Source organism: Metopolophium dirhodum, chromosome 1 (genome assembly GCF_019925205.1).
Source record: "Metopolophium dirhodum isolate CAU chromosome 1, ASM1992520v1, whole genome shotgun sequence".
In the NCBI taxonomy this organism is placed as follows: domain Eukaryota; kingdom Metazoa; phylum Arthropoda; class Insecta; order Hemiptera; family Aphididae; genus Metopolophium; species Metopolophium dirhodum.
Window position 1 is genome coordinate 157,940,792 of NC_083560.1, and position 72,089 is coordinate 158,012,880.

Here is a 72,089-nt window from a genome sequence, read left to right on the forward strand (position 1 = left end):
TGTTGATGAATAAAACTTTAGTCAATTGTAAATACATTGGTCACCTATAAATAGATTAGTAGAAGGAATAACTAGAATTTAGAACACAATAATTACGTTTATATTAACATTGTTCATTGATAGGGTAAATCTTTTCAAATTAATAAAAAACATAATTTGTTGATGAATTAAATTTTAGTCGATTGCAAATACACTTATCCACTATAAATAAACTAGGTTTTCAGAAAACTAGAGTTTAAAACACAATAATTACGCTTATATGAACATTTTTTAGCGTTGGGGTACATCTTTTCAAATTAATAAAAAACATAATTTGTTGATGAATAAAACTTTAGTCAATTGTAAATACATTGGTCACCTATAAATAGATTAGTAGAAGGAATAACTAGAATTTAGAACACAATAATCACGTTTATATTAACATTGTTCATTGATAGGGTAAATCTTTTCAAATTAATAAAAAACATAATTTGTTGATGAATAAAACTTTAGTCAATTGTAAATACATTAGTCAGCTATAGGTAGATAAGTAGAAGGCAAAACTATAATTTAGAACTCAATTATTACGTTTATAATGACATTGTTCATTGATAGGGTAAATCTTTTCAAATTAATAAAAAACAAAATTTGTAGATGAATTAAATTTTAGTCAATTGCAAATACACTTATCCACTGTAAATAAACTAGGTTTTCAGAAAACTATAGTTTAAACCCAATAATTACCCTTATATGAAAATTTCTTAGCGTTGGGGTACATCTTTTCAAATTAATAAAAAACATAATTTGTTGATGAATAAGACTTTAGTCAATTGCTAATACATTAGTCACCTATAGATGGATTAGTAGAAGAAAAAACTAGAATTTAGAACTCAATTATTAACTTTATATTAACATTGTTCATTGGTAGGGTACATCTTTTCAAATTAATAGAAACATAATTTGTTGATGAATAAAATTTTAGTCAATTGCAAATACACTTATCCACTATAAATAAACTAGGTTTTCAGGAAACTAGAGTTTAAAACCCAATAATTACGCTTATATGAAAATTTCTTAGCGTTGGGGTACATCTTTTCAAATTAATAAAAAACATAATTTGTTGATGAATAAAATTTTAGTCAATTGAAAATACACTTATCAACTACAAAGAAACTAGGTTTTCAGAAATCTAGAGTTTCAAACCCAATAATTACGCTTATATGAAAATTTTTTTGCGTTAGGGTACATCTTTTCAAATTAATAAAAAACATAATTTGTTGATGAATAAAACTTTAGTCAATTGTAAATACATTGGTCACCTATAAATAGATTAGTAGAAGGAATAACTAGAATTTAGAACACAATAATTACGTTTATATTAACATTGTTCATTGATAGGGTAAATCTTTTCAAATTAATAAAAAACATAATTTGTTGATGAATTAAATTTTAGTCAATTGCAAATACACTTATCCACTATAAATAAACTAGGTTTTCAGAAAACTAGAGTTTAAAACACAATAATTACGCTTATATGAACATTTTTTAGCGTTGGGGTACATCTTTTCAAATTAATAAAAAACATAATTTGTTGATGAATAAAACTTTAGTCAATTGTAAATACATTAGTCAGCTATAGGTAGATGAGTAGAAGGCAAAACTATAATTTAGAACTCAATTTTTACGTTTATAATGACATTGTTCATTGATAGGGTAAATCTTTTCAAATTAATAAAAAACATAATTTGTTGATGAATTAAATTTTAGTCAATTGCAAATACACTTATCCACTATAAATAAACTATGTTTTCAGAAAACTAGAGTTTAAAACCCAATAATTACGTTTATATTAACATTGTTCATTGATAGGGTACATCTTTTCAAATTAATAAAAAACATAATTTGTTGATGAATACAATTTTAGTCAATTGCAAATACACTTATCAACTATAATGAATCTAGGTTTTCAGAAAACTAGAGTATAAAACCAAATAATTACGCTTATATGAACATTTTTTAGCGTTGGGGTAAAACTAGAATTTAGAACTCAATTATTACCTTTATATTAACATTGTTCATTGATAGGGTACATCTTTTCAAATTAATAAAAAACATAATTTGTTGATGAATTAAATTTTAGTCAATTGCAAATAAACTTATCCACTATAAATAAACTATGTTTTCAGAAAACTAGAGTTTAAAACCCAATAATTACGTTTATATGAACATTTTTTAGCGTTGGGGTACATCTTTTCAAATTAATAAAAAACATAATTTTTTGATGAATAAGACTTAAGTCAATAGCTAATACATTAGTCACCTATAGATAGATTAGTAGAAGAAATAACTAGAATTTAGAACTCAATAATTACGTTTATATTAACATTGTTCATTGATAGGGTACATCTTTTCAAATTAATAAATAACATAATTTGTTGCTGAATAAGACTTAAGTCAATTGCTAATACATTAGTCACCTATAGATGGATTAGTAGAAGAAAAAACTAGAATTTAGAACTCAATTATTACCTTTATATTAACATTGTTCATTGGTAGGGTACATCTTTTCAAATTAATAGAAACATAATTTGTTGATGAATAAAATTTTAGTCAATTGCAAATACACTTATCAACTATAATGAATCTAGGTTTTCAGAAAACTAGAGTATAAAACCAAATAATTACGCTTATATGAAAATTTTTTTGCGTTAGGGTACATCTTTTCAAATTAATAAAAAACATAATTTGTTGATGAATAAAACTTTAGTCAATTGTAAATACATTGGTCACCTATAAATAGATTAGTAGAAGGAATAACTAGAATTTAGAACACAATAATTACGTTTATATTAACATTGTTCATTGATAGGGTAAATCTTTTCAAATTAATAAAAAACATAATTTGTTGATGAATTAAATTTAAGTCAATTGCAAATACACTTATCCACTATAAATAAACTATGTTTTCAGAAAACTAGAGTTTAAAACCCAATAATTACGTTTATATGAACATTTTTTAGCGTTGGGGTACATCTTTTCAAATTAATAAAAAACATAATTTTTTGATGAATAAGACTTAAGTCAATAGCTAATACATTAGTCACCTATAGATAGATTAGTAGAAGAAATAACTAGAATTTAGAACTCAATAATTACGTTTATATTAACATTGTTCATTGATAGGGTACATCTTTTCAAATTAATAAATAACATAATTTGTTGCTGAATAAGACTTAAGTCAATTGCTAATACATTAGTCACCTATAGATGGATTAGTAGAAGAAAAAACTAGAATTTAGAACTCAATTATTACCTTTATATTAACATTGTTCATTGGTAGGGTACATCTTTTCAAATTAATAGAAACATAATTTGTTGATGAATAAAATTTTAGTCAATTGCAAATACACTTATCAACTACAAAGAAACTAGGTTCTCAGAAATCTAGAGTTTCAAACCCAATAATTACGCTTATATGAAAATTTTTTTGCGTTATGGTACATCTTTTCAAATTAATAAAAAACATAATTTGTTGATGAATAAGACTTTAGTCAATTGCTAATACATTAGTCACCTATAGATAGATTAGTAGAAGGAATAACTAGAATTTAGAACTCAATAATTACGTTTATATTAACATTGTTCATTGATAGGGTACACCTTTTCAAATTAATAAAAAACATAATTTGTTGATGAATAAAATTTTAGTCAATTGAAAATACACTTATCAACTACAAAGAAACTAGGTTTTCAGAAATCTAGAGTTTCAAACCCAATAATTACGCTTATATGAAAATTTTTTTGCGTTAGGGTACATCTTTTCAAATTAATAAAAAAACATAATTTGTTGATGAATAAAACTTTAGTCAATTGTAAATACATTAGTCAGCTATAGGTAGATGAGTAGAAGGCAAAACTATAATTTAGAACTCAATTATTTCGTTTATAATGACATTGTTCATTGGTAGGGTACATCTTTTCAAATTAATAGAAACATAATTTGTTGATGAATAAAATTTTAGTCAATTGCAAATACACTTATCCACTATAAATAAACTAGGTTTTCAGAAAACTAGGGTTTAAAACCCAATAATTACGCTTATATAAAAATTTCTTAGCGTTGGGGTACATCTTTTCAAATTAATAAAAAAAATAATTTGTTGATGAATAAAATTTTAGTCAATTGAAAATACACTTATCAACTACAAAGAAACTAGGTTTTCAGAAATCTAGAGTTTCAAACCCAATAATTACGCTTATATGAAAATTTTTTTGCGTTAGGGTACATCTTTTCAAATTAATAAAAAACATAATTTGTTGATGAATAAAACTTTAGTCAATTGTAAATACATTGGTCACCTATAAATAGATTAGTAGAAGGAATAACTAGAATTTAGAACACAATAATTACGTTTATATTAACATTGTTCATTGATAGGGTAAATCTTTTCAAATTAATAAAAAACATAATTTGTTGATGAATTAAATTTTAGTCGATTGCAAATACACTTATCCACTATAAATAAACTAGGTTTTCAGAAAACTAGAGTTTAAAACACAATAATTACGCTTATATGAACATTTTTTAGCGTTGGGGTACATCTTTTCAAATTAATAAAAAACATAATTTGTTGATGAATAAAACTTTAGTCAATTGTAAATACATTGGTCACCTATAAATAGATTAGTAGAAGGAATAACTAGAATTTAGAACACAATAATCACGTTTATATTAACATTGTTCATTGATAGGGTAAATCTTTTCAAATTAATAAAAAACATAATTTGTTGATGAATAAAACTTTAGTCAATTGTAAATACATTAGTCAGCTATAGGTAGATGAGTAGAAGGCAAAACTATAATTTAGAACTCAATTATTACGTTTATAATGACATTGTTCATTGATAGGGTAAATATTTTCAAATTAATAAAAAACAAAATTTGTAGATGAATTAAATTTTAGTCAATTGCAAATACACTTATCCACTGTAAATAAACTAGGTTTTCAGAAAACTATAGTTTAAACCCAATAATTACCCTAATATGAAAATTTCTTAGCGTTGGAGTACATCTTTTCAAATTAATAAAAAACATAATTTGTTGATGAATACAATTTTAGTCAATTGCAAATACACTTATCAACTATAATGAAACTAGGTTTTCAGAAAACTAGAGTATAAAACCAAATAATTACGCTTATATGAACATTTTTTAGCGTTGGGGTAAAACTAGAATTTAGAACTCAATTATTACCTTTATATTAACATTGTTCATTGATAGGGTACATCTTTTCAAATTAATAAAAAACATAATTTGTTGATGAATTAAATTTTAGTCAATTGCAAATACACTTATCCACTATAAATAAACTATGTTTTCAGAAAACTAGACTTTAAAACCAATAATAACGTTTATATGAACATTTTTTAGCGTTGGGGTACATCTTTTCAAATTAATAAAAAACATAATTTTTTGATGAATAAGACTTAAGTCAATAGCTAATACATTAGTCACCTATAGATAGATTAGTAGAAGAAATAACTAGAATTTAGAACTCAATTATTACGTTTATAATGACATTGTTCATTGATAGGGTAAATCTTTTCAAATTAATAAAAAACATAATTTGTTGATGAATTAAATTTAAGTCAGTTGCAAAGACACTTGTCCACTATAAATAAACTAGGTTTTCAGAAAACTAGAGTTTAAAACCCAATAATGACGCTTATATGAACATTTTTTAGCGTTGGGGTACATCATTTCAAATTAATAAAAAACATAATTTGTTGATGAATAAAACTTTAGTCAATTGTAAATACATTAGTCAGCTATAGGTAGATGAGTAGAAGGCAAAACTATAATTTAGAACTCAATTATTTCGTTTATAATGACATTGTTCATTGATAGGTTAAATCTTTTCAAATTAATAAAAAACAAAATTTGTAGATGAATTAAATTTAAGTCAATTGCAAATACACTTATCCACTATAAATAAACTATGTTTTCAGAAAACTAGAGTTTAAAACCCAATAATTACGTTTATATGAACATTTTTTAGCGTTGGGGTACATCTTTTCAAATTAATAAAAAACATAATTTTTTGATGAATAAGACTTAAGTCAATAGCTAATACATTAGTCACCTATAGATAGATTAGTAGAAGAAATAACTAGAATTTAGAACTCAATAATTACGTTTATATTAACATTGTTCATTGATAGGGTACATCTTTTCAAATTAATAAATAACATAATTTGTTGATGAATAAAATTTTAGTCAATTGCAAATACACTTATCAACTACAAAGAAACTAGGTTTTCAGAAATCTAGAGTTTCAAACCCAATAATTACGCTTATATGAAAATTTTTTTGCGTTAGGGTACATCTTTTCAAATTAATAAAAAACATAATTTGTTGATGAATAAGACTTTAGTCAATTGCTAATACATTAGTCACCTATTGATAGATTAGTAGAAGGAATAACTAGAATTTAGAACTCAATAATTACGTTTATATTAACATTGTTCATTGATAGGGTTCACCTTTTCAAATTAATAAAAAACATAATTTGTTGATGAATAACATTTTAGTCAATTGAAAATACACTTATCAACTACAAAGAAACTAGGTTTTCAGAAATCTAGAGTTTCAAACCCAATAATTACGCTTATATGAAAATTTTTTTGCGTTAGGGTACATCTTTTCAAATTAATAAAAAACATAATTTGTTGATGAATAAAACTTTAGTCAATTGTAAATACATTAGTCAGCTATAGGTAGATAAGTAGAAGGCAAAACTATAATTTAGAACTCAATTATTACGTTTATAATGACATTGTTCATTGATAGGGTAAATCTTTTCAAATTAATAAAAAACAAAATTTGTAGATGAATTAAATTTTAGTCAATTGCAAATACACTTATCCACTGTAAATAAACTAGGTTTTCAGAAAACTATAGTTTAAACCCAATAATTACCCTTATATGAAAATTTCTTAGCGTTGGGGTACATCTTTTCAAATTAATAAAAAACATAATTTGTTGATGAATAAGACTTTAGTCAATTGCTAATACATTAGTCACCTATAGATGGATTAGTAGAAGAAAAAACTAGAATTTAGAACTCAATTATTAACTTTATATTAACATTGTTCATTGGTAGGGTACATCTTTTCAAATTAATAGAAACATAATTTGTTGATGAATAAAATTTTAGTCAATTGCAAATACACTTATCCACTATAAATAAACTAGGTTTTCAGGAAACTAGAGTTTAAAACCCAATAATTACGCTTATATGAAAATTTCTTAGCGTTGGGGTACATCTTTTCAAATTAATAAAAAACATAATTTGTTGATGAATAAAATTTTAGTCAATTGAAAATACACTTATCAACTACAAAGAAACTAGGTTTTCAGAAATCTAGAGTTTCAAACCCAATAATTACGCTTATATGAAAATTTTTTTACGTTAGGGTACATCTTTTCAAATTAATAAAAAACATAATTTGTTGATGAATAAAACTTTAGTCAATTGTAAATACATTGGTCACCTATAAATAGATTAGTAGAAGGAATAACTAGAATTTAGAACACAATAATTACGTTTATATTAACATTGTTCATTGATAGGGTAAATCTTTTCAAATTAATAAAAAACATAATTTGTTGATGAATTAAATTTTAGTCAATTGCAAATACACTTATCCACTATAAATAAACTAGGTTTTCAGAAAACTAGAGTTTAAAACACAATAATTACGCTTATATGAACATTTTTTAGCGTTGGGGTACATCTTTTCAAATTAATAAAAAACATAATTTGTTGATGAATAAAACTTTAGTCAATTGTAAATACATTAGTCAGCTATAGGTAGATGAGTAGAAGGCAAAACTATAATTTAGAACTCAATTTTTACGTTTATAATGACATTGTTCATTGATAGGGTAAATCTTTTCAAATTAATAAAAAACATAATTTGTTGATGAATTAAATTTTAGTCAATTGCAAATACACTTATCCACTATAAATAAACTATGTTTTCAGAAAACTAGAGTTTAAAACCCAATAATTACGTTTATATTAACATTGTTCATTGATAGGGTACATCTTTTCAAATTAATAAAAAACATAATTTGTTGATGAATACAATTTTAGTCAATTGCAAATACACTTATCAACTATAATGAATCTAGGTTTTCAGAAAACTAGAGTATAAAACCAAATAATTACGCTTATATGAACATTTTTTAGCGTTGGGGTAAAACTAGAATTTAGAACTCAATTATTACCTTTATATTAACATTGTTCATTGATAGGGTACATCTTTTCAAATTAATAAAAAACATAATTTGTTGATGAATTAAATTTTAGTCAATTGCAAATAAACTTATCCACTATAAATAAACTATGTTTTCAGAAAACTAGAGTTTAAAACCCAATAATTACGTTTATATGAACATTTTTTAGCGTTGGGGTACATCTTTTCAAATTAATAAAAAACATAATTTTTTGATGAATAAGACTTAAGTCAATAGCTAATACATTAGTCACCTATAGATAGATTAGTAGAAGAAATAACTAGAATTTAGAACTCAATTATTACCTTTATATTAACATTGTTCATTGGTAGGGTACATCTTTTCAAATTAATAGAAACATAATTTGTTGATGAATAAAATTTTAGTCAATTGCAAATACACTTATCCACTATAAATAAACTAGGTTTTCAGGAAACTAGAGTTTAAAACCCAATAATTACGCTTATATGAAAATTTCTTAGCGTTGGGGTACATCTTTTCAAATTAATAAAAAACATAATTTGTTGATGAATAAGACTTTAGTCAATTGCTAATACATTGGTCACCTATAAATAGATTAGTAGAAGGAATAACTAGAATTTAGAACACAATAATTACGTTTATATTAACATTGTTCATTGATAGGGTAAATCTTTTCAAATTAATAAAAAACATAATTTGTTGATGAATTAAATTTTAGTCAATTGCAAATACACTTATCCACTATAAATAAACTAGGTTTTCAGAAAACTAGAGTTTAAAACACAATAATTACGCTTATATGAAAATTTTTTTGCGTTAGGGTACATCTTTTCAAATTAATAAAAAACATAATTTGTTGATGAATAAGACTTTAGTCAATTGCTAATACATTAGTCACCTATAGATAGATTAGTAGAAGGAATAACTAGAATTTAGAACTCAATAATTACGTTTATATTAACATTGTTCATTGATAGGGTACACCTTTTCAAATTAATAAAAAACATAATTTGTTGATGAATAAAATTTTAGTCAATTGAAAATACACTTATCAACTACAAAGAAACTAGGTTTTCAGAAATCTAGAGTTTCAAACCCAATAATTACGCTTATATGAAAATTTTTTTGCGTTAGGGTACATCTTTTCAAATTAATAAAAAACATAATTTGTTGATGAATAAAACTTTAGTCAATTGTAAATACATTGGTCACCTATAAATAGATTAGTAGAAGGAATAACTAGAATTTAGAACACAATAATTACGTTTATATTAACATTGTTCATTGATAGGGTAAATCTTTTCAAATTAATAAAAAACATAATTTGTTGATGAATTAAATTTAAGTCAATTGCAAATACACTTATCCACTATAAATAAACTAGGTTTTCAGGAAACTAGAGTTTAAAACCCAATAATTACGCTTATATGAAAATTTCTTAGCGTTGGGGTACATCTTTTCAAATTAATAAAAAACATAATTTGTTGATGAATAAGACTTTAGTCAATTGCTAATACATTGGTCACCTATAAATAGATTAGTAGAAGGAATAACTAGAATTTAGAACACAATAATTACGTTTATATTAACATTGTTCATTGATAGGGTAAATCTTTTCAAATTAATAAAAAACATAATTTGTTGATGAATTAAATTTTAGTCAATTGCAAATACACTTATCCACTATAAATAAACTAGGTTTTCAGAAAACTAGAGTTTAAAACACAATAATTACGCTTATATGAACATTTTTTAGCGTTGGGGTACATCTTTTCAAATTAATAAAAAACATAATTTGTTGATGAATAAAACTTTAGTCAATTGTAAATACATTAGTCAGCTATAGGTAGATGAGTAGAAGGCAAAACTATAATTTAGAACTCAATTTTTACGTTTATAATGACATTGTTCATTGATAGGGTAAATCTTTTCAAATTAATAAAAAACATAATTTGTTGATGAATTAAATTTTAGTCAATTGCAAATACACTTATCCACTATAAATAAACTATGTTTTCAGAAAACTAGAGTTTAAAACCCAATAATTACGTTTATATTAACATTGTTCATTGATAGGGTAAATCTTTTCAAATTAATAAAAAACATAATTTGTTGATGAATTAAATTTTAGTCAATTGCAAATACACTTATCCACTATAAATAAACTAGGTTTTCAGAAAACTAGAGTTTAAAACACAATAATTACGCTTATATGAACATTTTTTAGCGTTGGGGTACATCTTTTCAAATTAATAAAAAACATAATTTGTTGATGAATAAAACTTTAGTCAATTGTAAATACATTAGTCAGCTATAGGTAGATGAGTAGAAGGCAAAACTATAATTTAGAACTCAATTTTTACGTTTATAATGACATTGTTCATTGATAGGGTAAATCTTTTCAAATTAATAAAAAACATAATTTGTTGATGAATTAAATTTTAGTCAATTGCAAATACACTTATCCACTATAAATAAACTATGTTTTCAGAAAACTAGAGTTTAAAACCCAATAATTACGTTTATATTAACATTGTTCATTGATAGGGTACATCTTTTCAAATTAATAAAAAACATAATTTGTTGATGAATACAATTTTAGTCAATTGCAAATACACTTATCAACTATAATGAATCTAGGTTTTCAGAAAACTAGAGTATAAAACCAAATAATTACGCTTATATGAACATTTTTTAGCGTTGGGGTAAAACTAGAATTTAGAACTCAATTATTACCTTTATATTAACATTGTTCATTGATAGGGTACATCTTTTCAAATTAATAAAAAACATAATTTGTTGATGAATTAAATTTTAGTCAATTGCAAATAAACTTATCCACTATAAATAAACTATGTTTTCAGAAAACTAGAGTTTAAAACCCAATAATTACGTTTATATGAACATTTTTTAGCGTTGGGGTACATCTTTTCAAATTAATAAAAAACATAATTTTTTGATGAATAAGACTTAAGTCAATAGCTAATACATTAGTCACCTATAGATAGATTAGTAGAAGAAATAACTAGAATTTAGAACTCAATAATTACGTTTATATTAACATTGTTCATTGATAGGGTACATCTTTTCAAATTAATAAATAACATAATTTGTTGCTGAATAAGACTTAAGTCAATTGCTAATACATTAGTCACCTATAGATGGATTAGTAGAAGAAAAAACTAGAATTTAGAACTCAATTATTACCTTTATATTAACATTGTTCATTGGTAGGGTACATCTTTTCAAATTAATAGAAACATAATTTGTTGATGAATAAAATTTTAGTCAATTGCAAATACACTTATCAACTACAAAGAAACTAGGTTTTCAGAAATCTAGAGTTTCAAACCCAATAATTACGCTTATATGAAAATTTTTTTGCGTTAGGGTACATCTTTTCAAATTAATAAAAAACATAATTTGTTGATGAATAAAACTTTAGTCAATTGTAAATACATTGGTCACCTATAAATAGATTAGTAGAAGGAATAACTAGAATTTAGAACACAATAATTACGTTTATATTAACATTGTTCATTGATAGGGTAAATCTTTTCAAATTAATAAAAAACATAATTTGTTGATGAATTAAATTTAAGTCAATTGCAAATACACTTATCCACTATAAATAAACTAGGTTTTCAGGAAACTAGAGTTTAAAACCCAATAATTACGCTTATATGAAAATTTCTTAGCGTTGGGGTACATCTTTTCAAATTAATAAAAAACATAATTTGTTGATGAATAAGACTTTAGTCAATTGCTAATACATTGGTCACCTATAAATAGATTAGTAGAAGGAATAACTAGAATTTAGAACACAATAATTACGTTTATATTAACATTGTTCATTGATAGGGTAAATCTTTTCAAATTAATAAAAAACATAATTTGTTGATGAATTAAATTTTAGTCAATTGCAAATACACTTATCCACTATAAATAAACTAGGTTTTCAGAAAACTAGAGTTTAAAACACAATAATTACGCTTATATGAACATTTTTTAGCGTTGGGGTACATCTTTTCAAATTAATAAAAAACATAATTTGTTGATGAATAAAACTTTAGTCAATTGTAAATACATTAGTCAGCTATAGGTAGATGAGTAGAAGGCAAAACTATAATTTAGAACTCAATTTTTACGTTTATAATGACATTGTTCATTGATAGGGTAAATCTTTTCAAATTAATAAAAAACATAATTTGTTGATGAATTAAATTTTAGTCAATTGCAAATACACTTATCCACTATAAATAAACTATGTTTTCAGAAAACTAGAGTTTAAAACCCAATAATTACGTTTATATTAACATTGTTCATTGATAGGGTACATCTTTTCAAATTAATAAAAAACATAATTTGTTGATGAATACAATTTTAGTCAATTGCAAATACACTTATCAACTATAATGAATCTAGGTTTTCAGAAAACTAGAGTATAAAACCAAATAATTACGCTTATATGAACATTTTTTAGCGTTGGGGTAAAACTAGAATTTAGAACTCAATTATTACCTTTATATTAACATTGTTCATTGATAGGGTACATCTTTTCAAATTAATAAAAAACATAATTTGTTGATGAATTAAATTTTAGTCAATTGCAAATAAACTTATCCACTATAAATAAACTATGTTTTCAGAAAACTAGAGTTTAAAACCCAATAATTACGTTTATATGAACATTTTTTAGCGTTGGGGTACATCTTTTCAAATTAATAAAAAACATAATTTTTTGATGAATAAGACTTAAGTCAATAGCTAATACATTAGTCACCTATAGATAGATTAGTAGAAGAAATAACTAGAATTTAGAACTCAATAATTACGTTTATATTAACATTGTTCATTGATAGGGTACATCTTTTCAAATTAATAAATAACATAATTTGTTGCTGAATAAGACTTAAGTCAATTGCTAATACATTAGTCACCTATAGATGGATTAGTAGAAGAAAAAACTAGAATTTAGAACTCAATTATTACCTTTATATTAACATTGTTCATTGGTAGGGTACATCTTTTCAAATTAATAGAAACATAATTTGTTGATGAATAAAATTTTAGTCAATTGCAAATACACTTATCAACTACAAAGAAACTAGGTTTTCAGAAATCTAGAGTTTCAAACCCAATAATTACGCTTATATGAAAATTTTTTTGCGTTAGGGTACATCTTTTCAAATTAATAAAAAACATAATTTGTTGATGAATAAAACTTTAGTCAATTGTAAATACATTGGTCACCTATAAATAGATTAGTAGAAGGAATAACTAGAATTTAGAACACAATAATTACGTTTATATTAACATTGTTCATTGATAGGGTAAATCTTTTCAAATTAATAAAAAACATAATTTGTTGATGAATTAAATTTAAGTCAATTGCAAATACACTTATCCACTATAAATAAACTATGTTTTCAGAAAACTAGAGTTTAAAACCCAATAATTACGTTTATATGAACATTTTTTAGCGTTGGGGTACATCTTTTCAAATTAATAAAAAACATAATTTTTTGATGAATAAGACTTAAGTCAATAGCTAATACATTAGTCACCTATAGATAGATTAGTAGAAGAAATAACTAGAATTTAGAACTCAATAATTACGTTTATATTAACATTGTTCATTGATAGGGTACATCTTTTCAAATTAATAAATAACATAATTTGTTGCTGAATAAGACTTAAGTCAATTGCTAATACATTAGTCACCTATAGATGGATTAGTAGAAGAAAAAACTAGAATTTAGAACTCAATTATTACCTTTATATTAACATTGTTCATTGGTAGGGTACATCTTTTCAAATTAATAGAAACATAATTTGTTGATGAATAAAATTTTAGTCAATTGCAAATACACTTATCAACTACAAAGAAACTAGGTTCTCAGAAATCTAGAGTTTCAAACCCAATAATTACGCTTATATGAAAATTTTTTTGCGTTAGGGTACATCTTTTCAAATTAATAAAAAACATAATTTGTTGATGAATAAGACTTTAGTCAATTGCTAATACATTAGTCACCTATAGATAGATTAGTAGAAGGAATAACTAGAATTTAGAACTCAATAATTACGTTTATATTAACATTGTTCATTGATAGGGTACACCTTTTCAAATTAATAAAAAACATAATTTGTTGATGAATAAAATTTTAGTCAATTGAAAATACACTTATCAACTACAAAGAAACTAGGTTTTCAGAAATCTAGAGTTTCAAACCCAATAATTACGCTTATATGAAAATTTTTTTGCGTTAGGGTACATCTTTTCAAATTAATAAAAAAACATAATTTGTTGATGAATAAAACTTTAGTCAATTGTAAATACATTAGTCAGCTATAGGTAGATGAGTAGAAGGCAAAACTATAATTTAGAACTCAATTATTACGTTTATAATGACATTGTTCATTGATAGGGTAAATCTTTTCAAATTAATAAAAAACAAAATTTGTAGATGAATTAAATTTTAGTCAATTGCAAATACACTTATCCACTGTAAATAAACTAGGTTTTCAGAAAACTATAGTTTAAACCCAATAATTACCCTTATATGAAAATTTCTTAGCGTTGGGGTACATCTTTTCAAATTAATAAAAAACATAATTTGTTGATGAATAAGACTTTAGTCAATTGCTAATACATTAGTCACCTATAGACGGATTAGTAGAAGAAAAAACTAGAATTTAGAACTCAATTATTACCTTTATATTAACATTGTTCATTGGTAGGGTACATCTTTTCAAATTAATAGAAACATAATTTGTTGATGAATAAAATTTTAGTCAATTGCAAATACACTTATCCACTATAAATAAACTAGGTTTTCAGGAAACTAGAGTTTAAAACCCAATAATTACGCTTATATGAAAATTTCTTAGCGTTGGGGTACATCTTTTCAAATTAATAAAAAACATAATTTGTTGATGAATAAGACTTTAGTCAATTGCTAATACATTGGTCACCTATAAATAGATTAGTAGAAGGAATAACTAGAATTTAGAACACAATAATTACGTTTATATTAACATTGTTCATTGATAGGGTAAATCTTTTCAAATTAATAAAAAACATAATTTGTTGATGAATTAAATTTTAGTCAATTGCAAATACACTTATCCACTATAAATAAACTAGGTTTTCAGAAAACTAGAGTTTAAAACACAATAATTACGCTTATATGAAAATTTTTTTGCGTTAGGGTACATCTTTTCAAATTAATAAAAAACATAATTTGTTGATGAATAAGACTTTAGTCAATTGCTAATACATTAGTCACCTATAGATAGATTAGTAGAAGGAATAACTAGAATTTAGAACTCAATAATTACGTTTATATTAACATTGTTCATTGATAGGGTACACCTTTTCAAATTAATAAAAAACATAATTTGTTGATGAATAAAATTTTAGTCAATTGAAAATACACTTATCAACTACAAAGAAACTAGGTTTTCAGAAAACTATAGTTTAAACCCAATAATTACCCTTATATGAAAATTTCTTAGCGTTAGGGTACATCTTTTCAAATTAATAAAAAACATAATTTGTTGATGAATAAGACTTTAGTCAATTGCTAATACATTAGTCACCTATAGATGGATTAGTAGAAGAAAAAACTAGAATTTAGAACTCAATTATTACCTTTATATTAACATTGTTCATTGGTAGGGTACATCTTTTCAAATTAATAGAAACATAATTTGTTGATGAATAAAATTTTAGTCAATTGCAAATACACTTATCCACTATAAATAAACTAGGTTTTCAGGAAACTAGAGTTTAAAACCCAATAATTACGCTTATATGAAAATTTCTTAGCGTTGGGGTACATCTTTTCAAATTAATAAAAAACATAATTTGTTGATGAATAAGACTTTAGTCAATTGCTAATACATTGGTCACCTATAAATAGATTAGTAGAAGGAATAACTAGAATTTAGAACACAATAATTACGTTTATATTAACATTGTTCATTGATAGGGTAAATCTTTTCAAATTAATAAAAAACATAATTTGTTGATGAATTAAATTTTAGTCAATTGCAAATACACTTATCCACTATAAATAAACTAGGTTTTCAGAAAACTAGAGTTTAAAACACAATAATTACTTTTATATGAACATTTTTTAGCGTTGGGGTACATCTTTTCAAATTAATAAAAAACATAATTTGTTGATGAATAAAACTTTAGTCAATTGTAAATACATTAGTCAGCTATAGGTAGATGAGTAGAAGGCAAAACTATAATTTAGAACTCAATTTTTACGTTTATAATGACATTGTTCATTGATAGGGTAAATCTTTTCAAATTAATAAAAAACAAAATTTGTAGATGAATTAAATTTTAGTCAATTGCAAATACACTTATCCACTGTAAATATACTAGGTTTTCAGAAAACTATAGTTTAAACCCAATAATTACCCTTATATGAAAATTTCTTAGCGTTGGGGTACATCTTTTCAAATTAATAAAAAACATAATTTGTTGATGAATACAATTTTAGTCAATTGCAAATACACTTATCAACTATAATGAAACTAGGTTTTCAGAAAACTAGAGTATAAAACCAAATAATTACGCTTATATGAACATTTTTTAGCGTTGGGGTACATCTTTTCAAATTAATAAAAAACATAATTTTTTGATGAATAAGACTTAAGTCAATAGCTAATACATTAGTCACCTATAGATAGATTAGTAGAAGAAATAACTAGAATTAAGAACTCAATAATTACGTTTATATTAACATTGTTCATTGATAGGGTACATCTTTTCAAATTAATAAATAACATAATTTGTTGCTGAATAAGACTTAAGTCAATTGCTAATACACTTATCCACTATAAATAAACTAGGTTTTCAGGAAACTAGAGTTTAAAACCCAATAATTACGCTTATATGAAAATTTCTTAGCGTTGGGGTACATCTTTTCAAATTAATAAAAAACATAATTTGTTGATGAATAAGACTTTAGTCAATTGCTAATACATTGGTCACCTATAAATAGATTAGTAGAAGGAATAACTAGAATTTAGAACACAATAATTACGTTTATATTAACATTGTTCATTGATAGGGTAAATCTTTTCAAATTAATAAAAAACATAATTTGTTGATGAATTAAATTTTAGTCAATTGCAAATACACTTATCCACTATAAATAAACTAGGTTTTCAGAAAACTAGAGTTTAAAACACAATAATTACTTTTATATGAACATTTTTTAGCGTTGGGGTACATCTTTTCAAATTAATAAAAAACATAATTTGTTGATGAATAAAACTTTAGTCAATTGTAAATACATTAGTCAGCTATAGGTAGATGAGTAGAAGGCAAAACTATAATTTAGAACTCAATTTTTACGTTTATAATGACATTGTTCATTGATAGGGTAAATCTTTTCAAATTAATAAAAAACAAAATTTGTAGATGAATTAAATTTTAGTCAATTGCAAATACACTTATCCACTGTAAATAAACTAGGTTTTCAGAAAACTATAGTTTAAACCCAATAATTACCCTTATATGAAAATTTCTTAGCGTTGGGGTACATCTTTTCAAATTAATAAAAAACATAATTTGTTGATGAATACAATTTTAGTCAATTGCAAATACACTTATCAACTATAATGAAACTAGGTTTTCAGAAAACTAGAGTATAAAACCAAATAATTACGCTTATATGAACATTTTTTAGCGTTGGGGTACATCTTTTCAAATTAATAAAAAACATAATTTTTTGATGAATAAGACTTAAGTCAATAGCTAATACATTAGTCACCTATAGATAGATTAGTAGAAGAAATAACTAGAATTAAGAACTCAATAATTACGTTTATATTAACATTGTTCATTGATAGGGTACATCTTTTCAAATTAATAAATAACATAATTTGTTGCGGAATAAGACTTAAGTCAATTGCTAATACATTAGTCACCTATAGATGGATTAGTAGAAGAAAAAACTAGAATTTAGAACTCAATTATTACCTTTATATTAACATTGTTCATTGGTAGGGTACATCTTTTCAAATTAATAGAAACATAATTTGTTGATGAATAAAATTTTAGTCAATTGCAAATACACTTATCCACTATAAATAAACTAGGTTTTCAGGAAACTAGAGTTTAAAACCCAATAATTACGCTTATATGAAAATTTCTTAGCGTTGGGGTACATCTTTTCAAATTAATAAAAAACATAATTTGTTGATGAATAAGACTTTAGTCAATTGCTAATACATTAGTCACCTATAGATAAATTAGTAGAAGGAATAACTAGAATTTAGAACTCAATAATTACGTTTATATTAACATTGTTCATTGATAGGGTACATCTTTTCAAATTAATAAAAAACATAATTTGTTGATGAATAAAACTTTAGTCAATTGCAAATACACTTATCAACTATAATGAAACTAGGTTTTCAGAAAACTAGAGTATAAAACCAAATAATTACGCTTATATGAACATTTTTTAGCGTTGGGGTAAAACTAGAATTTAGAACTCAATTATTACCTTTATATTAACATTGTTCATTGATAGGGTACATCTTTTCAAATTAATAAAAAACATAATTTGTTGATGAATTAAATTTTAGTCAATTGCAAATACACTTATCCACTATAAATAAACTATGTTTTCAGAAAACTAGAGTTTAAAACCCAATAATTACGTTTATATGAACATTTTTTAGCGTTGGGGTACATCTTTTCAAATTAATAAAAAACATAATTTTTTGATGAATAAGACTTAAGTCAATAGCTAATACATTAGTCACCTATAGATAAATTAGTAGAAGAAATAACTAGAATTTAGAACTCAATAATTACGTTTATATTAACATTGTTCATTGATAGGGTACATCTTTTCAAATTAATAAATAACATAATTTGTTGCTGAATAAGACTTAAGTCAATTGCTAATACATTAGTCACCTATAGATGGATTAGTAGAAGAAAAAACTAGAATTTAGAACTCAATTATTACCTTTATATTAACATTGTTCATTGGTAGGGTACATCTTTTCAAATTAATAGAAACATAATTTGTTGATGAATAAAATTTTAGTCAATTGCAAATACACTTATCCACTATAAATAAACTAGGTTTTCAGGAAACTAGAGTTTAAAACCCAATAATTACGCTTATATGAAAATTTCTTAGCGTTGGGGTACATCTTTTCAAATTAATAAAAAACATAATTTGTTGATGAATAAGACTTTAGTCAATTGCTAATACATTAGTCACCTATAGATAAATTAGTAGAAGGAATAACTAGAATTTAGAACTCAATAATTACGTTTATATTAACATTGTTCATTGATAGGGTACATCTTTTCAAATTAATAAAAAACATAATTTGTTGATGAATAAAACTTTAGTCAATTGTAAATACATTAGTCAGCTATAGGTAGATGAGTAGAAGGCAAAACTATAATTTAGAACTCATTTATTACGTTTATAATGACATTGTTCATTGATAGGGTAAATCTTTTCAAATTAATAAAAAACAAAATTTGTAGATGAATGAAATTTTAGTCAATTGCAAATACACTTATCCACTGTAAATAAACTAGGTTTTCAGAAAACTAGAGTTTAAAACCCAATAATTACGCTTATATGAACATTTTTTAGCGTTGGGGTACATCTTTTCAAATTAATAAAAAACATAATTTTTTGATGAATAAGACTTAAGTCAATAGCTAATACATTAGTCACCTATAGATAGATTAGTAGAAGAAATAACTAGAATTTAGAACTCAATAATTACGTTTATATTAACATTGTTCATTGATATGGTACATCTTTTCAAATTAATAAATAACATAATTTGTTGCTGAATAAGACTCAAGTCAATTGCTAATACATTAGTCACCTATAGATGGATTAGTAGAAGAAAAAACTAGAATTTAGAACTCAATTATTACCTTTATATTAACATTGTTCATTGGTAGGGTACATCTTTTCAAATTAATAGAAACATAATTTGTTGATGAATAAAATTTTAGTCAATTGCAAATACACTTATCCACTATAAATAAACTAGGTTTTCAGGAAACTAGAGTTTAAAACCCAATAATTACGCTTATATGAAAATTTCTTAGCGTTGGGGTACATCTTTTCAAATTAATAAAAAACATAATTTGTTGATGAATAAGACTTTAGTCAATTGCTAATACATTAGTCACCTATAGATAAATTAGTAGAAGGAATAACTAGAATTTAGAACTCAATAATTACGTTTATATTAACATTGTTCATTGATAGGGTACATCTTTTCAAATTAATAAAAAACATAATTTGTTGATGAATAAAACTTTAGTCAATTGCAAATACACTTATCAACTATAATGAAACTAGGTTTTCAGAAAACTAGAGTATAAAACCAAATAATTACGCTTATATGAACATTTTTTAGCGTTGGGGTAAAACTAGAATTTAGAACTCAATTATTACCTTTATATTAACATTGTTCATTGATAGGGTACATCTTTTCAAATTAATAAAAAACATAATTTGTTGATGAATTAAATTTTAGTCAATTGCAAATACACTTATCCACTATAAATAAACTATGTTTTCAGAAAACTAGAGTTTAAAACCCAATAATTACGTTTATATGAACATTTTTTAGCGTTGGGGTACATCTTTTCAAATTAATAAAAAACATAATTTTTTGATGAATAAGACTTAAGTCAATAGCTAATACATTAGTCACCTATAGATAGATTAGTAGAAGAAATAACTAGAATTTAGAACTCAATAATTACGTTTATATTAACATTGTTCATTGATAGGGTACATCTTTTCAAATTAATAAATAACATAATTTGTTGCTGAATAAGACTTAAGTCAATTGCTAATACATTAGTCACCTATAGATGGATTAGTAGAAGAAAAAACTAGAATTTAGAACTCAATTATTACCTTTATATTAACATTGTTCATTGGTAGGGTACATCTTTTCAAATTAATAGAAACATAATTTGTTGATGAATAAAATTTTAGTCAATTGCAAATACACTTATCCACTATAAATAAACTAGGTTTTCAGGAAACTAGAGTTTAAAACCCAATAATTACGCTTATATGAAAATTTCTTAGCGTTGGGGTACATCTTTTCAAATTAATAAAAAACATAATTTGTTGATGAATAAGACTTTAGTCAATTGCTAATACATTAGTCACCTATAGATAAATTAGTAGAAGGAATAACTAGAATTTAGAACTCAATAATTACGTTTATATTAACATTGTTCATTGATAGGGTACATCTTTTCAAATTAATAAAAAACATAATTTGTTGATGAATAAAACTTTAGTCAATTGTAAATACATTAGTCAGCTATAGGTAGATGAGTAGAAGGCAAAACTATAATTTAGAACTCATTTATTACGTTTATAATGACATTGTTCATTGATAGGGTAAATCTTTTCAAATTAATAAAAAACAAAATTTGTAGATGAATGAAATTTTAGTCAATTGCAAATACACTTATCCACTGTAAATAAACTAGGTTTTCAGAAAACTAGAGTTTAAAACCCAATAATTACGCTTATATGAACATTTTTTAGCGTTGGGGTACATCTTTTCAAATTAATAAAAAACATAATTTTTTGATGAATAAGACTTAAGTCAATAGCTAATACATTAGTCACCTATAGATAGATTAGTAGAAGAAATAACTAGAATTTAGAACTCAATAATTACGTTTATATTAACATTGTTCATTGATAGGGTACATCTTTTCAATTTAATAAATAACATAATTTGTTGCTGAATAAGACTCAAGTCAATTGCTAATACATTAGTCACCTATAGATGGATTAGTAGAAGAAAAAACTAGAATTTAGAACTCAATTATTACCTTTATATTAACATTGTTCATTGGTAGGGTACATCTTTTCAAATTAATAGAAACATAATTTGTTGATGCATAAAATTTTAGTCAATTGCAAATACACTTATCCACTATAAATAAACTAGGTTTTCAGGAAACTAGAGTTTAAAACCCAATAATTACGCTTATATGAAAATTTCTTAGCGTTGGGGTACATCTTTTCAAATTAATAAAAAACATAATTTGTTGATGAAAAAGACTTTAGTCAATTGCTAATACATTAGTCACCTATAGATAGATTAGTAGAAGGAATAACTAGAATTTAGAACTCAATAATTACGTTTATATTAACATTGTTCATTGATAGGGTACACCTTTTCAAATTAATAAAAAACATAATTTGTTGATGAATAAAATTTTAGTCAATTGAAAATACACTTATCAACAACAAAGAAACTAGGTTTTCAGAAATCTAGAGTTTCAAACCCAATAATTACGCTTATATGAAAATTTTTTTGCGTTAGGGTACATCTTTTCAAATTAATAAAAAACATAATTTGTTGATGAATAAAACTTTAGTCAATTGTAAATACATTGGTCACCTATAAATAGATTAGTAGAAGGAATAACTAGAATTTAGAACACAATAATTACGTTTATATTAACATTGTTCATTGATAGGGTAAATCATTTCAAATTAATAAAAAACATAATTTGTTGATGAATTAAATTTTAGTCAATTGCAAATACACTTATCCACTATAAATAAACTAGGTTTTCAGAAAACTAGAGTTTAAAACCCAATAATTACGTTTATATGAAAATTTTTTAGCGTTGGGGTACATCTTTTCAAATTAATAAAAAACATAATTTTTTGATGAATAAGACTTAAGTCAATAGCTAATACATTAGTCACCTATAGATAGATTAGTAGAAGAAATAACTAGAATTTAGAACTCAATAATTACGTTTATATTAACATTGTTCATTGATAGGGTACATCTTTTCAAATTAATAAATAACATAATTTGTTGCTGAATAAGACTTAAGTCAATTGCTAATACATTAGTCACCTATAGATGGATTAGTAGAAGAAAAAACTAGAATTTAGAACTCAATTATTACCTTTATATTAACATTGTTCATTGGTAGGGTACATCTTTTCAAATTAATAGAAACATAATTTGTTGATGAATAAAATTTTAGTCAATTGCAAATACACTTATCCACTATAAATAAACTAGGTTTTCAGGAAACTAGAGTTTAAAAACCAATAATTACGCTTATATGAAAATTTCTTAGCGTTGGGGTACATCTTTTCAAATTAATAAAAAACATAATTTGTTGATGAATAAGACTTTAGTCAATTGCTAATACATTAGTCACCTATAGATAAATTAGTAGAAGGAATAACTAGAATTTAGAACTCAATAATTACGTTTATATTAACATTGTTCATTGATAGGGTACATCTTTTCAAATTAATAAAAAACATAATTTGTTGATGAATAAAATTTTAGTCAATTGAAAATACACTTATCAACTACAAAGAAACTAGGTTTTCAGAAATCTAGAGTTTCAAACCCAATAATTACGCTTTTATGAAAATTTTTTTGCGTTGGGGTACATCTTTTCAAATTAATAAAAAACATAATTTGTTGATGAATAAAACTTTAGTCAATTGTAAATACATTGGTCACCTATAAATAGATGAGTAGAAGGAATAACTAGAATTTAGAACACAATAATTACGTTTATATTAACATTGTTCATTGATAGGGTAAATCTTTTCAAATTAATAAAAAACATAATTTGTTGATGAATAAAACTTTAGTCAATTGTAAATACATTAGTCAGCTATAGGTAGATGAGTAGAAGGCAAAACTATAATTTAGAACTCAATTATTACGTTTATAATGACATTGTTCATTGATAGGGTAAATCTTTTCAAATTAATAAAAAAAAAAATTTGTAGATGAATTAAATTTTAGTCAATTGCAAATACACTTATCAACTACAAAGAAACTAGGTTTTCAGAAATCTAGAGTTTCAAACCCAATAATTACGCTTATATGAAAATTTTTTTGCGTTAGGGTACATCTTTTCAAATTAATAAAAAACATAATTTGTTGATGAATAAAACTTTAGTCAATTGTAAATACATTGGTCACCTATAAATAGATTAGTAGAAGGAATAACTAGAATTTAGAACACAATAATTACGTTTATATTAACATTGTTCATTGATAGGGTAAATTATTTCAAATTAATAAAAAACATAATTTGTTGATGAATTAAATTTTAGTCAATTGCAAATACACTTATCCACTATAAATAAACTAGGTTTTCAGAAAACTAGAGTTTAAAACCCAATAATTACGTTTATATGAAAATTTTTTAGCGTTGGGGTACATCTTTTCAAATTAATAAAAAACATAATTTTTTGATGAATAAGACTTAAGTCAATAGCTAATACATTAGTCACCTATAGATAGATTAGTAGAAGAAATAACTAGAATTTAGAACTCAATAATTACGTTTATATTAACATTGTTCATTGATAGGGTACATCTTTTCAAATTAATAAATAACATAATTTGTTGCTGAATAAGACTTAAGTCAATTGCTAATACATTAGTCACCTATAGATGGATTAGTAGAAGAAAAAACTAGAATTTAGAACTCAATTATTACCTTTATATTAACATTGTTCATTGGTAGGGTACATCTTTTCAAATTAATAGAAACATAATTTGTTGATGAATAAAATTTTAGTCAATTGCAAATACACTTATCCACTATAAATAAACTAGGTTTTCAGGAAACTAGAGTTTAAAACCCAATAATTACGCTTATATGAAAATTTCTTAGCGTTGGGGTACATCTTTTCAAATTAATAAAAAACATAATTTGTTGATGAATAAGACTTTAGTCAATTGCTAATACATTAGTCACCTATAGATAAATTAGTAGAAGGAATAACTAGAATTTAGAACTAAATAATTACGTTTATATTAACATTGTTCATTGATAGGGTACATCTTTTCAAATTAATAAAAAACATAATTTGTTGATGAATAAAATTTTAGTCAATTGAAAATACACTTATCAACTACAAATAAACTAGGTTTTCAGAAATCTAGAGTTTCAAACCCAATAATTACGCTTTTATGAAAATTTTTTTGCGTTGGGGTACATCTTTTCAAATTAATAAAAAACATAATTTGTTGATGAATAAAACTTTAGTCAATTGTAAATACATTGGTCACCTATAAATAGATGAGTAGAAGGAATAACTAGAATTTAGAACACAATAATTACGTTTATATTAACATTGTTCATTGATAGGGTAAATCTTTTCAAATTAATAAAAAACATAATTTGTTGATGAATTAAATTTTAGTCAATTGCAAATACACTTATCCACTATAAATAAACTAGGTTTTCAGAAAACTAGAGTTTAAAACACAATAATTACGCTTATATGAACATTTTTTAGCGTTGGGGTACATCTTTTCAAATTAATAAAAAACATAATTTGTTGATGAATAAAACTTTAGTCAATTGTAAATACATTGGTCACCTTTAAATAGATTAGTAGAAGGAATAACTAGAATTTAGAACACAATAATTACGTTTATATTAACATTGTTCATTGATAGGGTAAATCTTTTCAAATTAATAAAAAACATAATTTGTTGATGAATTAAATTTTAGTCAATTGCAAATACACTTGTCCACTATAAATAAACTAGGTTTTCTTAAAACTAGAGTTTAAAACCCAATAATGACGCTTATATGAACATTTTTTAGCGTTGGGGTACATCATTTCAAATTAATAAAAAACATAATTTGTTGATGAATAAAACTTTAGTCAATTGTAAATACATTAGTCAGCTATAGGTAGATGAGTAGAAGGCAAAACTATAATTTAGAACTCAATTATTACGTTTATAATGACATTGTTCATTGATAGGGTAAATCTTTTCAAATTAATAAAAAAAAAAAATTTGTAGATGAATTAAATTTTAGTCAATTGCAAATACACTTATCCACTATAAATAAACTAGGTTTTCAGAAAACTAGAGTTTAAAACACAATAATTACGCTTATATGAACATTTTTTAGCGTTGGGGTACATCTTTTCAAATTAATAAAAAACATAATTTGTTGATGAATAAAACTTTAGTCAATTGTAAATACATTAGTCAGCTATAGGTAGATGAGTAGAAGGCAAAACTATAATTTAGAACTCAATTTTTACGTTTATAATGACATTGTTCATTGATAGGGTAAATCTTTTCAAATTAATAAAAAACAAAATTTGTAGATGAATTAAATTTTAGTCAATTGCAAATACACTTATCCACTGTAAATAAACTAGGTTTTCAGAAAACTATAGTTTAAACCCAATAATTACCCTTATATGAAAATTTCTTAGCGTTGGGGTACATCTTTTCAAATTAATAAAAAACATAATTTGTTGATGAATACAATTTTAGTCAATTGCAAATACACTTATCAACTATAATGAAACTAGGTTTTCAGAAAACTAGAGTATAAAACCAAATAATTACGCTTATATGAACATTTTTTAGCGTTGGGGTAAAACTAGAATTTAGAACTCAATTATTACCTTTATATTAACATTGTTCATTGATAGGGTACATCTTTTCAAATTAACAAAAAACATAATTTGTTGATGAATTAAATTTTAGTCAATTGCAAATACACTTATCCACTATAAATAAACTATGTTTTCAGAAAACTAGAGTATAAAACCAAATAATTACGCTTATATGAACATTTTTTAGCGTTGGGGTAAAACTAGAATTTAGAACTCAATTATTACCTTTATATTAACATTGTTCATTGATAGGGTACATCTTTTCAAATTAATAAAAAACATAATTTTTTGATGAATAAGACTTAAGTCAATAGCTAATACATTAGTCACCTATAGATAGATTAGTAGAAGAAATAACTAGAATTTAGAACTCAATAATTACGTTTATATTAACATTGTTCATTGATAGGGTACATCTTTTCAAATTAATAAATAACATAATTTGTTGCTGAATAAGACTTAAGTCAATTGCTAATACATTAGTCACCTATAGATGGATTAGTAGAAGAAAAAAACTAGAATTTAGAACTCAATTATTACCTTTATATTAACATTGTTCATTGGTAGGGTACATCTTTTCAAATTAATAGAAACATAATTTGTTGATGAATAAAATTTTAGTCAATTGCAAATACACTTATCCACTATAAATAAACTAGGTTTTCAGGAAACTAGAGTTTAAAACCCAATAATTACGCTTATATGAAAATTTCTTAGCGTTGGGGTACATCTTTTCAAATTAATAAAAAACATAATTTGTTGATGAATAAGACTTTAGTCAATTGCTAATACATTAGTCACCTATAGATAAATTAGTAGAAGGAATAACTAGAATTTAGAACTAAATAATTACGTTTATATTAACATTGTTCATTGATAGGGTACATCTTTTCAAATTAATAAAAAACATAATTTGTTGATGAATAAAATTTTAGTCAATTGAAAATACACTTATCAACTACAAATAAACTAGGTTTTCAGAAATCTAGAGTTTCAAACCCAATAATTACGCTTTTATGAAAATTTTTTTGCGTTGGGGTACATCTTTTCAAATTAATAAAAAACATAATTTGTTGATGAATAAAACTTTAGTCAATTGTAAATACATTGGTCACCTATAAATAGATGAGTAGAAGGAATAACTAGAATTTAGAACACAATAATTACGTTTATATTAACATTGTTCATTGATAGGGTAAATCTTTTCAAATTAATAAAAAACATAATTTGTTGATGAATTAAATTTTAGTCAATTGCAAATACACTTATCCACTATAAATAAACTAGGTTTTCAGAAAACTAGAGTTTAAAACACAATAATTACGCTTATATGAACATTTTTTAGCGTTGGGGTACATCTTTTCAAATTAATAAAAAACATAATTTGTTGATGAATAAAACTTTAGTCAATTGTAAATACATTGGTCACCTTTAAATAGATTAGTAGAAGGAATAACTAGAATTTAGAACACAATAATTACGTTTATATTAACATTGTTCATTGATAGGGTAAATCTTTTCAAATTAATAAAAAACATAATTTGTTGATGAATTAAATTTTAGTCAATTGCAAATACACTTGTCCACTATAAATAAACTAGGTTTTCTTAAAACTAGAGTTTAAAACCCAATAATGACGCTTATACGAACATTTTTTAGCGTTGGGGTACATCATTTCAAATTAATAAAAAACATAATTTGTTGATGAATAAAACTTTAGTCAATTGTAAATACATTAGTCAGCTATAGGTAGATGAGTAGAAGGCAAAACTATAATTTAGAACTCAATTATTACGTTTATAATGACATTGTTCATTGATAGGGTAAATCTTTTCAAATTAATAAAAAAAAAAATTTGTAGATGAATTACATTTTAGTCAATTGCAAATACACTTATCCACTATAAATAAACTAGGTTTTCAGAAAACTAGAGTTTAAAACACAATAATTACGCTTATATGAACATTTTTTAGCGTTGGGGTACATCTTTTCAAATTAATAAAAAACATAATTTGTTGATGAATAAAACTTTAGTCAATTGTAAATACATTAGTCAGCTATAGGTAGATGAGTAGAAGGCAAAACTATAATTTAGAACTCAATTTTTACGTTTATAATGACATTGTTCATTGATAGGGTAAATCTTTTCAAATTAATAAAAAACAAAATTTGTAGATGAATTAAATTTTAGTCAATTGCAAATACACTTATCCACTGTAAATAAACTAGGTTTTCAGAAAACTATAGTTTAAACCCAATAATTACCCTTATATGAAAATTTCTTAGCGTTGGGGTACATCTTTTCAAATTAATAAAAAACATAATTTGATGATGAATACAATTTTAGTCAATTGCAAATACACTTATCAACTATAATGAAACTAGGTTTTCAGAAAACTAGAGTATAAAACCAAATAATTACGCTTATATGAACATTTTTTAGCGTTGGGGTAAAACTAGAATTTAGAACTCAATTATTACCTTTATATTAACATTGTTCATTGATAGGGTACATCTTTTCAAATTAATAAAAAACATAATTTGTTGATGAATTAAATTTTAGTCAATTGCAAATACACTTATCCACTATAAATAAACTATGTTTTCAGAAAACTAGAGTTTAAAACCCAATAATTACGTTTATATGAACATTTTTTAGCGTTGGGGTACATCTTTTCAAATTAATAAAAAACATAATTTTTTGATGAATAAGACTTAAGTCAATAGCTAATACATTAGTCACCTATAGATAGATTAGTAGAAGAAATAACTAGAATTTAGAACTCAATAATTACGTTTATATTAACATTGTTCATTGATAGGGTACATCTTTTCAAATTAATAAATAACATAATTTGTTGCTGAATAAGACTCAAGTCAATTGCTAATACATTAGTCACCTATAGATGGATTAGTAGAAGAAAAAACTAGAATTTAGAACTCAATTATTACCTTTATATTAACATTGTTCATTGGTAGGGTACATCTTTTCAAATTAATAGAAACATAATTTGTTGATGCATAAAATTTTAGTCAATTGCAAATACACTTATCCACTATAAATAAACTAGGTTTTCAGGAAACTAGAGTTTAAAACCCAATAATTACGCTTATATGAAAATTTCTTAGCGTTGGGGTACATCTTTTCAAATTAATAAAAAACATAATTTGTTGATGAATAAGACTTTAGTCAATTGCTAATACATTAGTCACCTATAGATAGATTAGTAGAAGGAATAACTAGAATTTAGAACTCAATAATTACGTTTATATTAACATTGTTCATTGATAGGGTACACCTTTTCAAATTAATAAAAAACATAATTTGTTGATGAATAAAATTTTAGTCAATTGAAAATACACTTATCAACTACAAAGAAACTAGGTTTTCAGAAATCTAGAGTTTCAAACCCAATAATTACGCTTATATGAAAATTTTTTTTGCGTTAGGGTACATCTTTTCAAATTAATAAAAAACATAATTTGTTGATGAATAAAACTTTAGTCAATTGTAAATACATTGGTCACCTATAAATAGATTAGTAGAAGGAATAACTAGAATTTAGAACACAATAATTACGTTTATATTAACATTGTTCATTGATAGGGTAAATCATTTCAAATTAATAAAAAACATAATTTGTTGATGAATTAAATTTTAGTCAATTGCAAATACACTTATCCACTATAAATAAACTAGGTTTTCAGAAAACTAGAGTTTAAAGCTCAATAATTGCGCATATATGAACATTTTTTAGTGTTAGGGTACAGCATTTCAAATTAATAAAAAACATAATTTGTTGATGAATAAAACTTTAGTCAATTGCTAATACATTAGTCACCTATAGATAGATTAGTAGAAGGAATAACTATAATTTAGAACTCAATAATTACGTTTATATTAACATTGTTTATTGATAGGGTACATCTTTTCAAATTAATAAAAAACATAATTTTTTGATGAATAAAACTTAAGTCAATTGCAAATACTTTTATTCACTATAAATAAACTAGGTTATCAGAAAACTAGAGTTTAAACCCAATAAATACCCTAATACGAAAATTTCTTAGCGTTGGGGTACATCTTTTCAAATAAATAAAAAACATAATTTGTTGATGAATACAATTTTGGTCAATTGCAAATACACTTATCAACTAAAATGAAACTAGGTTTTCAGAAAGCTAGAGTATAAAACCCAATAATTACGCTTATATGAACATTTTTTAGCGTTGGGGTAAAACTAGAATTTAGAACTCAATTATTACCTTTATATTAACATTGTTCATTGATAGGGTACATCTTTTCTAATTAATCAAAAACATAACTTTTTGATGAATAAAACTTAAGTCAATTGCAAATACTTTTATTCACTCTAAATAAACTAGGTTATCAGAAAACTAGAGTTTAAAGCCCAATAATTGCGCATATATGAAAATTTCTTAGCGTTTGGGTACATCTTTTCAAATAAATAAAAAACATAATTTGTTGATGAATACAATTTTATTCAATTGCAAATACACTTATCAACTAAAATGAAACTAGGTTTTCAGAAAACTAGAGTATAAAACCCAATAATTACGCTTATATGAACATTTTTTAGTGTTGGGGTACATCTTTTCAAATTAATAAAAAACATAATTTTTTGATGAATAAAACTTAAGTCAATTGCTAATACTTTTATTCACTATAAATAAACTAGGTTATCAGAAAACTAGAGTTTAAACCCAATAATTTCCCCTATATGAAAATTTCTTAGCGTTGGGGTACATCTTTTCAAATAAATAAAAAACATATTTTTTTGATGAATAAAACTTTAGTCAATTGCTAATACATTAGTCACCTATAGATAGATTAGTAGAAGGAATAACTATAATTTAGAACTCAATAATTACGTTTATATTAATATTGTTCATTCATAGGGTACATCTTTTCAAATTAATAAAAAACATAATTTTTTGATGAATAAAACTTAAGTCAATTGCAAATACTTTTATTCACTATAAATAAACTAGGTTATCAGAAAACTAGAGTTTAAACCCAATAATTTCCCCTATATGAAAATTTCTTAGCGTTGGGGTACATCTTTTCAAATAAATAAAAAACATAATTTGTTGATGAATACAATTTTGGTCAATTGCAAATACACTTATTCACTATAAATAAACTAGGTTATCAGAAAACTAGAGTATAAAACCCAATAATTACGCTTATATGAACATTTTTTAGCGTTGGGGTAAAACTAGAATTTAGAACTCAATTATTACCTTTATATTAACATTGTTCATTGATAGGGTACATCTTTTCAAATTAATAAAAAACATAATTTTTTGATGAATAAATTTTAAGTCAATTGCAAATACTTTTATTCACTATAAATAAACTAGGTTATCAGAAAACTAGAGTTGAAAGCCCAATAATTGCGCATATATGAACTTTTTTTAGTGTTGGGGTACATCTTTTCAAATTAATAAAAAACATAATTTGTTGATGAATAAAACTTTAGTCAATTGCTAATACATTAGTCACCTATAGATAGATTAGTAGAAGGAATAACTATAATTTAGAACTCAATAATTACGTTTATATTAACATTGTTTATTGATAGGGTACATCTTTTCAAATTAATAAAAAACATAATTTTTTGATGAATAAAACTTAAGTCAATTGCAAATACTTTTATTCACTATAAATAAACTAGGTTATCAGAAAACTAGAGTTTAAACCCAATAAATACCCTTATACGAAAATTTCTTAGCGTTGGGGTACATCTTTTCAAATAAATAAAAAAACATAATTTGTTGATGAATACAATTTTGGTCAATTGCAAATACACTTATCAACTAAAATGAAACTAGGTTTTCAGAAAGCTAGAGTATAAAACCCAATAATTACGCTTATATGAACATTTTTTAGCGTTGGGGTAAAACTAGAATTTAGAACTCAATTATTACCTTTATATTAACATTGTTCATTGATAGGGTACATCTTTTCTAATTAATCAAAAACATAACTTTTTGATGAATAAAACTTAAGTCAATTGCAAATACTTTTATTCACTCTAAATAAACTAGGTTATCAGAAAACTAGAGTTTAAAGCCCAATAATTGCGCATATATGAAAATTTCTTAGCGTTTGGGTACATCTTTTCAAATAAATAAAAAACATAATTTGTTGATGAATACAATTTTGGTCAATTGCAAATACATTTATCAACTAAAATGAAACTAGGTTTTCAGAAAACTAGAGTATAAAACCCAATAATTACGCTTATATGAACATTTTTTAGCGTTGGGGTGAAACTAGAATTTAGAACTCAATTATTACCTTTATATTAACATTGTTCATTGATAGGGTACATCATTTCAAATTAATAAAAAACATAATTTTTTTGATGAATAAAACTTTAATCAATTGCAAATACTTTTATTCACTATTAATAAACTAGTTTATCAGAAAACTAGAGTTTAAAGCACAATAATTGCGCATATATGAACATTTTTTAGTGTTAGGGTACAGCATTTCAAATTAATAAAAAACATAATTTGTTGATGAATACAATTTAAGTCAATTGCAAATACACTTATTCACTATAAATAAACAAGGTTATCAGAAAACTAGTGTATAAAACCCAATAATTACGCTTATATGAACATTTTTTAGCGTTGGGCTAAAACTAGAATTTAGAACTCAATTATTAAGTTTATATTAACATTGTTCATTGATAGGGTACATCTTTTCAAATTAATAAAAAACATATTTTTTTTGATGAATAAATTTTAAGTCAATTGCAAATACTTTTATTCACTATAAATAAACTAGGTTATCAGAAAACTAGAGTTGAAAGCCCAATAATTGCGCATATATGAACTTTTTTTAGTGTTGGGGTACATCTTTTCAAATTAATAAAAAACATAATTTGTTGATGAATAAAACTTTAGTCAATTGCTAATTCATTAGTCACCTATAGATAGATTAGTAGAAGGAATAACTATAATTTAGAACTCAATAATTACGTTTATATTAACATTGTTTATTGATAGGGTACATCTTTTCAAATTAATAAAAAACATAATTTGTTGATGAATACAATTTTGGTCAATTGCAAATACACTTATCAACTAAAATGAAACTAGGTTTTCAGAAAACTAGAGTATAAAACCCAATAATTACGCTTATATGAACATTTTTTAGCGTTGGGGTGAAACTAGAATTTAGAACTCAATTATTACCTTTATATTAACATTGTTCATTGATAGGGTACATCATTTCAAATTAATAAAAAACATAATTTTTTGATGAATAAAACTTTAATCAATTGCAAATACTTTTATTCACTATTAATAAACTAGTTTATCAGAAAACTAGAGTTTAAAGCTCAATAATTGCGCATATATGAACATTTTTTAGTGTTAGGGTACAGCATTTCAAATTAATAAAAAACATAATTTGTTGATGAATACAATTTTAGTCAATTGCAAATACACTTATTCACTATAAATAAACTAGGTTATCAGAAAACTAGTGTATAAAAACCCAATAATTACGCTTATATGAAAATTTCTTAGCGTTTGGGTACATCTTTTCAAATAAATAAAAAACATAATTTGTTGATGAATACAATTTTATTCAATTGCAAATACACTTATCAACTAAAATGAAACTAGGTTTTCAGAAAACTAGAGTATAAAACCCAATAATTACGCTTATATGAACATTTTTTAGTGTTGGGGTACATCTTTTCAAATTAATAAAAAACATAATTTTTTGATGAATAAAACTTAAGTCAATTGCAAATACTTTTATTCACTCTAAATAAACTAGGTTATCAGAAAACTAGAGTTTAAAGCCCAATAATTGCGCATATATGAAAATTTCTTAGCGTTTGGGTACATCTTTTCAAATAAATAAAAAACATAATTTGTTGATGAATACAATTTTGGTCAATTGCAAATACACTTATCAACTAAAATGAAACTAGGTTTTCAGAAAACTAGAGTATAAAACCCAATAATTACGCTTATATGAACATTTTTTAGCGTTGGGGTGAAACTAGAATTTAGAACTCAATTATTACCTTTATATTAACATTGTTCATTGATAGGGTACATCATTTCAAATTAATAAAAAACATAATTTTTTTGATGAATAAAACTTTAATCAATTGCAAATACTTTTATTCACTATTAATAAACTAGTTTATCAGAAAACTAGAGTTTAAAGCTCAATAATTGCGCATATATGAACATTTTTTAGTGTTAGGGTACAGCATTTCAAATTAATAAAAAACATAATTTGTTGATGAATACAATTTTAGTCAATTGCAAATACACTAATTCACTATAAATAAACTAGGTTATCAGAAAACTAGTGTATAAAACCCAATAATTACGCTTATATGAACATTTTTTAGCGTTGGGCTAAAACTAGAATTTAGAACTCAATTATTAAGTTTATATTAACATTGTTCATTGATAGGGTACATCTTTTCAAATTAATAAAAAACATATTTTTTTGATGAATAAATTTTAAGTCAATTGCAAATACTTTTATTCACTCTAAATAAACTAGGTTATCAGAAAACTAGAGTTTAAAGCCCAATAATTGCGCATATATGAAAATTTCTTAGCGTTTGGGGTACATCTTTTCAAATAAATAAAAAACATAATTTGTTGATGAATACAATTTTATTCAATTGCAAATACACTTATCAACTAAAATGAAACTAGGTTTTCAGAAAACTAGAGTATAAAACCCAATAATTACGCTTATATGAACATTTTTTAGTGTTGGGGTACATCTTTTCAAATTAATAAAAAACATAATTTTTTGATGAATAAAACTTAAGTCAATTGCAAATACTTTTATTCACTATAAATAAACTAGGTTATCAGAAAACTAGAGTTTAAACCCAATAAATACCCTTATACGAAAATTTCTTAGCGTTGGGGTACATCTTTTCAAATAAATAAAAAACATATTTTTTTGATGAATAAAACTTTAGTCAATTGCTAATACATTAGTCACCTATAGATAGATTAGTAGAAGGAATAACTATAATTTAGAACTCAATAATTACGTTTATATTAACATTGTTTAATGATAGGGTACATCTTTTCAAATTAATAAAAAACATAATTTTTTGATGAATAAAACTTAAGTCAATTGCAAATACTTTTATTCACTATAAATAAACTAGGTTATCAGAAAACTAGAGTTTAAACCCAATAAATACCCTTATACGAAAATTTCTTAGCGTTGGGGTACATCTTTTCAAATAAATAAAAAACATAATTTGTTGATGAATACAATTTTGGTCAATTGCAAATACACTTATCAACTAAAATGAAACTAGGTTTTCAGAAAGCTAGAGTATAAAACCCAATAATTACGCTTATATGAACATTTTTTAGCGTTGGGGTAAAACTAGAATTTAGAACTCAATTATTACCTTTATATTAACATTGTTCATTGATAGGGTACATCTTTTCTAATTAATCAAAAACATAACTTTTTGATGAATAAAACTTAAGTCAATTGCAAATACTTTTATTCACTCTAAATAAACTAGGTTATCAGAAAACTAGAGTTTAAAGCACAATAATTGCGCATATATGAAAATTTCTTAGCGTTTGGGTACATCTTTTCAAATAAATAAAAAACATAATTTGTTGATGAATACAATTTTATTCAATTGCAAATACACTTATCAACTAAAATGAAACTAGGTTTTCAGAAAACTAGAGTATAAAACCCAATAATTACGCTTATATGAACATTTTTTAGTGTTGGGGTACATCTTTTCAAATTAATAAAAAACATAATTTTTTGATGAATAAAACTTAAGTCAATTGCAAATACTTTTATTCACTATAAATAAACTAGGTTATCAGAAAACTAGAGTTTAAACCCAATAATTTCCCCTATATGAAAATTTCTTAGCGTTGGGGTACATCTTTTCAAATAAATAAAAAACATAATTTGTTGATGAATACAATTTTAGTCAATTGCAAATACACTTATTCACTATAAATAAACTAGGTTATCAGAAAAATAGTGTATAAAACCCAATAATTACGCTTATATGAACATTTTTTAGCGTTGGGCTAAAACTAGAATTTAGAACTCAATTATTAAGTTTATATTAACATTGTTCATTGATAGGGTACATCTTTTCAAATTAATAAAAAACATATTTTTTTGATGAATAAATTTTAAGTCAATTGCAAATACTTTTATTCACTATAAATAAACTAGGTTATCAGAAAACTAGAGTTGAAAGCCCAATAATTGCGCATATATGAACTTTTTTTAGTGTTGGGGTACATCTTTTCAAATTAATAAAAAACATAATTTGTTGATGAATAAAACTTTAGTCAATTGCTAATACATTAGTCACCTATAGATAGATTAGTAGAAGGAATAACTATAATTTAGAACTCAATAATTACGTTTATATTAACATTGTTTATTGATAGGGTACATCTTTTCAAATTAATAAAAAACATTATTTTTTGATGAGTAAAACTTAAGTCAATTGCTAATACATTAGTCACCTATAGATAGATTAGTAGAAGGAATACTATAATTTAGAACTCAATTATTACGTTTATATTAACATTGTTCATTGATAGGGTACATCTTTTCTAATTAATAAAAAACATAACTTTTTGATGAATAAAACTTAAGTCAATTAGAAGATTAGTAGAAGGAATAACTATAATTTAGAACTCAATAATTACGTTTATATTAACATTGTTTATTGATAGGGTACATCTTTTCAAATTAATAAAAAACATAATTTTTTGATGAGTAAAACTTAAGTCACTTGCAAATACTTTTATTCACTATAAATAAACTAGGTTATCAGAAAACTAGAGTTTAAACCCAATAAATACCCTTATACGAAAATTTCTTAGCGTTGGGGTACATCTTTTCAAATAAATAAAAAACATATTTTTTTGATGAATAAAACTTTAGTCAATTGCTAATACATTAGTCACCTATAGATAGATTAGTAGAAGGAATAACTATAATTTAGAACTCAATAATTACGTTTATATTAATATTGTTCATTCATAGGGTACATCTTTTCAAATTAATAAAAAACATAATTTTTTGATGAATAAAACTTAAGTCAATTGCAAATACTTTTATTCACTATAAATAAACTAGGTTATCAGAAAACTAGAGTTTAAACCCAATAATTACCCTTATATGAAAATTTCTTAGCGTTGGGGTACATCTTTTCAAATAAATAAAAAACATAATTTGTTGATGAATACAATTTTAGTCAATTGCAAATACACTTATTCACTATAAATAAACTAGGTTATCAGAAAACTAGAGTATAAAACCCAATAATTACGCTTATATGAACATTTTTTAGCGTTGGGGTAAAACTAGAATTTAGAACTCAATTATTACCTTTATATTAACATTGTTCATTGATAGGGTACATCTTTTCTAATTAATCAAAAACATAACTTTTTGATGAATAAAACTTAAGTCAATTGCAAATACTTTTATTCACTCTAAATAAACTAGGTTATCAAAAAACTAGAGTTTAAAGCCCAATAATTGCGCATATATGAAAATTTCTTAGCGTTTGGGTACATCTTTTCAAATAAATAAAAAACATAATTTGTTGATGAATACAATTTTGGTCAATTGCAAATACACTTATCAACTAAAATGAAACTAGGTTTTCAGAAAACTAGAGTATAAAACCCAATAATTACGCTTATATGAACATTTTTTAGCGTTGGGGTGAAACTAGAATTTAGAACTCAATTATTACCTTTATATTAACATTGTTCATTGATAGGGTACATCATTTCAAATTAATAAAAAACATAATTTTTTGATGAATAAAACTTTAATCAATTGCAAATACTTTTATTCACTATTAATAAACTAGTTTATCAGAAAACTAGAGTTTAAAGCTCAATAATTGCGCATATATGAACATTTTTTAGTGTTAGGGTACAGCATTTCAAATTAATAAAAAACATAATTTGTTGATGAATACAATTTTAGTCAATTGCAAATACACTTATTCACTATAAATAAACTAGGTTATCAGAAAACTAGTGTATAAAACCCAATAATTACGCTTATATGAACATTTTTTAGCGTTGGGCTAAAACTAGAATTTAGAACTCAATTATTAAGTTTATATTAACATTGTTCATTGATAGGGTACATCTTTTCAAATTAATAAAAAACATATTTTTTTGATGAATAAATTTTAAGTCAATTGCAAATACTTTTATTCACTATAAATAAACTAGGTTATCAGAAAACTAGAGTTGAAAGCCCAATAATTGCGCATATATGAACTTTTTTTAGTGTTGGGGTACATCTTTTCAAATTAATAAAAAACATAATTTGTTGATGAATAAAACTTTAGTCAATTGCTAATACATTAGTCACCTATAGATAGATTAGTAGAAGGAATAACTATAATTTAGAACTCAATAATTACGTTTATATTAACATTGTTTATTGATAGGGTACATCTTTTCAAATTAATAAAAAACATAATTTTTTGATGAATAAAACTTAAGTCAATTGCAAATACTTTTATTCACTATAAATAAACTAGGTTATCAGAAAACTAGAGTTTAAACCCAATAAATACCCTTATACGAAAATTTCTTAGCGTTGGGGTACATCTTTTCAAATAAATAAAAAACATATTTTTTTGATGAATAAAACTTTAGTCAATTGCTAATACATTAGTCACCTATAGATAGATTAGTAGAAGGAATAACTATAATTTAGAACTCAATAATTACGTTTATATTAACATTGTTTATTGATAGGGTACATCTTTTCAAATTAATAAAAAACATAATTTTTTGATGAATAAAACTTAAGTCAATTGCAAATACTTTTATTCACTATAAATAAACTAGGTTATCAGAAAACTAGAGTTTAAACCCAATAATTTCCCCTATATGAAAATTTCTTAGCGTTGGGGTACATCTTTTCAAATAAATAAAAAACATAATTTGTTGATGAATACAATTTTAGTCAATTGCAAATACACTTATTCACTATAAATAAACTAGGTTATCAGAAAACTAGTGTATAAAACCCAATAATTACGCTTATATGAACATTTTTTAGCGTTGGGCTAAAACTAGAATTTAGAACTCAATTATTAAGTTTATATTAACATTGTTCATTGATAGGGTACATCTTTTCAAATTAATAAAAAACATATTTTTTTGATGAATAAATTTTAAGTCAATTGCAAATACTTTTATTCACTATAAATAAACTAGGTTATCAGAAAACTAGAGTTGAAAGCCCAATAATTGCGCATATATGAACTTTTTTTAGTGTTGGGGTACATCTTTTCAAATTAATAAAAAACATAATTTGTTGATGAATAAAACTTTAGTCAATTGCTAATACATTAGTCACCTATAGATAGATTAGTAGAAGGAATAACTATAATTTAGAACTCAATAATTACGTTTATATTAACATTGTTTATTGATAGGGTACATCTTTTCAAATTAATAAAAAACATAATTTTTTGATGAATAAAACTTAAGTCAATTGCAAATACTTTTATTCACTATAAATAAACTAGGTTATCAGAAAACTAGAGTTTAAACCCAATAAATACCCTTATACGAAAATTTCTTAGCGTTGGGGTACATCTTTTCAAATAAATAAAAAACATATTTTTTTGATGAATAAAACTTTAGTCAATTGCTAATACATTAGTCACCTATAGATAGATTAGTAGAAGGAATAACTATAATTTAGAACTCAATAATTACGTTTATATTAACATTGTTTATTGATAGGGTACATCTTTTCAAATTAATAAAAAACATAATTTTTTGATGAAGAAAACTTAAGTCAATTGCAAATACTTTTATTCACTATAAATAAACTAGGTTATCAGAAAACTAGAGTTTAAACCCAATAAATACCCTTATACGAAAATTTCTTAGCGTTGGGGTACATCTTTTCAAATAAATAAAAAACATAATTTGTTGATGAATACAATTTTGGTCAATTGCAAATACACTTATCAACTAAAATGAAACTAGGTTTTCAGAAAGCTAGAGTATAAAACCCAATAATTACGCTTATATGAACATTTTTTAGCGTTGGGGTAAAACTAGAATTTAGAACTCAATTATTACCTTTATATTAACATTGTTCATTGATAGGGTACATCTTTTCTAATTAATCAAAAACATAACTTTTTGATGAATAAAACTTAAGTCAATAGCAAATACTTTTATTCACTCTAAATAAACTAGGTTATCAGAAAACTAGAGTTTAAAGCCCAATAATTGCGCATATATGAAAATTTCTTAGCGTTTGGGTACATCTTTTCAAATAAATAAAAAACATAATTTGTTGATGAATACAATTTTGGTCAATTGCAAATACACTTATCAACTAAAATGAAACTAGGTTTTCAGAAAACTAGAGTATAAAACCCAATAATTACGCTTATATGAACATTTTTTAGCGTTGGGGTAAAACTAGAATTTAGAACTCAATTATTACCTTTATATTAACATTGTTCATTGATAGGGTACATCTTTTCAAATTAATAAAAAACATAATTTTTTGATGAATAAATTTTAAGTCAATTGCAAATACTTTTATTCACTATAAATAAACTAGGTTATCAGAAAACTAGAGTTGAAAGCCCAATAATTGCGCATATATGAACTTTTTTTAGTGTTGGGGTACATCTTTTAAAATAATAAAAAACATAATTTGTTGATGAATAAAACTTTAGTCAATTGCTAATACATTAGTCACCTATAGATAGATTAGTCGAAGGAATAACTATTATTTAGAACTCAATAATTACGTTTATATTAACATTGTTTATTGATAGGGTACATCTTTTCAAATTAATAAAAAACATAATTTTTTGATGAATAAAACTTAAGTCAATTGCAAATACTTTTATTCACTATAAATAAACTAGGTTATCAGAAAACTAGAGTTTAAACCCAATAAATACCCTTATACGAAAATTTCTTAGCGTTGGGGTACATCTTTTCAAATAAATAAAAAACATATTTTTTTGATGAATAAAACTTTAGTCAATTGCTAATACATTAGTCACCTATAGATAGATTAGTAGAAGGAATAACTATAATTTAGAACTCAATAATTACGTTTATATTAACATTGTTTATTGATAGGGTACATCTTTTCAAATTAATAAAAAACATAATTTTTTGATGAATAAAACTTAAGTCAATTGCAAATACTTTTATTCACTATAAATAAACTAGGTTATCAGAAAACTAGAGTTTAAACCCAATAAATACCCTTATACGAAAATTTCTTAGCGTTGGGGTACATCTTTTCAAATAAATAAAAAACATAATTTGTTGATGAATACAATTTTGGTCAATTGCAAATACACTTATCAACTAAAATGAAACTAGGTTTTCAGAAAGCTAGAGTATAAAACCCAATAATTACGCTTATATGAACATTTTTTAGCGTTGGGGTAAAACTAGAATTTAGAACTCAATTATTACCTTTATATTAACATTGTTCATTGATAGGGTACATCTTTTCTAATTAATCAAAAACATAACTTTTTGATGAATAAAACTTAAGTCAATTGCAAATACTTTTTTTCACTATAAATAAACTAGGTTATCAGAAAACTAGAGTTGAAAGCCCAATAATTGCGCATATATGAACTTTTTTTAGTGTTGGGGTACATCTTTTCAAATTAATAAAAAACATAATTTGTTGATGAATAAAACTTTAGTCAATTGCTAATACATTAGTCACCTATAGATAGATTAGTCGAAGGAATAACTATTATTTAGAACTCAATAATTACGTTTATATTAACATTTTTTAGTGTTGGGGTACATCTTTTCAAATTAATAAAAAACATAATTTTTTGATGAATAAAACTTAAGTCAATTGCAAATACTTTTATTCACTATAAATAAACTAGGTTATCAGAAAACTAGAGTTTGAACCCAATAATTTCCCCTATATGAAAATTTCTTAGCGTTGGGGTACATCTTTTCAAATAAATAAAAAACATAATTTGTTGATGAATACAATTTTAGTCAATTGCAAATACACTTATTCACTATAAATAAACTAGGTTATCAGAAAACTAGTGTATAAAACCCAATAATTACGCTTATATGAACATTTTTTAGCGTTGGGCTAAAACTAGAATTTAGAACTCAATTATTAAGTTTATATTAACATTGTTCATTGATAGGGTACATCTTTTCAAATTAATAAAAAACATAATTTTTTGATGAAGAAAACTTAAGTCAATTGCAAATACTTTTATTCACTATAAATAAACTAGGTTATCAGAAAACTAGAGTTTAAACCCAATAAATACCCTTATACGAAAATTTCTTAGCGTTGGGGTACATCTTTTCAAATAAATAAAAAACATAATTTGTTGATGAATACAATTTTGGTCAATTGCAAATACACTTATCAACTAAAATGAAACTAGGTTTTCAGAAAGCTAGAGTATAAAACCCAATAATTACGCTTATATGAACATTTTTTAGCGTTGGGGTAAAACTAGAATTTAGAACTCAATTATTACCTTTATATTAACATTGTTCATTGATAGGGTACATCTTTTCTAATTAATCAAAAACATAACTTTTTGATGAATAAAACTTAAGTCAATTGCAAATACTTTTATTCACTCTAAATAAACTAGTTTATCAGAAAACTAGAGTTTAAAGCCCAATAATTGCGCATATATGAAAATTTCTTAGCGTTTGGGTACATCTTTTCAAATAAATAAAAAACATAATTTGTTGATGAATACAATTTTGGTCAATTGCAAATACACTTATCAACTAAAATGAAACTAGGTTTTCAGAAAACTAGAGTATAAAACCCAATAATTACGCTTATATGAACATTTTTTAGCGTTGGGGTAAAACTAGAATTTAGAACTCAATTATTACCTTTATATTAACATTGTTCATTGATAGGGTACATCTTTTCTAATTAATAAAAAACATAACTTTTTGATGAATAAAACTTAAGTCAATTAGAAGATTAGTAGAAGGAATAACTATAATTTAGAACTCAATAATTACGTTTATATTAACATTGTTTATTGATAGGGTACATCTTTTCAAATTAATAAAAAACATAATTTTTTGATGAGTAAAACTTAAGTCACTTGCAAATACTTTTATTCACTATAAATAAACTAGGTTATCAGAAAACTAGAGTTTAAACCCAATAAATACCCTTATACGAAAATTTCTTAGCGTTGGGGTACATCTTTTCAAATAAATAAAAAACATATTTTTTTGATGAATAAAACTTTAGTCAATTGCTAATACATTAGTCACCTATAGATAGATTAGTAGAAGGAATAACTATAATTTAGAACTCAATAATTACGTTTATATTAATATTGTTCATTCATAGGGTACATCTTTTCAAATTAATAAAAAACATAATTTTTTGATGAATAAAACTTAAGTCAATTGCAAATACTTTTATTCACTATAAATAAACTAGGTTATCAGAAAACTAGAGTTTAAACCCAATAAATACCCTTATACGAAAATTTCTTAGCGTTTGGGTACATCTTTTCAAATAAATAAAAAACATAATTTGTTGATGAATACAATTTTGGTCAATTGCAAATACACTTATCAACTAAAATGAAACTAGGTTTTCAGAAAACTAGAGTATAAAACCCAATAATTACGCTTATATGAACATTTTTTAGCGTTGGGGTGAAACTAGAATTTAGAACTCAATTATTACCTTTATATTAACATTGTTCATTGATAGGGTACATCATTTCAAATTAATAAAAAACATAATTTTTTGATGAATAAAACTTTAATCAATTGCAAATACTTTTATTCACTATTAATAAACTAGTTTATCAGAAAACTAGAGTTTAAAGCTCAATAATTGCGCATATATGAACATTTTTTAGTGTTAGGGTACAGCATTTCAAATTAATAAAAAACATAATTTGTTGATGAATACAATTTTAGTCAATTGCAAATACACTTATTCACTATAAATAAACTAGGTTATCAGAAAACTAGTGTATAAACCCAATAATTACGCTTATATGAACATTTTTTAGCGTTGGGCTAAAACTAGAATTTAGAACTCAATTATTAAGTTTATATTAACATTGTTCATTGATAGGGTACATCTTTTCAAATTAATAAAAAACATATTTTTTTGATGAATAAATTTTAAGTCAATTGCAAATACTTTTATTCACTATAAATAAACTAGGTTATCAGAAAACTAGAGTTGAAAGCCCAATAATTGCGCATATATGAACTTTTTTTAGTGTTGGGGTACATCTTTTCAAATTAATAAAAAACATAATTTGTTGATGAATAAAACTTTAGTCAATTGCTAATACATTAGTCACCTATAGATAGATTAGTAGAAGGAATAACTATAATTTAGAACTCAATAATTACGTTTATATTAACATTGTTTATTGATAGGGTACATCTTTTCAAATTAATAAAAAACATAATTTTTTGATGAATAAAACTTAAGTCAATTGCAAATACTTTTATTCACTATAAATAAACTAGGTTATCAGAAAACTAGAGTTTAAACCCAATAAATACCCTTATACGAAAATTTCTTAGCGTTGGGGTACATCTTTTCAAATAAATAAAAAACATATTTTTTTGATGAATAAAACTTTAGTCAATTGCTAATACATTAGTCACCTATAGATAGATTAGTAGAAGGAATAACTATAATTTAGAACTCAATAATTACGTTTATATTAACATTGTTTATTGATAGGGTACATCTTTTCAAATTAATAAAAAACATAATTTTTTGATGAATAAAACTTAAGTCAATTGCAAATACTTTTATTCACTATAAATAAACTAGGTTATCAGAAAACTAGAGTTTAAACCCAATAAATACCCTTATACGAAAATTTCTTAGCGTTGGGGTACATCTTTTCAAATAAATAAAAAACATAATTTGTTGATGAATACAATTTTGGTCAATTGCAAATACACTTATCAACTAAAATGAAACTAGGTTTTCAGAAAGCTAGAGTATAAAACCCAATAATTACGCTTATATGAACATTTTTTAGCGTTGGGGTAAAACTAGAATTTAGAACTCAATTATTACCTTTATATTAACATTGTTCATTGATAGGGTACATCTTTTCAAATTAATAAAAAACATAATTTTTTGATGAATAAATTTTAAGTCAATTGCAAATACTTTTATTCACTATAAATAAACTAGGTTATCAGAAAACTAGAGTTGAAAGCCCAATAATTGCGCATATATGAACTTTTTTTAGTGTTGGGGTACATCTTTTCAAATTAATAAAAAACATAATTTTTTGATGAATAAAACTTAAGTCAATTGCAAATACTTTTATTCACTATAAATAAACTAGGTTATCAGAAAACTAGAGTTTAAACCCAATAAATACCCTTATACGAAAATTTCTTAGCGTTGGGGTACATCTTTTCAAATAAATAAAAAACATATTTTTTTGATGAATAAAACTTTAGTCAATTGCTAATACATTAGTCACCTATAGATAGATTAGTAGAAGGAATAACTATAATTTAGAACTCAATAATTACGTTTATATTAACATTGTTTATTGATAGGGTACATCTTTTCAAATTAATAAAAAACATAATTTTTTGATGAATAAAACTTAAGTCAATTGCAAATACTTTTATTCACTATAAATAAACTAGGTTATCAGAAAACTAGAGTTTAAACCCAATAAATACCCTTATACGAAAATTTCTTAGCGTTGGGGTACATCTTTTCAAATAAATAAAAAACATAATTTGTTGATGAATACAATTTTGGTCAATTGCAAATACACTTATCAACTAAAATGAAACTAGGTTTTCAGAAAGCTAGAGTATAAAACCCAATAATTACGCTTATATGAACATTTTTTAGCGTTGGGGTAAAACTAGAATTTAGAACTCAATTATTACCTTTATATTAACATTGTTCATTGATAGGGTACATCTTTTCAAATTAATAAAAAACATAACTTTTTGATGAATAAAACTTAAGTCAATTGCAAATACTTTTATTCACTCTAAATAAACTAGTTTATCAGAAAACTAGAGTTTAAAGCCCAATAATTGCGCATATATGAAAATTTCTTAGCGTTTGGGTACATCTTTTCAAATAAATAAAAAACATAATTTGTTGATGAATACAATTTTGGTCAATTGCAAATACACTTATCAACTAAAATGAAACTAGGTTTTCAGAAAACTAGAGTATAAAACCCAATAATTACGCTTATATGAACATTTTTTAGCGTTGGGGTAAAACTAGAATTTAGAACTCAATTATTACCTTTATATTAACATTGTTCATTGATAGGGTACATCTTTTCTAATTAATAAAAAACATAACTTTTTGATGAATAAAACTTAAGTCAATTAGAAGATTAGTAGAAGGAATAACTATAATTTAGAACTCAATAATTACGTTTATATTAACATTGTTTATTGATAGGGTACATCTTTTCAAATTAATAAAAAACATAATTTTTTGATGAGTAAAACTTAAGTCACTTGCAAATACTTTTATTCACTATAAATAAACTAGGTTATCAGAAAACTAGAGTTTAAACCCAATAAATACCCTTATACGAAAATTTCTTAGCGTTGGGGTACATCTTTTCAAATAAATAAAAAACATATTTTTTTGATGAATAAAACTTTAGTCAATTGCTAATACATTAGTCACCTATAGATAGATTAGTAGAAGGAATAACTATAATTTAGAACTCAATAATTACGTTTATATTAATATTGTTCATTCATAGGGTACATCTTTTCAAATTAATAAAAAACATAATTTTTTGATGAATAAAACTTAAGTCAATTGCAAATACTTTTATTCACTATAAATAAACTAGGTTATCAGAAAACTAGAGTTTAAACCCAATAAATACCCTTATACGAAAATTTCTTAGCGTTTGGGTACATCTTTTCAAATAAATAAAAAACATAATTTGTTGATGAATACAATTTTGGTCAATTGCAAATACACTTATCAACTAAAATGAAACTAGGTTTTCAGAAAACTAGAGTATAAAACCCAATAATTACGCTTATATGAACATTTTTTAGCGTTGGGGTGAAACTAGAATTTAGAACTCAATTATTACCTTTATATTAACATTGTTCATTGATAGGGTACATCATTTCAAATTAATAAAAAACATAATTTTTTGATGAATAAAACTTTAATCAATTGCAAATACTTTTATTCACTATTAATAAACTAGTTTATCAGAAAACTAGAGTTTAAAGCTCAATAATTGCGCATATATGAACATTTTTTAGTGTTAGGGTACAGCATTTCAAATTAATAAAAAACATAATTTGTTGATGAATACAATTTTAGTCAATTGCAAATACACTTATTCACTATAAATAAACTAGGTTATCAGAAAACTAGTGTATAAACCCAATAATTACGCTTATATGAACATTTTTTAGCGTTGGGCTAAAACTAGAATTTAGAACTCAATTATTAAGTTTATATTAACATTGTTCATTGATAGGGTACATCTTTTCAAATTAATAAAAAACATATTTTTTTGATGAATAAATTTTAAGTCAATTGCAAATACTTTTATTCACTATAAATAAACTAGGTTATCAGAAAACTAGAGTTGAAAGCCCAATAATTGCGCATATATGAACTTTTTTTAGTGTTGGGGTACATCTTTTCAAATTAATAAAAAACATAATTTGTTGATGAATAAAACTTTAGTCAATTGCTAATACATTAGTCACCTATAGATAGATTAGTAGAAGGAATAACTATAATTTAGAACTCAATAATTACGTTTATATTAACATTGTTTATTGATAGGGTACATCTTTTCAAATTAATAAAAAACATAATTTTTTGATGAATAAAACTTAAGTCAATTGCAAATACTTTTATTCACTATAAATAAACTAGGTTATCAGAAAACTAGAGTTTAAACCCAATAAATACCCTTATACGAAAATTTCTTAGCGTTGGGGTACATCTTTTCAAATAAATAAAAAACATATTTTTTTGATGAATAAAACTTTAGTCAATTGCTAATACATTAGTCACCTATAGATAGATTAGTAGAAGGAATAACTATAATTTAGAACTCAATAATTACGTTTATATTAACATTGTTTATTGATAGGGTACATCTTTTCAAATTAATAAAAAACATAATTTTTTGATGAATAAAACTTAAGTCAATTGCAAATACTTTTATTCACTATAAATAAACTAGGTTATCAGAAAACTAGAGTTTAAACCCAATAAATACCCTTATACGAAAATTTCTTAGCGTTGGGGTACATCTTTTCAAATAAATAAAAAACATAATTTGTTGATGAATACAATTTTGGTCAATTGCAAATACACTTATCAACTAAAATGAAACTAGGTTTTCAGAAAGCTAGAGTATAAAACCCAATAATTACGCTTATATGAACATTTTTTAGCGTTGGGGTAAAACTAGAATTTAGAACTCAATTATTACCTTTATATTAACATTGTTCATTGATAGGGTACATCTTTTCAAATTAATAAAAAACATAATTTTTTGATGAATAAATTTTAAGTCAATTGCAAATACTTTTATTCACTATAAATAAACTAGGTTATCAGAAAACTAGAGTTGAAAGCCCAATAATTGCGCATATATGAACTTTTTTTAGTGTTGGGGTACATCTTTTCAAATTAATAAAAAACATAATTTTTTGATGAATAAAACTTAAGTCAATTGCAAATACTTTTATTCACTATAAATAAACTAGGTTATCAGAAAACTAGAGTTTAAACCCAATAAATACCCTTATACGAAAATTTCTTAGCGTTGGGGTACATCTTTTCAAATAAATAAAAAACATATTTTTTTGATGAATAAAACTTTAGTCAATTGCTAATACATTAGTCACCTATAGATAGATTAGTAGAAGGAATAACTATAATTTAGAACTCAATAATTACGTTTATATTAACATTGTTTATTGATAGGGTACATCTTTTCAAATTAATAAAAAACATAATTTTTTGATGAATAAAACTTAAGTCAATTGCAAATACTTTTATTCACTATAAATAAACTAGGTTATCAGAAAACTAGAGTTTAAACCCAATAAATACCCTTATACGAAAATTTCTTAGCGTTGGGGTACATCTTTTCAAATAAATAAAAAACATAATTTGTTGATGAATACAATTTTGGTCAATTGCAAATACACTTATCAACTAAAATGAAACTAGGTTTTCAGAAAGCTAGAGTATAAAACCCAATAATTACGCTTATATGAACATTTTTTAGCGTTGGGGTAAAACTAGAATTTAGAACTCAATTATTACCTTTATATTAACATTGTTCATTGATAGGGTACATCTTTTCAAATTAATAAAAAACATAATTTTTTGATGAATAAATTTTAAGTCAATTGCAAATACTTTTATTCACTATAAATAAACTAGGTTATCAGAAAACTAGAGTTGAAAGCCCAATAATTGCGCATATATGAAAATTTCTTAGCGTTTGGGTACATCTTTTCAAATAAATAAAAAACATAATTTGTTGATGAATACAATTTTGGTCAATTGCAAATACACTTATCAACTAAAATGAAACTAGGTTTTCAGAAAACTAGAGTATAAAACCCAATAATTACGCTTATATGAACATTTTTTAGCGTTGGGGTGAAACTAGAATTTAGAACTCAATTATTACCTTTATATTAACATTGTTCATTGATAGGGTACATCTTTTCAAATTAATAAAAAACATAATTTTTTGATGAATAAAACTTTAATCAATTGCAAATACTTTTATTCACTATTAATAAACTAGTTTATCAGAAAACTAGAGTTTAAAGCTCAATAATTGCGCATATATGAACATTTTTTAGTGTTAGGGTACAGCATTTCAAATTAATAAAAAACATAATTTGTTGATGAATACAATTTTATTCAATTGCAAATACACTTATCAACTAAAATGAAACTAGGTTTTCAGAAAACTAGAGTATAAAACCCAATAATTACGCTTATATGAACATTTTTTAGTGTTGGGGTACATCTTTTCAAATTAATAAAAAACATAATTTTTTGATGAATAAAACTTAAGTCAATTGCAAATACTTTTATTCACTATAAATAAACTAGGTTATCAGAAAACTAGAGTTTAAACCCAATAATTTCCCCTATATGAAAATTTCTTAGCGTTGGGGTACATCTTTTCAAATAAATAAAAAACATAATTTGTTGATGAATACAATTTTAGTCAATTGCAAATACACTTATTCACTATAAATAAACTAGGTTATCAGAAAACTAGTGTATAAAACCCAATAATTACGCTTATATGAACATTTTTTAGCGTTGGGCTAAAACTAGAATTTAGAACTCAATTATTAAGTTTATATTAACATTGTTCATTGATAGGGTACATCTTTTCAAATTAATAAAAAACATAATTTGTTGATGAATAAAACTTTAGTCAATTGCTAATACATTAGTCACCTATAGATAGATTAGTAGAAGGAATAACTATAATTTAGAACTCAATAATTACGTTTATATTAACATTGTTTATTGATAGGGTACATCTTTTCAAATTAATAAAAAACATAATTTTTTGATGAAGAAAACTTAAGTCAATTGCAAATACTTTTATTCACTATAAATAAACTAGGTTATCAGAAAACTAGAGTTTAAACCCAATAAATACCCTTATACGAAAATTTCTTAGCGTTGGGGTACATCTTTTCAAATAAATAAAAAACATAATTTGTTGATGAATACAATTTTGGTCAATTGCAAATACACTTATCAACTAAAATGAAACTAGGTTTTCAGAAAGCTAGAGTATAAAACCCAATAATTACGCTTATATGAACATTTTTTAGCGTTGGGGTAAAACTAGAATTTAGAACTCAATTATTACCTTTATATTAACATTGTTCATTGATAGGGTACATCTTTTCTAATTAATCAAAAACATAACTTTTTGATGAATAAAACTTAAGTCAATTGCAAATACTTTTATTCACTCTAAATAAACTAGGTTATCAGAAAACTAGAGTTTAAAGCCCAATAATTGCGCATATATGAAAATTTCTTAGCGTTTGGGTACATCTTTTCAAATAAATAAAAAACATAATTTGTTGATGAATACAATTTTGGTCAATTGCAAATACACTTATCAACTAAAATGAAACTAGGTTTTCAGAAAACTAGAGTATAAAACCCAATAATTACGCTTATATGAACATTTTTTAGCGTTGGGGTGAAACTAGAATTTAGAACTCAATTATTACCTTTATATTAACATTGTTCATTGATAGGGTACATCATTTCAAATTAATAAAAAACATAATTTTTTGATGAATAAAACTTTAATCAATTGCAAATACTTTTATTCACTATTAATAAACTAGTTTATCAGAAAACTAGAGTTTAAAGCTCAATAATTGCGCATATATGAACATTTTTTAGTGTTAGGGTACAGCATTTCAAATTAATAAAAAACATAATTTGTTGATGAATACAATTTTAGTCAATTGCAAATACACTTATTCACTATAAATATACTAGGTTATCAGAAAACTAGTGTATAAAACCCAATAATTACGCTTATATGAACATTTTTTAGCGTTGGGCTAAAACTAGAATTTAGAACTCAATTATTAAGTTTATATTAACATTGTTCATTGATAGGGTACATCTTTTCAAATTAATAAAAAACATATTTTTTTGATGAATAAATTTTAAGTCAATTGCAAATACTTTTATTCACTATAAATAAACTAGGTTATCAGAAAACTAGAGTTGAAAGCCCAATAATTGCGCATATATGAACTTTTTTTAGTGTTGGGGTACATCTTTTCAAATTAATAAAAAACATAATTTGTTGATGAATAAAACTTTAGTCAATTGCTAATACATTAGTCACCTATAGATAGATTAGTAGAAGGAATAACTATAATTTAGAACTCAATAATTACGTTTATATTAACATTGTTTATTGATAGGGTACATCTTTTCAAATTAATAAAAAACATAATTTTTTGATGAATAAAACTTAAGTCAATTGCAAATACTTTTATTCACTATAAATAAACTAGGTTATCAGAAAACTAGAGTTTAAACCCAATAAATACCCTTATACGAAAATTTCTTAGCGTTGGGGTACATCTTTTCAAATAAATAAAAAACATATTTTTTTGATGAATAAAACTTTAGTCAATTGCTAATACATTAGTCACCTATAGATAGATTAGTAGAAGGAATAACTATAATTTAGAACTCAATAATTACGTTTATATTAATATTGTTCATTCATAGGGTACATCTTTTCAAATTAATAAAAAACATAATTTGTTGATGAATACAATTTTGGTCAATTGCAAATACACTTATCAACTAAAATGAAACTAGGTTTTCAGAAAGCTAGAGTATAAAACCCAATAATTACGCTTATATGAACATTTTTTAGCGTTGGGGTAAAACTAGAATTTAGAACTCAATTATTACCTTTATATTAACATTGTTCATTGATAGGGTACATCTTTTCTAATTAATCAAAAACATAACTTTTTGATGAATAAAACTTAAGTCAATTGCAAATACTTTTATTCACTCTAAATAAACTAGGTTATCAGAAAACTAGAGTTTAAAGCCCAATAATTGCGCATATATGAAAATTTCTTAGCGTTTGGGTACATCTTTTCAAATAAATAAAAAACATAATTTGTTGATGAATACAATTTTGGTCAATTGCAAATACACTTATCAACTAAAATGAAACTAGGTTTTCAGAAAACTAGAGTATAAAACCCAATAATTACGCTTATATGAACATTTTTTAGCGTTGGGGTGAAACTAGAATTTAGAACTCAATTATTACCTTTATATTAACATTGTTCATTGATAGGGTACATCATTTCAAATTAATAAAAAACATAATTTTTTGATGAATAAAACTTTAATCAATTGCAAATACTTTTATTCACTATTAATAAACTAGTTTATCAGAAAACTAGAGTTTAAAGCTCAATAATTGCGCATATATGAACATTTTTTAGTGTTAGGGTACAGCATTTCAAATTAATAAAAAACATAATTTGTTGATGAATACAATTTTAGTCAATTGCAAATACACTTATTCACTATAAATAAACTAGGTTATCAGAAAACTAGTGTATAAAACCCAATAATTACGCTTATATGAACATTTTTTAGCGTTGGGCTAAAACTAGAATTTAGAACTCAATTATTAAGTTTATATTAACATTGTTCATTGATAGGGTACATCTTTTCAAATTAATAAAAAACATATTTTTTTGATGAATAAATTTTAAGTCAATTGCAAATACTTTTATTCACTATAAATAAACTAGGTTATCAGAAAACTAGAGTTGAAAGCCCAATAATTGCGCATATATGAACTTTTTTTAGTGTTGGGGTACATCTTTTCAAATTAATAAAAAACATAATTTGTTGATGAATAAAACTTTAGTCAATTGCTAATACATTAGTCACCTATAGATAGATTAGTAGAAGGAATAACTATAATTTAGAACTCAATAATTACGTTTATATTAACATTGTTTATTGATAGGGTACATCTTTTCAAATTAATAAAAAACATAATTTTTTGATGAATAAAACTTAAGTCAATTGCAAATACTTTTATTCACTATAAATAAACTAGGTTATCAGAAAACTAGAGTTTAAACCCAATAAATACCCTTATACGAAAATTTCTTATCGTTGGGGTACATCTTTTCAAATAAATAAAAAACATATTTTTTTGATGAATAAAACTTTAGTCAATTGCTAATACATTAGTCACCTATAGATAGATTAGTAGAAGGAATAACTATAATTTAGAACTCAATAATTACGTTTATATTAACATTGTTTATTGATAGGGTACATCTTTTCAAATTAATAAAAAACATAATTTTTTGATGAATAAAACTTAAGTCAATTGCAAATACTTTTATTCACTATAAATAAACTAGGTTATCAGAAAACTAGAGTTTAAACCCAATAAATACCCTTATACGAAAATTTCTTAGCGTTGGGGTACATCTTTTCAAATAAATAAAAAACATAATTTGTTGATGAATACAATTTTGGTCAATTGCAAATACACTTATCAACTAAAATGAAACTAGGTTTTCAGAAAGCTAGAGTATAAAACCCAATAATTACGCTTATATGAACATTTTTTAGCGTTGGGGTAAAACTAGAATTTAGAACTCAATTATTACCTTTATATTAACATTGTTCATTGATAGGGTACATCTTTTCTAATTAATCAAAAACATAACTTTTTGATGAATAAAACTTAAGTCAATTGCAAATACTTTTATTCACTCTAAATAAACTAGGTTATCAGAAAACTAGAGTTTAAAGCCCAATAATTGCGCATATATGAAAATTTCTTAGCGTTTGGGTACATCTTTTCAAATAAATAAAAAACATAATTTGTTGATGAATACAATTTTGGTCAATTGCAAATACACTTATCAACTAAAATGAAACTAGGTTTTCAGAAAACTAGAGTATAAAACCCAATAATTACGCTTATAAGAACATTTTTTAGCGTTGGGGTGAAACTAGAATTTAGAACTCAATTATTACCTTTATATTAACATTGTTCATTGATAGGGTACATCTTTTCAAATTAATAAAAAACATAATTTTTTGATGAATAAAACTTTAATCAATTGCAAATACTTTTATTCACTATTAATAAACTAGTTTATCAGAAAACTAGAGTTTAAAGCTCAATAATTGCGCATATATGAACATTTTTTAGTGTTAGGGTACAGCATTTCAAATTAATAAAAAACATAATTTGTTGATGAATACAATTTTATTCAATTGCAAATACACTTATCAACTAAAATGAAACTAGGTTTTCAGAAAACTAGAGTATAAAACCCAATAATTACGCTTATATGAACATTTTTTAGTGTTGGGGTACATCTTTTCAAATTAATAAAAAACATAATTTTTTGATGAATAAAACTTAAGTCAATTGCAAATACTTTTATTCACTATAAATAAACTAGGTTATCAGAAAACTAGAGTTTAAACCCAATAATTTCCCCTATATGAAAATTTCTTAGCGTTGGGGTACATCTTTTCAAATAAATAAAAAACATAATTTGTTGATGAATACAATTTTAGTCAATTGCAAATACACTTATTCACTATAAATAAACTAGGTTATCAGAAAACTAGTGTATAAAACCCAATAATTACGCTTATATGAACATTTTTTAGCGTTGGGCTAAAACTAGAATTTAGAACTCAATTATTAAGTTTATATTAACATTGTTCATTGATAGGGTACATCTTTTCAAATTAATAAAAAACATATTTTTTTGATGAATAAATTTTAAGTCAATTGCAAATACTTTTATTCACTATAAATAAACTAGGTTATCAGAAAACTAGAGTTGAAAGCCCAATAATTGCGCATATATGAACTTTTTTTAGTGTTGGGGTACATCTTTTCAAATTAATAAAAAACATAATTTGTTGATGAATAAAACTTTAGTCAATTGCTAATACATTAGTCACCTATAGATAGATTAGTAGAAGGAATAACTATAATTTAGAACTCAATAATTACGTTTATATTAACATTGTTTATTGATAGGGTACATCTTTTCAAATTAATAAAAAACATAATTTTTTGATGAATAAAACTTAAGTCAATTGCAAATACTTTTATTCACTATAAATAAACTAGGTTATCAGAAAACTAGAGTTTAAACCCAATAAATACCCTTATACGAAAATTTCTTAGCGTTGGGGTACATCTTTTCAAATAAATATAAAACATATTTTTTTGATGAATAAAACTTTAGTCAATTGCTAATACATTAGTCACCTATAGATAGATAAGTAGAAGGAATAACTATAATTTAGAACTCAATAATTACGTTTATATTAATATTGTTCATTCATAGGGTACATCTTTTCAAATTAATAAAAAACATAATTTTTTGATGAATAAAACTTAAGTCAATTGCAAATACTTTTATTCACTATAAATAAACTAGGTTATCAGAAAACTAGAGTTTAAACCCAATAAACACCCTTATATGAAAATTTCTTAGCGTTGGGGTACATCTTTTCAAATAAATAAAAAACATAATTTGTTGATGAATACAATTTTGGTCAATTGCAAATACACTTATCAACTAAAATGAAACTAGGTTTTCAGAAAGCTAGAGTATAAAACCCTATAATAACGCTTATATGAACATTTTTCAGCGTCGGGGTAAAACTAGAATTTAGAACTCAATTATTACCTTTATATTAACATTGTTAATTGATAGGGTACATCTTTTCAAATTAATAAAAAACATAATTTTTTGATGAATTAAACTTTAATCAATTGCAAATACTTTTATTCACTATTAATAAACTAGTTTATCAGAAAACAAGAGTTTAAAGCCCAATTATTGCGCATATATGAACATTTTTTAGTGTTAGGGTACAGCATTTCAAATTAATAAAAAACATAATTTGTTGATGAATAAAATTTTAGTCATTTGCAAATACACTTATCCACTATAAATAAACGAGGTTTTCAGAAAACTAGAGTTTAAAACCCAATAATTACGCTTATATGAAAATTTCTTGGCGTTGGGGTACATCTTTTCAAATTAATAAAAAAACATAATTTTTTGATGAATAAAACTTAAGTCAATTGCAAATACTTTTATTCACTATAAATAAACTAGGTTATCAGAAAACTAGAGTTTAAAGCCCAATAATTGCGCATATATGAACTTTTTTAAGTGTTGGGGTACATCTTTTCAAATTAATAAAAAACATAATTTGTTGATGAATAAAACTTTAGTCAATTGCTAATACATTAGTCACCTATAGATAGATTAGTAGAAGGAATAACTATAATATAGAACTCAATAATTACGTTTATATTAACATTGTTTATTGATAGGGTACATCTTTTCAAATTAATAAAAAACATAATTTTTTGATGAATAAAACTTAAGTCAATTGCAAATACTTTTATTCACTATAAATAAACTAGGTTATCAGAAAACTAGAGTTTAAACCCAATAAATACCCTTATACGAAAATTTCTTAGCGTTGGGGTACATCTTTTCAAATAAATAAAAAACATAATTTGTTGATGAATACAATTTTGGTCAATTGCAAATACACTTATCAACTAAAATGAAACTAGGTTTTCAGAAAACTAGAGTATAAAACCCAATAATTACGCTTATATGAACATTTTTTAGCGTTGGGGTGAAACTAGAATTTAGAACTCAATTATTACCTTTATATCAACATTGTTCATTGATAGGGTACATCTTTTCAAATTAATAAAAAACATAATATTTTGATGAATAAAACTTTAATCAATTGCAAATACTTTTATTCACTATTGATAAACTAGTTTATCAGAAAACTAGAGTTTAAAGCTCAATAATTGCGCATATATGAACATTTTTTAGTGTTAGGGTACAGCATTTCAAATTAATAAAAAACATAATTTGTTGATGAATACAATTTTATTCAATTGCAAATACACTTATCAACTAAAATGAAACTAGGTTTTCAGAAAACTAGAGTATAAAACCCAATAATTACGCTTATATGAACATTTTTTAGTGTTGGGGTACATCTTTTCAAATTAATAAAAAACATAATTTTTTGATGAATAAAACTTAAGTCAATTGCAAATACTTTTATTCACTATAAATAAACTAGGTTATCAGAAAACTAGAGTTTAAACCCAATAATTTCCCCTATATGAAAATTTCTTAGCGTTGGGGTACATCTTTTCAAATAAATAAAAAACATAATTTGTTGATGAATACAATTTTAGTCAATTGCAAATACACTTATTCACTATAAATAAACTAGGTTATCAGAAAACTAGTGTATAAAACCCAATAATTACTCTTATATGAACATTTTTTAGTGTTGGGCTAAAACTAGAATTTAGAACTCAATTATTAAGTTTATATTAACATTGTTCATTGATAGGGTACATCTTTTCAAATTAATAAAAAACATATTTTTTTGATGAATAAATTTTAAGTCAATTGCAAATACTTTTATTCACTATAAATAAACTAGGTTATCAGAAAACTAGAGTTGAAAGCCCAATAAATACCCTTATACGAAAATTTCTTAGCGTTGGGGTACATCTTTTCAAATAAATAAAAAACATATTTTTTTGATGAATAAAACTTTAGTCAATTGCTAATACATTAGTCACCTATAGATAGATTAGTAGAAGGAATAACTATAATTTAGAACTCAATAATTACGTTTATATTAACATTGTTTATTGATAGGGTACATCTTTTCAAATTAATAAAAAACATAATTTTTTGATGAATAAAACTTAAGTCAATTGCAAATACTTTTATTCACTATAAATAAACTAGGTTATCAGAAAACTAGAGTTTAAACCCAATAAATACCCTTATACGAAAATTTCTTAGCGTTGGGGTACATCTTTTCAAATAAATAAAAACATAATTTGTTGATGAATACAATTTTGGTCAATTGCAAATACACTTATCAACTAAAATGAAACTAGGTTTTCAGAAAACTAGAGTATAAAACCTAATAATTACGCTTATATGAACATTTTTTAGCGTTGGGGTGAAACTAGAATTTAGAACTCAATTATTACCTTTATATTAACATTGTTCATTGATAGGGTACATCTTTTCAAATTAATAAAAAACATAATTTTTTGATGAATAAAACTTTAATCAATTGCAAATACTTTTATTCACTATTAATAAACTGGTTTATCAGAAAACTAGAGTTTAAAGCTCAATAATTGCGCATATATGAACATTTTTTAGTGTTAGGGTACAGCATTTCAAATTAATAAAAAACATAATTTGTTGATGAATACAATTTTATTCAATTGCAAATACACTTATCAACTAAAATGAAACTAGGTTTTCAGAAAACTAGAGTATAAAACCCAATAATTACGCTTATATGAACATTTTTTAGTGTTGGGGTACATCTTTTCAAATTAATAAAAAACATAATTTTTTGATGAATAAAACTTAAGTCAATTGCAAATACTTTTATTCACTATAAATAAACTAGGTTATCAGAAAACTAGAGTTTAAACCCAATAATTTCCCCTATATGAAAATTTCTTAGCGTTGGGGTACATCTTTTCAAATAAATAAAAAACATAATTTGTTGATGAATACAATTTTAGTCAATTGCAAATACACTTATTCACTATAAATAAACTAGGTTATCAGAAAACTAGAGTATAAAACCCAATAATTACGCTTATATGAACATTTTTTAGCGTTGGGCTAAAACTAGAATTTAGAACTCAATTATTAAGTTTATATTAACATTGTTCATTGATAGGGTACATCTTTTCAAATTAATAAAAAACATATTTTTTTGATGAATAAATTTTAAGTCAATTGCAAATACTTTTATTCACTATAAATAAACTAGGTTATCAGAAAACTAGAGTTTAAAGCCCAATAATTGCGCATATATGAACTTTTTTTAGTGTTGGGGTACATCTTTTCAAATTAATAAAAAACATAATTTGTTGATGAATAAAACTTTAGTCAATTGCTAATACATTATTCACCTATAGATAGATTAGTCGAAGGAATAACTATTATTTAGAACTCAATAATTACGTTTATATTAACATTGTTTATTGATAGGGTACATCTTTTCAAATTAATAAAAAACATAATTTTTTGATGAATAAAACTTAAGTCAATTGCAAATACTTTTATTCACTATAAATAAACTAGGTTATCAGAAAACTAGAGTTTAAACCCAATAAATACCCTTATACGAAAATTTCTTAGCGTTGGGGTACATCTTTTCAAATAAATAAAAACATAATTTGTTGATGAATACAATTTTGGTCAATTGCAAATACACTTATCAACTAAAATGAAACTAGGTTTTCAGAAAACTAGAGTATAAAACCCAATAATTACGCTTATATGAACATTTTTTAGCGTTGGGGTGAAACTAGAATTTAGAACTCAATTATTACCTTTATATTAACATTGTTCATTGATAGGGTACATCTTTTCAAATTAATAAAAAACATAATTTTTTGATGAATAAAACTTTAATCAATTGCAAATACTTTTATTCACTATTAATAAACTAGTTTATCAGAAAACTAGAGTTTAAAGCTCAATAATTGCGCATATATGAACATTTTTTAGTGTTAGGGTACAGCATTTCAAATTAATAAAAAACATAATTTGTTGATGAATACAATTTTATTCAATTGCAAATACACTTATCAACTAAAATGAAACTAGGTTTTCAGAAAACTAGAGTATAAAACCCAATAATTACGCTTATATGAACATTTTTTAGTGTTGGGGTACATCTTTTCAAATTAATAAAAAACATAATTTTTTGATGAATAAAACTTAAGTCAATTGCAAATACTTTTATTCACTATAAATAAACTAGGTTATCAGAAAACTAGAGTTTAAACCCAATAATTTCCCCTATATGAAAATTTCTTAGCGTTGGGGTACATCTTTTCAAATAAATAAAAAACATAATTTGTTGATGAATACAATTTTAGTCAATTGAAAATACACTTATTCACTATAAATAAACTAGGTTATCAGAAAACTAGAGTATAAAACCCAATAATTACGCTTATATGAACATTTTTTAGCGTTGGGCTAAAACTAGAATTTAGAACTCAATTATTAAGTTTATATTAACATTGTTCATTGATAGGGTACATCTTTTCAAATTAATAAAAAACATATTTTTTTGATGAATAAATTTTAAGTCAATTGCAAATACTTTTATTCACTATAAATAAACTAGGTTATCAGAAAACTAGAGTTTAAAGCCCAATAATTGCGCATATATGAACTTTTTTTAGTGTTGGGGTACATCTTTTCAAATTAATAAAAAACATAATTTGTTGATGAATAAAACTTTAGTCAATTGCTAATACATTATTCACCTATAGATAGATTAGTCGAAGGAATAACTATTATTTAGAACTCAATAATTACGTTTATATTAACATTGTTTATTGATAGGGTACATCTTTTCAAATTAATAAAAAACATAATTTTTTGATGAATAAAACTTAAGTCAATTGCAAATACTTTTATTCACTATAAATAAACTAGGTTATCAGAAAACTAGAGTTTAAACCCAATAAATACCCTTATACGAAAATTTCTTAGCGTTGGGGTACATCTTTTCAAATAAATAAAAAACATAATTTGTTGATGAATACAATTTTGGTCAATTGCAAATACACTTATCAACTAAAATGAAACTAGGTTTTCAGAAAACTAGAGTATAAAACCCAATAATTACGCTTATATGAACATTTTTTAGCGTTGGGGTGAAACTAGAATTTAGAACTCAATTATTACCTTTATATTAACATTGTTCATTGATAGGGTACATCTTTTCAAATTAATAAAAAACATAATATTTTGATGAATAAAACTTTAATCAATTGCAAATACTTTTATTCACTATTAATAAACTAGTTTATCAGAAAACTAGAGTTTAAAGCTCAATAATTGCGCATATATGAACATTTTTTAGTGTTAGGGTACAGCATTTCAAATTAATAAAAAACATAATTTGTTGATGAATACAATTTTATTCAATTGCAAATACACTTATCAACTAAAATGAAACTAGGTTTTCAGAAAACTAGAGAATAAAACCCAATAATTACGCTTATATGAACATTTTTTAGTGTTGGGGTACATCTTTTCAAATTAATAAAAAACATAATTTTTTGATGAATAAAACTTAAGTCAATTGCAAATACTTTTATTCACCATAAATAAACTAGGTTATCAGAAAACTAGAGTTTAAACCCAATAATTTCCCCTATATGAAAATTTCTTAGCGTTGGGGTACATCTTTTCAAATAAATAAAAAACATAATTTGTTGATGAATACAATTTTAGTCAATTGCAAATACACTTATTCACTATAAATAAACTAGGTTATCAGAAAACTAGTGTATAAAACCCAATAATTACGCTTATATGAACATTTTTTAGCGTTGGGCTAAAACTAGAATTTAGAACTCAATTATTAAGTTTATATTAACATTGTTCATTGATAGGGTACATCTTTTCAAATTAATAAAAAACATAATTTTTTGATGAATAAAACTTAAGTCAATTGCAAATACTTTTATTCACTATAAATAAACTAGGTTATCAGAAAACTAGAGTTTAAACCCAATAAATACCCTTATACGAAAATTTCTTAGCGTTGGGGTACATCTTTTCAAATAAATAAAAAACATATTTTTTTGATGAATAAAACTTTAGTCAATTGCTAATACATTAGTCACCTATAGATAGATTAGTAGAAGGAATAACTAGAATTTAGAACTCAATTATTAAGTTTATATTAACATTGTTCATTGATAGGGTACATCTTTTCAAATTAATAAAAAACATATTTTTTTGATGAATAAATTTTAAGTCAATTGCAAATACTTTTATTCACTATAAATAAACTAGGTTATCAGAAAACTAGAGTTGAAAGCCCAATAAATACCCTTATACGAAAATTTCTTAGCGTTGGGGTACATCTTTTCAAATAAATATAAAACATATTTTTTTGATTAATAAAACTTTAGTCAATTGCAAATACACTTATCAACTAAAATGAAACTAGGTTTTCAGAAAGCTAGAGTATAAAACCCAATAATTACGCTTATATGAACATTTTTTAGCGTTGGGGTAAAACTAGAATTTAGAACTCAATTATTACCTTTATATTAACATTGTTCATTGATAGGGTACATCTTTTCAAATTAATAAAAAACATAATTTTTTGATGAATTAAACTTTAATCAATTGCAAATACTTTTATTCACTATTAATTAACTAGTTTATCAGAAAACAAGAGTTTAAAGCCCAATTATTGCGCATATATGAACATTTTTTAGTGTTAGGGTACAGCATTTCAATTTAATAAAAAACATAATTTGTTGATGAATAAAATTTTAGTCAATTGCAAATACACTTATCCACTATAAATAAACGAGGTTTTCAGAAAACTAGAGTTTAAAACCCAATAATTACGCTTATATGAAAATTTCTTGGCGTTGGGGTACATCTTTTCAAATTAATAAAAAAACATAATTTTTTGATGAATAAAACTTAAGTCAATTGCAAATACTTTTATTCACTATAAATAAACTAGGTTATCAGAAAACTAGAGTTTAAAGCCCAATAATTGCGCATATATGAACTTTTTTTAGTGTTGGGGTACATCTTTTCAAATTAATAAAAAACATAATTTGTTGATGAATAAAACTTTAGTCAATTGCTAATACATTAGTCACCTATAGATAGATTAGTAGAAGGAATAACTATAATTTAGAACTCAATAATTACGTTTATATTAACATTGTTTATTGATAGGGTACATCTTTTCAAATTAATAAAAAACATAATTTTTTGATGAATAAAACTTAAGTCAATTGCAAATACTTTTATTCACTATAAATAAACTAGGTTATCAGAAAACTCGAGTTTAAACCCAATAAATACCCTTATACGAAAATTTCTTAGCGTTGGGGTACATCTTTTCAAATTAATAAAAAACATAATTTGTTGATGAATACAATTTTATTCAATTGCAAATACACTTATCAACTAAAATGAAACTAGGTTTTCAGAAAACTAGAGTATAAAACCCAATAATTACGCTTATATGAACATTTTTTAGTGTTGGGGTACATCTTTTCAAATTAATAAAAAACATAATTTTTTGATGAATAAAACTTAAGTCAATTGCAAATACTTTTATTCACTATAAATAAACTAGGTTATCAGAAAACTAGAGTTTAAACCCAATAATTTCCCCTATATGAAAATTTCTTAGCGTTGGGGTACATCTTTTCAAATAAATAAAAAACATAATTTGTTGATGAATACAATTTTAGTCAATTGCAAATACACTTATTCACTATAAATAAACTAGGTTATCAGAAAACTAGAGTATAAAACCCAATAATTACGCTTATATGAACATTTTTTAGCGTTGGGCTAAAACTAGAATTTAGAACTCAATTATTAAGTTTATATTAACATTGTTCATTGATAGGGTACATCTTTTCAAATTAATAAAAAACATATTTTTTTGATGAATAAATTTTAAGTCAATTGCAAATACTTTTATTCACTATAAATAAACTAGGTTATCAGAAAACTAGAGTTTAAAGCCCAATAATTGCGCATATATGAACTTTTTTTAGTGTTGGGGTACATCTTTTCAAATTAATAAAAAACATAATTTGTTGATGAATAAAACTTTAGTCAATTGCTAATACATTATTCACCTATAGATAGATTAGTCGAAGGAATAACTATTATTTAGAACTCAATAATTACGTTTATATTAACATTGTTTATTGATAGGGTACATCTTTTCAAATTAATAAAAAACATAATTTTTTGATGAATAAAACTTAAGTCAATTGCAAATACTTTTATTCACTATAAATAAACTAGGTTATCAGAAAACTAGAGTTTAAACCCAATAAATACCCTTATACGAAAATTTCTTAGCGTTGGGGTACATCTTTTCAAATAAATAAAAAACATAATTTGTTGATGAATACAATTTTGGTCAATTGCAAATACACTTATCAACTAAAATGAAACTAGGTTTTCAGAAAACTAGAGTATAAAACCCAATAATTACGCTTATATGAACATTTTTTAGCGTTGGGGTGAAACTATTATTTAGAACTCAATAATTACGTTTATATTAACATTGTTTATTGATAGGGTACATCTTTTCAAATTAATAAAAAACATAATTTTTTGATGAATAAAACTTAAGTCAATTGCAAATACTTTTATTCACTATAAATAAACTAGGTTATCAGAAAACTAGAGTTTAAACCCAATAAATACCCTTATACGAAAATTTCTTAGCGTTGGGGTACATCTTTTCAAATAAATAAAAACATAATTTGTTGATGAATACAATTTTGGTCAATTGCAAATACACTTATCAACTAAAATGAAACTAGGTTTTCAGAAAACTAGAGTATAAAACCCAATAATTACGCTTATATGAACATTTTTTAGCGTTGGGGTGAAACTAGAATTTAGAACTCAATTATTACCTTTATATTAACATTGTTCATTGATAGGGTACATCTTTTCAAATTAATAAAAAACATAATATTTTGATGAATAAAACTTTAATCAATTGCAAATACTTTTATTCACTATTAATAAACTAGTTTATCAGAAAACTAGAGTTTAAAGCTCAATAATTGCGCATATATGAACATTTTTTAGTGTTAGGGTACAGCATTTCAAATTAATAAAAAACATAATTTGTTGATGAATACAATTTTATTCAATTGCAAATACACTTATCAACTAAAATGAAACTAGGTTTTCAGAAAACTAGAGAATAAAACCCAATAATTACGCTTATATGAACATTTTTTAGTGTTGGGGTACATCTTTTCAAATTAATAAAAAACATAATTTTTTGATGAATAAAACTTAAGTCAATTGCAAATACTTTTATTCACCATAAATAAACTAGGTTATCAGAAAACTAGAGTTTAAACCCAATAATTTCCCCTATATGAAAATTTCTTAGCGTTGGGGTACATCTTTTCAAATAAATAAAAAACATAATTTGTTGATGAATACAATTTTAGTCAATTGCAAATACACTTATTCACTATAAATAAACTAGGTTATCAGAAAACTAGTGTATAAAACCCAATAATTACGCTTATATGAACATTTTTTAGCGTTGGGCTAAAACTAGAATTTAGAACTCAATTATTAAGTTTATATTAACATTGTTCATTGATAGGGTACATCTTTTCAAATTAATAAAAAACATAATTTTTTGATGAATAAAACTTAAGTCAATTGCAAATACTTTTATTCACTATAAATAAACTAGGTTATCAGAAAACTAGAGTTTAAACCCAATAAATACCCTTATACGAAAATTTCTTAGCGTTGGGGTACATCTTTTCAAATAAATAAAAAACATATTTTTTTGATGAATAAAACTTTAGTCAATTGCTAATACATTAGTCACCTATAGATAGATTAGTAGAAGGAATAACTAGAATTTAGAACTCAATTATTAAGTTTATATTAACATTGTTCATTGATAGGGTACATCTTTTCAAATTAATAAAAAACATATTTTTTTGATGAATAAATTTTAAGTCAATTGCAAATACTTTTATTCACTATAAATAAACTAGGTTATCAGAAAACTAGAGTTGAAAGCCCAATAAATACCCTTATACGAAAATTTCTTAGCGTTGGGGTACATCTTTTCAAATAAATATAAAACATATTTTTTTGATTAATAAAACTTTAGTCAATTGCAAATACACTTATCAACTAAAATGAAACTAGGTTTTCAGAAAGCTAGAGTATAAAACCCAATAATTACGCTTATATGAACATTTTTTAGCGTTGGGGTAAAACTAGAATTTAGAACTCAATTATTACCTTTATATTAACATTGTTCATTGATAGGGTACATCTTTTCAAATTAATAAAAAACATAATTTTTTGATGAATTAAACTTTAATCAATTGCAAATACTTTTATTCACTATTAATTAACTAGTTTATCAGAAAACAAGAGTTTAAAGCCCAATTATTGCGCATATATGAACATTTTTTAGTGTTAGGGTACAGCATTTCAATTTAATAAAAAACATAATTTGTTGATGAATAAAATTTTAGTCAATTGCAAATACACTTATCCACTATAAATAAACGAGGTTTTCAGAAAACTAGAGTTTAAAACCCAATAATTACGCTTATATGAAAATTTCTTGGCGTTGGGGTACATCTTTTCAAATTAATAAAAAAACATAATTTTTTGATGAATAAAACTTAAGTCAATTGCAAATACTTTTATTCACTATAAATAAACTAGGTTATCAGAAAACTAGAGTTTAAAGCCCAATAATTGCGCATATATGAACTTTTTTTAGTGTTGGGGTACATCTTTTCAAATTAATAAAAAACATAATTTGTTGATGAATAAAACTTTAGTCAATTGCTAATACATTAGTCACCTATAGATAGATTAGTAGAAGGAATAACTATAATTTAGAACTCAATAATTACGTTTATATTAACATTGTTTATTGATAGGGTACATCTTTTCAAATTAATAAAAAACATAATTTTTTGATGAATAAAACTTAAGTCAATTGCAAATACTTTTATTCACTATAAATAAACTAGGTTATCAGAAAACTCGAGTTTAAACCCAATAAATACCCTTATACGAAAATTTCTTAGCGTTGGGGTACATCTTTTCAAATTAATAAAAAACATAATTTGTTGATGAATACAATTTTATTCAATTGCAAATACACTTATCAACTAAAATGAAACTAGGTTTTCAGAAAACTAGAGTATAAAACCCAATAATTACGCTTATATGAACATTTTTTAGTGTTGGGGTACATCTTTTCAAATTAATAAAAAACATAATTTTTTGATGAATAAAACTTAAGTCAATTGCAAATACTTTTATTCACTATAAATAAACTAGGTTATCAGAAAACTAGAGTTTAAACCCAATAATTTCCCCTATATGAAAATTTCTTAGCGTTGGGGTACATCTTTTCAAATAAATAAAAAACATAATTTGTTGATGAATACAATTTTAGTCAATTGCAAATACACTTATTCACTATAAATAAACTAGGTTATCAGAAAACTAGAGTATAAAACCCAATAATTACGCTTATATGAACATTTTTTAGCGTTGGGCTAAAACTAGAATTTAGAACTCAATTATTAAGTTTATATTAACATTGTTCATTGATAGGGTACATCTTTTCAAATTAATAAAAAACATATTTTTTTGATGAATAAATTTTAAGTCAATTGCAAATACTTTTATTCACTATAAATAAACTAGGTTATCAGAAAACTAGAGTTTAAAGCCCAATAATTGCGCATATATGAACTTTTTTTAGTGTTGGGGTACATCTTTTCAAATTAATAAAAAACATAATTTGTTGATGAATAAAACTTTAGTCAATTGCTAATACATTATTCACCTATAGATAGATTAGTCGAAGGAATAACTATTATTTAGAACTCAATAATTACGTTTATATTAACATTGTTTATTGATAGGGTACATCTTTTCAAATTAATAAGAAACATAATTTTTTGATGAATAAAACTTAAGTCAATTGCAAATACTTTTATTCACTATAAATAAACTAGGTTATCAGAAAACTAGAGTTTAAACCCAATAAATACCCTTATACGAAAATTTCTTAGCGTTGGGGTACATCTTTTCAAATAAATAAAAAACATAATTTGTTGATGAATACAATTTTGGTCAATTGCAAATACACTTATCAACTAAAATGAAACTAGGTTTTCAGAAAACTAGAGTATAAAACCCAATAATTACGCTTATATGAACATTTTTTAGCGTTGGGGTGAAACTAGAATTTAGAACTCAATTATTACCTTTATATTAACATTGTTCATTGATAGGGTACATCTTTTCAAATTAATAAAAAACATAATATTTTGATGAATAAAACTTTAATCAATTGCAAATACTTTTATTCACTATTAATAAACTAGTTTATCAGAAAACTAGAGTTTAAAGCTCAATAATTGCGCATATATGAACATTTTTTAGTGTTAGGGTACAGCATTTCAAATTAATAAAAAACATAATTTGTTGATGAATACAATTTTATTCAATTGCAAATACACTTATCAACTAAAATGAAACTAGGTTTTCAGAAAACTAGAGTATAAAACCCAATAATTACGCTTATATGAACATTTTTTAGTGTTGGGGTACATCTTTTCAAATTAATAAAAAACATAATTTTTTGATGAATACAATTTTAGTCAATTGCAAATACACTTATTCACTATAAATAAACTAGGTTATCAGAAAACTAGTGTATAAAACCCAATAATTACGCTTATATGAACATTTTTTAGCGTTGGGCTAAAACTAGAATTTAGAACTCAATTATTAAGTTTATATTAACATTGTTCATTGATAGGGTACATCTTTTCAAATTAATAAAAAACATAATTTTTTGATGAATAAAACTTAAGTCAATTGCAAATACTTTTATTCACTATAAATAAACTAGGTTATCAGAAAACTAGAGTTTAAACCCAATAAATACCCTTATACGAAAATTTCTTAGCGTTGGGGTACATCTTTTCAAATAAATAAAAAACATATTTTTTTGATGAATAAAACTTTAGTCAATTGCTAATACATTAGTCACCTATAGATAGATTAGTAGAAGGAATAACTAGAATTTAGAACTCAATTATTAAGTTTATATTAACATTGTTCATTGATAGGGTACATCTTTTCAAATTAATAAAAAACATATTTTTTTGATGAATAAATTTTAAGTCAATTGCAAATACTTTTATTCACTATAAATAAACTAGGTTATCAGAAAACTAGAGTTGAAAGCCCAATAAATACCCTTATACGAAAATTTCTTAGCGTTGGGGTACATCTTTTCAAATAAATATAAAACATATTTTTTTGATTAATAAAACTTTAGTCAATTGCAAATACACTTATCAACTAAAATGAAACTAGGTTTTCAGAAAGCTAGAGTATAAAACCCAATAATTACGCTTATATGAACATTTTTTAGCGTTGGGGTAAAACTAGAATTTAGAACTCAATTATTACCTTTATATTAACATTGTTCATTGATAGGGTACATCTTTTCAAATTAATAAAAAACATAATTTTTTGATGAATTAAACTTTAATCAATTGCAAATACTTTTATTCACTATTAATTAACTAGTTTATCAGAAAACAAGAGTTTAAAGCCCAATTATTGCGCATATATGAACATTTTTTAGTGTTAGGGTACAGCATTTCAATTTAATAAAAAACATAATTTGTTGATGAATAAAATTTTAGTCAATTGCAAATACACTTATCCACTATAAATAAACGAGGTTTTCAGAAAACTAGAGTTTAAAACCCAATAATTACGCTTATATGAAAATTTCTTGGCGTTGGGGTACATCTTTTCAAATTAATAAAAAAACATAATTTTTTGATGAATAAAACTTAAGTCAATTGCAAATACTTTTATTCACTATAAATAAACTAGGTTATCAGAAAACTAGAGTTTAAAGCCCAATAATTGCGCATATATGAACTTTTTTTAGTGTTGGGGTACATCTTTTCAAATTAATAAAAAACATAATTTGTTGATGAATAAAACTTTAGTCAATTGCTAATACATTAGTCACCTATAGATAGATTAGTAGAAGGAATAACTATAATTTAGAACTCAATAATTACGTTTATATTAACATTGTTCATTGATAGGGTACATCTTTTCAAATTAATAAACAACATAATTTGTTGATGAATAAAATTTTAGTCAATTGCAAATACACTTATCCACTATAAATAAACTAGGTTTTCAGAAAACTATAGTTTAAACCCAATAATTACCCTTATATGAAAATTTCTTAGCGTCGGGGTACACCTTTTCAAATTAATAAAAAACATAATTTGTTGATGAATACAATTTTATTCAATTGCAAATACACTTATCAACTAAAATGAAACTAGGTTTTCAGAAAACTAGAGTATAAAACCCAATAATTACGCTTATATGAACATTTTTTAGTGTTGGGGTACATCTTTTCAAATTAATAAAAAACATAATTTTTTGATGAATAAAACTTAAGTCAATTGCAAATACTTTTATTCACTATAAATAAACTAGGTTATCAGAAAACTAGAGTTTAAACCCAATAATTTCCCCTATATGAAAATTTCTTAGCGTTGGGGTACATCTTTTCAAATAAATAAAAAACATAATTTGTTGATGAATACAATTTTAGTCAATTGCAAATACACTTATTCACTATAAATAAACTAGGTTATCAGAAAACTAGAGTATAAAACCCAATAATTACGCTTATATGAACATTTTTTAGCGTTGGGCTAAAACTAGAATTTAGAACTCAATTATTAAGTTTATATTAACATTGTTCATTGATAGGGTACATCTTTTCAAATTAATAAAAAACATATTTTTTTGATGAATAAATTTTAAGTCAATTGCAAATACTTTTATTCACTATAAATAAACTAGGTTATCAGAAAACTAGAGTTTAAAGCCCAATAATTGCGCATATATGAACTTTTTTTAGTGTTGGG